This window comes from Phyllobates terribilis, unplaced genomic scaffold (genome assembly GCF_046119375.1).
Source record: "Phyllobates terribilis strain yellow unplaced genomic scaffold, ASM4611937v1 Scaffold_2__4_contigs__length_985480577, whole genome shotgun sequence".
NCBI lineage: Eukaryota > Metazoa > Chordata > Amphibia > Anura > Dendrobatidae > Phyllobates > Phyllobates terribilis.
The window spans coordinates 251330312-251402400 of record NW_027362762.1 but is presented as its reverse complement, the minus strand read 5'-3'; positions in this window follow the sequence as shown (position 1 = coordinate 251402400).

Here is a 72089-nt window from a genome sequence, read left to right as displayed (position 1 = left end):
AATCAGCAATTTTTAACACAAATGTCCGGATCTTTCAAACACCATGCGGATACTGTGGGGACATCAGCGGCTAGGGTGTGAAGGGAGGACCGGGGAGCGGCGCTGCGGGTCGGGATACTTCTGCTGCGAGCAGTCGCTCATCTCCCGGCTTCTCGCAATGGAAGTATCCGACCAGGCAGCGGCGCTCCCCGGTCCTCACCAATACGATTAGCTGATTGGTCGCGCTCTCCGCACGCGACCAATCAGTGATCTTGGCGCTAAAGTTAAACACCGCTCTGCTGATTGGTCGCGGACGCTGCCCGCGACCAATCACCGATTTGGGCGCCACATTTAAATAGCGGCCGCGACCAATCAGCGAGCTTGGCGCCAAATTTAAACAACGCTCTGCTGATTGGTCGCGGACGCCAGATGCGTCCAATCAGTGAGATTGGCGCCAAATTTAAACAACGCTCTGCTGATTGGTCGCGGAGTCCAGCCGCGACCAATCAGCGAGATTGGCGCCAAATTTAAACCCCGCTCTGCTAATTGGTCGCGGATGCCGGCCGCGACTAATCAGCATTATTGGCGCCAAATTTAAACACCGCTCTGCTGATTGATCGCGGTCACTGTCCGCGACCAATCAGTAGTATTGGCGCCAAATTTAAACCCTGCTCGGCTGATTGGTCACGGTTGCCGGCCGCGACCAATCAGCAGTATTGGAGCCAAATTTAAACCCCGCTCTGCTGATTGGTCACAGTTGCCTTCCGCGACCAATCAGCGATTTTGACGCCAAATTTAAACCCCGCTCTGCTGATTGGTCGCGACCGCCGGCCGCGACTAATCAACATTGTTGCCGCCAAATTTAAACACCGCTCTGCTGAATGGTCGAGGTCGTAACCAATCACCATTATTGGCGTCAAATTTAAACACCGCTTTGCTGATCGGTCGCGACCACAACCTATCAGCATTATTGGCGTAAAATTTAAACTCCGGTCTGCTGATTATTCGCGACCGCCGGCCGTGACCAATCAGTGATATAGTCGCCAAATTTCAACACCGCTTTGCTGATTGGTCGCGGTTGCTGGCCGCGACCAGTCAGCGATTTTGGCGCCAAATTTAAACACCGCTCTGCTGATTGCGCCGTGTCTGCCGCATACATATTCTAGAATACCCGATGCGTTAGAATCGGGCCACCATCTAGTTTCATGAAATAATTTAAAAAAAAATTGACGTGGGGCTTCGCACTATATTTGTGTCCAGCCAGGTACAGCAGGCAGGAACGGACTGCCCCCAACCACCAGATGCCTATTTGTACCTGGCCGGACACAACAATGTAGGGAAGCCCTTTTTTTCTTAATTATTTCATGAATTTCATGAAATAATTTAAAAAAAAAATACGTGGGGCTTCGCCCTATTTTTGTGTCCAGCCAGGTACAACTAGGCAGCTGGGGGCTGGAATCTGCAGCGCAGGGAGGCCCAAGCTTTCTGGGTCCCCCCAGCTGCAAATTGCAGTCCGCAGCCACCCCGGAAAATGGCGCATTCATAGAAGCGCCATCTTCTGGCGCTGTACCCAACTCATCCAGGGCCCTGATGCGGTGGCTCACTGGGTAATAAAGGGGTTAGGGCCAGCTTGGCATTATCAGCTGGCCCTAAGCCCGAAATTCATGGGGTCACGCCAATATTAGACATGACCACTATGAATTTCTAGTAAAGTATTTAAAAAAAACACAACACCCAGAAAAAAGTCCTTTAATTGAAATAAACACACAATTCTTTATTGTTCTAAATTAAACCATACTTACCGTCACGCCCATTCCAGCTGAAGCCAACGATCTCCTGCAATAAAAGTAAAATAATAAAGCAACCTCATCCTTACCTTTCCATGGTTCCCACGATGGCTCCAGCTCTGCTACATCGAGATGACAGGCTGGACCGCAGCAGAACGCTGCCATCCAGCCTGTCATCCCGCAGACACTGAAAAGCGCAGGCTTGCTTGCGCTCCTCAGTGTCTGGCTGTGACGGCATCCAGATGAGCCGAGGTCATGTCCAATGAACTCAGCTCACCTCATGTACGTCACTGACAGCGTGGAAGAATTCTCCTGCACTCATCGCTTCAGCGTGAGAATTCTCCCACGCTGTCAGTGACGTACATGAGGTAAGCTGAGTTCAGTGGACATGAATGAGCTCACCTCATGCACGTCACTGACAGCGTGGGAAAATTCTCCTGCACTCAGCGCTACAGCGTGAGAATTTTCCCACGCTGTCAGTGACGTGCATGAGGTGAGCTCATTCATGTCCAATGAACTCGGCTCACCTCATGCATGTCACTGACAGCGTGGGAAAATTCTCACGCTGAAGCGCTGAGTGCAGGAGAATTCTCCCACGCTGTCAGTGACGTGCATGAGGTGAGCCGAGTTCATTGTCGGCTCTTCTGGATGCCGTCACAGCGAGACACTGAGGAGCGCAAGCATGCCTGCGCTTCTCAGTGTCCGCGGGATGACAGGCTGGATGGCAGCGTTCTGCTGCGGTCCAGCCTGTCATCTCGATGTAGCAGAGCTGAAGCCATCGTGGGAACCATGGAAAGGTAAGGATGAGGTTGCTTTATTATTTTACTTTTATTGCAGGAGATCATTGGCTTCAGCTGGAATGGGCGTGGTGGTAAGTATGGTTTAATTTAGAACAATAAAGGATTGTGTCTTTATTTCAATTAAAGGACTTTATTCTGGGTGTTTGTGTTTTCTTTTAACTTTGACTATGGGGTTAGTAATGGGGGTGTCTTATAGACGCCTCTCCATTACTAACCTGGGCTTGATGTCAGCTGGCATTATAAGCTGACATCAACCCCAGCCCTATTACCCCACTGCCACCGCTACAGGGCAGTGGGAAGAGCGAGGCTAAGTGCCAGAATTGGCGCATCCTATGGATGCGCCATTTCTGGGGCGGCTGACGGCTGGTGTTTCTAGCCTGGGAGGGGGCCAATATTCATGGTACCCTTCCTGGGCTATTAATATCAGCCCCCAGCTGTCTGCTTAGCCTTTGCTAGCTATTAAAATAGGGGGGACCCCACGTCATTTTTTTGGGGGGGTCCCCCATTTTAATAGCTAGTAAAGGCTAGGTATTCCGCTGGGGGCTGATATTAGTAGCCTGGGAAGCTCCGTGGGTATTACCCCCTTCCCAGGCTTCAAACATCTGCCCCAGCCGTCTGCTTAACCTCCGCTAGAGCCTATAATTAAGGGGAACCCCACGCCAATTTTTTTTTAAATAAATCCTTTATTTTAACACTAAATGACAAGTACAGTAATCAACACTATCACTGTACTTCTTATATATGTGACTGACATGTTTCTATCTATCTAATCTATGTGTGATGCTCTATTCCTTCTATTCTAAATTGTCGGGTACAGAAGCTGAAATGCCGCCGGCTTTTTTAAAGAGACAGTGCATGAAAACACTATTATTTTTTTTAATAAATCCTTTACACTAAATAACAAGTACAGTAAGCAACACTGTCACTGTACTTCATATATATGTGACTGACATGTTTCTAACTATCTAATCTATGTGTGATTCTCTATTCCTTCTATTCCAAATTGTCGGGTACCGCTGCTGAATTGCCGGCCGGCTTTTTTAAAGAGACGGTGCATGAAAAGACTATTATTTTTTTTGATAAATCCTTTACACTAAATGACAAGTACAGTAAGCAACACTGTCACTGTACTTCATATATATGTGGCTGACATGTTTCTATCTATCTAATCTATGTGTGAAGCTCTATTCTTTCGGTTCTAAATTGTCGGGTACCGATGTATGCCGCTGCTGAATTGCCGGCTTTTCATGTTTCACTGTGGGCACTGTTCCCATCGATTTGGGCAATCACTGTAATGCCACAACCACCATGGCTGTGGCATTACAGTGAGTGGCAGACAATCCCTGCATGATTGGTGCTCTAAATAGCGCCAGACATGCAGGACACGCTTTTGGTGCACGAACAGTTATCGAACATAACCTCGAACAGCCGAATTTTTTGCAAATCGTTCGGGTTCGTCGAACAACTCGAACACCGCCCAAAACAGCTCGAATTTGAGATTGGCGAACAGTTCTAGTCGAACACCGCTCATCTCTACTGGTGACACTGTAGGGGATTTATTAAAAATTGAAGACATACTGAACCAGCATGGCTACCACAGCATCTTGCAGAAGCATGCTATTCCATCCGGTTTGCGTTTAGTAGGACCATCATTTATTTTTCAACTGGACAATGACCCCAAACACACCTCCAGGCTGTGTAAGGGCTATTTGACCAAGATGGAGAGTGATAGGGTGCTACGCCAGATGACCTGGCCTCCACAGTCACTAGACCTGAACCCAATCTAGATGGTTTGGGGTGAGCTGGACCGCAGAGTGAAGGCAAAAGGGCCAACAAGTGCTAAGCATCTCTGGGTACTCCTTCAAGATTGTTGGAAGACCATTTCTGGTGACTACCTCTTGAAGCTCATCAAGAGAATGCCAAGAGTGTGCAAAGCAGTCATCAATACAAAATGTGGCTACTTTGAAGAACCTAGAATATAAGACATATTTTCAGTTGTTTCACACTTTTTTGTTAACTATATAATTCCACATGTGTTAATTCATAGTTTTGATGCCTTCAGTGTGAATGTACAATTTTCAAAGTCATGAAAATACAGAAAAATCTTTATATGAGAAGGTGTGTCCAAACTTTTGGTCTCTACTGTATGTAGATATAAATCTATATATATGCATATATATATATATATATATTTATTTTTGTTTCGATAAGTAATATCATGTTTATTTGTTATTTTCCTTGTTTTATGAGATTTGAGATTCAAGTAGTTAGGGTGATAAGTTATAATATTGATTCAAATTAAGATGAGCTGTGACCACTAGTGTTGAGCGAGCACTAAAATGCTCGGGTGCTCGAAGCTCGGGCCGAGCTTGCCGTGATACTCGGGTGCTCGACCCGAGGAACGAGCCCAATTTTAGTCTATGGGATGCTCGAGCATTTTTGCGGTGGCACCCCCGGCAGTCTTTTAAAAGCCTAACAAGTGCCCAAAACGATAGTGACAGTGCTCAAATGACATGGGGACAGCATGGGGATCGCCCCAGGAAGCATTTCTGACCCCCAGGTCACTGCTGTCAAGAACGTGGTCAGAGGTATTAAGATACTTTTAGGGGCTCACAATAAAACATTCAAAAACGAAAGTGAAACTTTTTTCCTGTGAAATATGTTAAGGAACATCCTTTCCAGGGAAAAGACTTGTGTATAAGTTAAAATAAATGTCAAAAAACAAAAATATGCCTCCACACCTTCGGCTATGTTCACAAGTAGCATTTTTTATGCGTTTTTGCACTTTTGTATTACTTTCAACTATGACAAATGCATTCACCGGGAAATGTCATTTTAACATTTTACAAACTTATCTGGCCATGTGCTGTGTGACACATGCATAAAGTGCTGAAAAAACATGGGAACAGCATGAGGAGGACCCCTGGAAGCATCTCTGACTCCCAGGTCACTGTCTAAAAGTGTGACCATCATAAGTGATCCTTGCCGCATCAGAAGATGCAGACTTGCAACTATCCCCATGCAAGTTCTAGTCCCAGGGTAGTGTTCAATTGTACCTCCCCCATTCCTTGCAATACAAGCGCAAGTATGCAGCCTGCCACCCACCCACCCCCAGGCTGCAATACCATACTGCTTGCTTGCTTGAACTTGAAATTGGGCCTTTTAGGCATGTGGAGGCGGAATCTGGCCACCACGTCATGGCTGTGTTGGCGGCCAGGAATCCATACTCAGTCCCCAGCCGCCCGGCGGCCAGGGGTCCATACTCGGTCCCCAGCCGACCTGCAGCCGGGTGTCCACACACGGTCCCCTGCCGCCAGGGGGCAGCCGGGTGTCCATGAACGGTCCCCAGCCGCCCATATTTATCCTTGGAACATCCCCCCACACACTTTTCTTATCCCGGCCTGCTTTAGGCAGCATTGGACCAGCCCACCAGAGAACCAGACTCCTCCAGTGGGCCCTGACTTCTCCATCGGTGGAGTTGAGAGTGCCAATGTGATGAGCATGATGATGATGACAGAAGTTAGCATCTGCTATGTTTTCTTTTAATGCAAGTGTAAGAGTGCAGCCTGCCACCCACCCACCCCCAGACTGCAATTCCATACTGCGAGCTTGCACTTGAAATGGGGCCTTTTAGTTTGGAGGAGGCCGAAGCTGGCCACTACCTCATGGCTGCTTCGGCAGCGAGGTATCCATACTCAGTCCCAAGCCGCCCCTATTTGTCCTGGTGTGCCTTATACATAAGATTAAGTGCGTATACGAAACATTACCTGTGCCCTCCCCAGTGCATTTAGTGGGAAGGAGAGCCTATTCCGCTGTAGTGTGTGCATGCCAAACCCCTGTTCATGGTACATGCGAAGATGCCTCCCACCTTGCACCTGTCATTGCAGACTTGCAACTATCCATATTCAAGTCCTTGTCCCAGGGCAGTGTTCAATTGTACCTCTCCCATTCCTTGCAATGCAAGCGCAAGTATGCAGCCTGCCACCCACCCACCCCCAGGCTGCAATACCATACTGCTTGCTTGCTTGCACTTTAAATTGGGCCTTTTAGGCATGTGGAGGCGGAATCTGGCCACCAAGGCATGGCTGTGTCGGCGGCCTGGTATCCATACTCAGTCCCCAGCCGCCTGGTGGCCGGGTGTCCCCGCTTGCTCCCCAGTCTCCAGGGGGTGGCCAGGTGTCCATACTCGGTCCCCAGCTGCCCCTATTTGTCCCGGTAACCTTTCCCACACTTTTCTTAGCCTGGCCTGCTTTAGTGCAGCATTGGACGAGCCCACCGGACTATCAGACTCCTCCGGTGGGCCCTGGCTTCTCCATCAGGGGAGTTGAGAGTGCCAAGGTGAGGAGCATGATGAGGATGATAGAAGTTAGCATCTGCTTTGTTTTGTTGTAACGCAAGCGCATGTATGTAGTAGCGGCTAGGCCTGAGGTGGTCAGCGTTTTGCCGCATATCCTACCTCCTCCGAGGATTGCTGGATGTTTTCCTGCTACTATCCAAGTTCTATGACTCCCGTTAAAACAAAGCTTCAGGTGGAACAGGGACCATTCACATCAATATCAGGCCAGTCAACCAGATATGTCTTGTAGGATATGTTTCTGTAACAAAAGGAGCGGTTCGGCTACACAGTTATAGGGCATACAGTGAGTGCAATGCCTACCAAAAATTTCGAGGCACTCCAATGCCCCTTGGAAATGACATGGAGGTCAGAGGGCGTTAACTAAACCTTTTTTTCCATTTATAGCAACTGGGTCTCCTGTGCACTGTTGGTCTAAGCAGTGAATGGAAGGCTTTCCAAAAATTATGAGGAACTGCAATGCCCCTTACAAGAGCCATGTGTGGCACCCCAGGGGTCTGGTCACCACAGTAATAGAGATATTACGTCGGAGAGCAAGTGGGAGGTTTCCTGGTCAGGATCCCTTAAACATGCAACATCCTCCTGCCCCTGTCCTGGGAGGGGAGAATTCTGCCCTTATAAACTGGATCTGGGGCGGGGTTGAGTGAGTCAGGGAACAGAGAACAGTCAGAGTCAGAGTGAGAGCAAGGGAAAGTAGCAGCAAGGAGCTCTGTAGGAGCTAGGAGCTAAAGACCAGGGGCTGGAAGCTGAGCAGAGCTCGCCCTGGCAGAAGACAATAGGAACCGGACACAGGAGTCCGAGGCTGTGAGGATTTATATATCCAGCAGCAGAAACTAGCCAGCAGGGGATTTTAGGTCCTCTGGTCATAGAAGCCCGGAGGCTCAGTCACAAGCAAGGGACCAGCACCGCCGTCGTGGAGCGGAGGCTAACAGAAGGCCCCAGGTCACCAGCCATGCGGGTGAGCACTACACGGTACACTCAGGGACGTGGGCTACTTCTACCCGCTTACAGCAAGGTAGCCAGGAAGAGTGCAGAAAGACAGGGAGGCCTACAACTCCACCTGGCCAGGGGAACTCCTGCTTGCTCACAGACTGACCAGGCCTCTTATGCTAGCCAGTACTCCTGGGAGGGTCTACCTTATAATCATCAGTAAAGACCCTGAACTGCACTGCAAAGACTCTGAGTCGTTCCTGCTGCGCTCGTGCACCATCACCCCCATCATCCACACTCACTGCCCTGAGGCTATACTCCTCCCGTGGGGAGTTATCCCATTCTCTGCTGCGCACACAAAACCAGCCTCAGCGGTCTGCCTCGCAGCGGTGGTACTCCCTGACCGCAATCCACGGGTGGCGCAGTCGGACAATTAACCTCAAAACCTAAGAAAGAATGCCATTGGTTTGACCAGCTTGAGCCACGGGACCGGGTCACCGCCACGGAGACTACAGACCCCAGAGACCCGGCACCGGGTATCCCACACACGTGTACACATGGCCCAGGGGGCGCGTCACATGCAGTACAGCATATTGCAAACATAAGTCCCATTATTGGGGAGTGGGTGTCCCATAGTATTTGCTTATGCCTTGCAAGCAAAAGCTGCCAAGAATTAGGACGCAGCAACTTGCAATGCCCCTTACAAGTGCCATGCAGTACAGCATATTACAAACATAAGTCCCATTATTGGTGAGTGGGTGTCCCATAGTATTTGCTTATGCCTTGCAAGCAAAAGCTGCAAAAAATTAGGACGGAGGAACTTGCAATGGCACCCTGGTGGTATAGGGGTGGTGGAGGCTGAGGATAAGGAGAAGAAGATAAAACAGCCAAAATGAGGAAGCGTATACCCATGTGTGGGTGTGAAGCGGTGCATGTGAATACACCTCCCGAAATAACACAGTGGATTTGACTTTATGTTACTCTGCTGTCATTTGGTGGTGATGAGAAGTCTGGCCCAATCCAGCCCTTGTTCATTTTGATAAGGGTCAGCTTGTCAGCATTGTCAGTTGACAGGCGAGTGCGCTTATCAGTTATAATTCCCCCAGCGGCACTAAAAACACGCTCCGATAACAAGCTAGCGGCAGGGCAGGCCAGGACCTCCAAGGCGTACAGAGCAAGTTCATTCCAAGTGTCCAGCTTGGATACCCAATAATTAAAAGGCACAGAGGAATCACGGAGGACGCTGGTACGGTCGGCAAGGTACTCCCTCACCATCTTTTGAAACTTTCCACTCCTTGTGAGAGTACCCCGCGCCTCAGGGCCTGTAAGCTGGGCGGGTGTCAGAAAACTGTCCCAGAACGTTGACAGTGTTCCCCTGCCTCTGCTGGATTGGAGTTGCAACTCTCTCGCCTGTACGCCTTGTTTGGGCAACGAACTGTGACCTCTGCTGCTAGCGTATTCAGATGGGAATTTTTTTAAGAGTTTTGCAGCAAGGGCCATCTGGTACTGCCCCATTTTTGTAGACCTCTCCACCTCAGGAACAAGAGAGTGAAAGTTCTCCTTGTAGCGGTGGTCTACAAGTGTCACCAACCAGTAATGACTGTCACCCAACATTTTGACAATGCGAGCGTCAGGGTTAAGGCAGCGTAACATAAAGTCAGCCATGCGTGCCAGACTGGTAACGGGCAAGATTTCCGTTTCCTCACCAAGATGACGACTGACCATGCTCTCCTCCTCCTCCTCTTCCTCCTCCCCCCTGTCCTCAGGCTACCCACGCTGAACCGACGGTATGACACTTGTACAGGTACTACCGTCTACAACGCATGATAGCAGCTCCTGTTCTTCCTCCTCCTCCTCCTCCTCCTCACCCTCATTGTCCCACGATGCATGTTGGGATGAGATGAGGCTGGGCTGTGTGTAATCGCCCGCTACGGCTTCTTGATCCATCTCATCATACTCTGGCTGCAATGCCTCCTCTTTAATTCTCTGCAGAGAGCGTTGCAAAAGACAGAAAAGTGGGATGCTGACACTAATGATGGCGTCATCGCCACTCACCATCTTGGTGGCCTCCTCAAAGTTTGTCAGGATGGTACATATGTCAGACATCCAGGTCCACTCCTGAGGTCTTATGTGTGGAGTCTGACCTGAATATCGACGGCTTGTTGCAGCTGGTACTCCACAACTGCTCTCTTCTACTCACAAATCCTTTGCAACATGTGGATGGTAGAGTTCCAATGTGTGGGGCATCACACATCAGTCGGTGTGCCAGAAGCTGCAGACGCTGCTGCAACACAGCAAGGGCGGCGGAAGCTGCAGCCGACTTGCGAAAATGAGCTGACAGGCGGCGTACTTTCACGAGCAGATCTGGCAACTCGGGGTATGATTTAGGAAACCGCTGAACCACGAGGTTAAGCACATGAGCCAGGCATGGTACATGTGTGATCTCACCTCGCCTCAGAGCCGCCACCAGGTTACAGCCATTGTCACACACGACCATGCCGGGATGTAGGTTCAGCGGTCTCAGCCACAGATCTGCCTACTCTTTCATAGCTGTCCACAACTCACAAGCAGTGTGAGGTTTATCACCTAAGCTTATGAGTTTCAGCACAGCCTGTTGCCGCTTGGCGGAGGCAGTGCTGCAATGCTTCCAGCTTGTAACTGATGTGGTGATATCTGAGATGGAGGCTGAACATGAGGAGGAGGTGGAGGAGGAGGATGCGCAGGAGCTGTACACTGTGGGGGCAACTCTGACTGACATAGGGCCCGCAATCCTCGGTGTGGGGAGGATGTGTTCCGTCCCAAGGTCCGACTGGGTCCCGGCTTCCACTATGTTTACCCAGTGTGCCGTCAGAGAGATGTACCGTCTCTGGCCCCAAGCACTTGTCCACGTGTCCGTTGTCAGGTGGACTCTCCCAGTAACTGCGTTGTTGAGGGCACCGCAGATGCTTTGGGACTCGTGCTTTTGTAGTGCGGGGATGGCACACCAGGCAAAATAGTGTCGGCTGGGGACTGAGTACCGAGGGACGGCCACCGCCATAAGATTGCGGAAGGATTCCGTCTTCACCAGCCTAAAAGGCAGCATTTCCAACGCAAGCAATCATGAAATGTGCGAATTTAGGACTGTTGCCTGTGGGGCGTTAGCTGCGAATTTCCGCTTTTGTTCAAAGGTCTGGGATATGGACAATTGAACGCTGCGGTGGGACGTGGATGTGGACGTTGATGCTGTTTCTTGAGAAACTGCCATAACAAGTGAAGACTGAGAGGAGGGTGCATCTTTACATGCAGTATGGACAGGGGATTGCCTTGCACACACAACAGGGGGTTCTATTGCACGCACAACAGTGGAAAAAGCAGTGGTGACACCCGCTGACACTGGTCGTGGACCCTGGGTTTCGCCCCACAAAGTCAGGTGCTCTGCTGGCATGTTCCTGATCATGCTGGTGGTGGTCAGGCTGGTAGTTTTGTCACCCCTGCTGATGCTGGCATGGCTGGTGGAACATATGGCCTTTTTGGGGTTATCAGCAGAGTCTTTAAAAAAATTCCAGACTCTGGAAGACCTACCGCTTGTACTGGCAACGTCCCTCGTGTTGGTGTTACGGGGAATGGTTGCCTGCCTTCTGTCTGCGGCCACCACACTGCTTCTTCCTGCCTGTTGGGGTACTCAGCCTCCCTCCCCCTGTGTGCTGCTGGCCTCACTCTGCATGTCCTCCTTCCACGTTGGGTCAGTTACTAGATCATCCACCACCTCCTCCTCTTCCACTTGCGCACCACGATCCTCCTCCTCACTCCCTGGCAATTGTGTCTCGTCATCGTCCACCTCTTGTGACAGATTGCCAACGTCGACTTCCTGTGGCCATGGCTGTTCAAATATTTGGGCATCGCAACATGGGATCTCCTCTTCCACCCCTTCAAGCATATCAGGCGAGGGGCACAAATATGGAAATGGACCAGTGAACAGCTCTTCAGAGTGTCCAAGTGTGGGATCACTTGCTGTCTGACGACATTCGGCATGGTGGGAGGAAGGAGCATCAGGGTGTGGAGGAGTATGCGGTCGAGACTCACGGCTACTAAGAGTTGACCATGTGGAAGACAGACCGGAGGTGGTGGTGCCCAGGTAACTGGAAGTATTATCTGCTATCCAATTAATAACCTGTTCACACTGATCAGTTCTCAATACTGGTGTTGTTCTGTGCTTCCCTAGTAATTCGGTCAAGAAGTGGGAGCGAGAAGATGTGGCTGTTGGTTGTGGCACATTTTCACCTTGGCCACGGCCCCGTCCTCTGCACGAACCATCACCAGAACGTCCACTTCCACGTCCCTTGCCACGCGCTTTGCCCATTGTAAATGAAGTAAAATAGCTTACACTTGCACTATCAATGGAAAAAGTGTAATAAAGAGTAGATTAGAACCGTGGAAGAGGAAAACCACAGTTATTGTTTACGGGGGTATACCACACTTTTTTAAATAGAGATATTTGCGGCTGAACAGTGAGCGACACACTCAAACTGCTTTTTTTTTAGATACCAAAGGCCCAAAACTGGATAGTACAGCGATTTGACCCGTGGAACTGCGAAACCACACTGGGATGTCGGGCCTACACAAGACTATTTTCAACAGATATATTTTTGTGTCACAACAGTCAGGAGACACTACTGTTTTTCTTTACGGAAAAAACTACCAAAAGCTGAATAATAGAGATTTTTTACCGTGGGATGGCAAAACCACAGTTATTGTTTCCTGGGGTATACCACACTTTTTTAAAAAGAGATATTTGCGGCTGAACAGTGAGCGACACACTCAAACTGCTTTTTTTTTAGATACCAAAGGCCCAAAACTGGATAGTACAGCGATTTGACCCATGGAACTGCGAAACCACACTGGGATGTCGGGCCTACACAAGACTATTTTCAACAGATATATTTTTGTGTCACAACAGTCAGGAGACACTTCTGTTTTTCTTGACGGAAAAAACTACCAAAAGCTGAATAATAGAGATTTTTTACCGTGGGATGGCAAAACCACAGTTATTGTTTACTGGGGTATACCACACTTTTTTAAATATATAGATTTGTGGCTGAACAGTGAGCGAAACACTCAAACTATTTTTTTTTTTAGATACAAATGGCCCAAAATGGACAATACAGAGGTTTGAACCGTGGAAGTGCAAAACAACACTTCTGTTTCTCTAGCCTACACCAGACTATTTTCAACAGTTATATTTGTGTCTGAAAAATCAGAGTCACGCTTTTTTTTGGGGGGGGGGGGACACACCAAAAGGTTAATAAGATGGGTATTTGTACAGTGTGAAAGAGAAAAAAAAAAGGAGGATTTAGATGAAAAAAAAGGATTTTTCCTGGCCCCCGACACCTGGTGCTAAGTCCAGCAATTTCAGCAACAGGAGCACACAGGACTGTAATGCAGCGTTTGCTGGTATAACCACTGTGTCTCCTATACAGCCTGCCTGCCTGGTATCTGGGATGGATATAAGTCCTGAAAAGGACTGTTTGTTTGTTCTGGCAGCCTTTACAGACCCTACACTAACTATTTCGCAGTTTATATTTCTCCCTAAATCAGCAGCGCTGTCCCTACACTGTCTAATCCGGAGAGACTGTGTCCAAGATGGCGGCGCCCGGTTTTAAATACTCGAGGTGATGCTGTGCGGCCAGCCAATCACTGTAATGCCCATAACCAACATGGCTGCAGCATTACAGTGACTGGCTGGCAATCCCTGCATGTTCATTGGCTCTGCAAAGAGCGCTAAACATGCAGGGCGGAGACCCGAGCTCCCGACCGAGTAACCCGGAAATGATCGGTAGAGATGAGTGTTGTTCTACTCGAACTGTTCGCCAATCTCAAATTCGAGCTGTTTTGGGCGGTGTTCGAGCCGTTCGGCGAACACGAACAATTTGAGAAAAATTCGGCTGTTCGAGGTTATGTTCGATAACTGTTCGTGCACCAAAATCATAACTGGATTTTTTCTCAGTAATGATGAAAATTAATGTTAATACGCAGTTTGAGTGTACAGCGGGGTGGGGGGAGGGGCAGGGGATGGATCTCTGCAGGAACAATGAAGATCTCCATTTTTTTTTCTCTTTCCCGCATTTGCAGTGGGGAGGTGAAATCTGTCAGCCTATCAGCAGCGCACACACAGAGCGAAGTGCTTTTTTTCACACAAGCAAGGGCATGTGTCATTGGCATTGTATGTCACATGTCCTTGCCCTATAAGACCAAGCCATTTTCCCCGTCGCCACCATTTTCTCACTGCTGCAGCTGCGTGTTAGACGGCACCGCTGTTGCTGTGTGCGCTATACCTTGTTAATTTCAAGCCAATTTTCGCACAAATCTACAGATAGCTTGGGAGTAGGGAATAGTTGTGATTGCAGTCCTTTTAAGGACTAGGTTACAGCATTTCCTACGACTTTTATCAGGCAGGTCTGTGCTCTTAAATAGATAGATTGTGGGAGTAAAGACTAATTGTAATTGGAGTCCTTTTCAGGACTAGGTTACATCAGTTCCTATCAGTTTTTGCCAGGCAGGTCTGTGCCAGTGCTGTGCAAGTTTTTTTCACAGCATTTGGCTGAATCTAGCAAAGCTAATCCTTTTTGGCCTATTGCAGAGTGTGTTAGTCAGTGGAGTAGCCTATCTGTGTTGCAAGATATACCACCTGTGTATAGAATAACAATTTTTTTACTGCACCTAGTGTAGTAAAATCTTTTGGGCATAGCATCATTCTATTAGTCCATCTATACTGACCTCCATCAGGTTGCAAATTGAATATAATTTTTTTCTGCATCTAGCTCTGAAAAAATATTGGGCTTCTAGCTGTGTGTGGGACTTGTTCTATTAATCCATCTATACAGACCTCCATCAGGTTGCAAACTGAATATATTTTTTTCTGCATCTACCTCTGAAAAAATATTGGGCTTCTAGCTGTGTGTGGGACTTGTTCTATTAATCCATCTATACAGACCTCCATCAGGTTGCAAACTGAATATATTTTTTTCTGCATCTACCTCTGAAAAAATATTGGGCTTCTAGCTGTGTGTGGGACTTGTTGTATTAGTCCATCTATTCTGACCTCCATCAGGTTGCAAACTGAATATATTTTTTTCTGCATCTACCTCTGAAAAAATATTGGGCTTCTAGCTGTGTGTGGGACTTGTTCTATTAATCCATCTATACAGACCTCCATCAGGTTGCAAACTGAATATATTTTTTTCTGCATCTACCTCTGAAAAAATATTGGGCTTCTAGCTGTGTGTGGGACTTGTTCTATTAATCCATCTATACAGACCTCCGTCAGGTTGCAAACTGAATATATTTTTTTCTGCATCTACCTCTGAAAAAATATTGGGCTTCTAGCTGTGTGTGGGACTTGTTGTATTAGTCCATCTATACTGACCTCCATCAGGTTGCAAACTGAATATACTTTTTTCTGCATCTACCTCTGAAAAAATATTGGGCTTCTAGCTGTGTGTGGGACTTGTTCTATTAATCCAACTATACAGACCTCCATCAGGCTGCAAACTGAATATACTTTTTCTGCATCTACCTCTGAAAAAATATTAGGCTTCTAGCTGTGTGTGGGACTTGTTCTATTAATCCATCTATACAGACCTCCATCAGGTTGCAAACTGAATATATTTTTTTCTGCATCTACCTCTGAAAAAATATTGGGCTTCTAGCTGTGTGTGGGACTTGTTGTATTAGTCCATCTATACTGACCTCCATCAGGTTGCAAACTGAATATATTTTTTTCTGCATCTACCTCTGAAAAAATATTGGGCTTCTAGCTGCGTGTGGGTCTTGTTCTATTAATCGATCTATACAGACCTCCATCAGGTTGCAAACTGAATATATTTTTTTCTGCATCTACCTCTGAAAAAATATTGGGCTTCTAGCTGTGTGTGGGACTTGTTCTATTAATCCATCTATACAGACCTCCATCAGGTTGCAAACTGAATATATTTTTGTCTGCATCTAGCTCTAAAAAAATATTTGGCCTTCTATCTGTGTTTGGGACTTGTTCTATTAGTCCATCTCTACTGACCTCCATCAGGTTGCAAACTGAATATAATTTTTTTCTGCATCTACCTCTGAAAAAATATTTGGGCTTCTAGCTGTGTGTGGGACTTGTTCTATTAGTCCATCTATACTGACCTCCATAAGGTTGCAAACTGAATATAATTTTTTTCTGCATCTAGCTCTAAAAAAATATTTGGCCTTCTATCTGTGTGTGGGACTTGTTCTATTAGTCCATCTCTACTGACCTCCATCAGGTTGCAAACTGAATATAATTTTTTTCTGCATCTACCTCTGAAAAAATATTTGGGCTTCTAGCTGTGTGTGGGACTTGTTCTATTTGTCCATCTATACTGACCTCCATAAGGATGCAAACTGAATATAATTTTTTTCTGCATCTTTCTCTGAAAAAATATTTGGCCTTCTAGCTGTGTGTGGGACTTGTTCTATTAGTCCATCTATACAGACCTCCATCAGGTTGCAAACTGAATATATTTTTTTCTGTATCTACCTCTGAAAAAATATTTGGGCTTCTAGCTGTGTCTGGGACTTGTTCTATTAGTCCATCTATACTGACCTCCATAAGGTTGCAAACTGAATATAATTTTTTTCTGCATCTACCTCTGAAAAAATATTTGGCCTTCTAGCTGTGTGTGGGACTTGTTCTATTAGTCCATCTATACTGACCTCCATAAGGTTGCAAACTGAATATAATTATTTTCTGCATTTACCTCTGAAAAAATATTTGGCCTTCTAGCTGTGTGTGGGACTTGTTCTATTAGTCCATCTATACTGACCTCCATCAGGTTGCAAATTCATAATAATTTTTTGTCTGCATCTACCTCTGAAAAAATATTTGGCCTTCTAGCAGTGTGTGGGACTTCTTCTATTAGTCCATCTATACTGACCTCCATCAGGTTGCAAATTCAAAATAATTTTTTGTCTGCATCTACCTCTGAAAAAATATTTGGCCTTCTAGCTGTGTGTGGGACTTGTTCTATTAGTCCATCTATACTGACCTCCATCAGGTTGCAAACTGAAAATAATTTTTTTCTGCATCTAACTCTGAAAAAATATTTGGCCTTCTAGCAGTGTGTGGGTCTCATTGTATTAGGCCATCTATACCAAGCTCCTCCAGCTTTTCAATTAATAATAATTTTTCGCTGCATCTAGCCCTGAAAATAATTTTTCTTCCCAATAGTGGTAGCAATAGAAATATGGGGCGCGCTCCTGGCTTACAAAAATATACGCTTCATAACAAAAAACACCAGCTTAGCGCACTGCATTAATAAGATGGCATCATCGTCTCTCCCAGTCCTAGGCCTACTACCCAGGCTAGCATTCCTGTGCCTAAAACACAATGTATGGGTCCGCGCTAGCCACTATGCTGAGGGGTCTAAACTGCTGCTAACGCTTTATAACAATTCAATTGGCAGATTTTCACAGAGCTCTTCCACAATGCCCACCCATCGGGACAACAGTTGCCCACCTTCCCTATGGGATCTAGTGGCGAATAGTTGATGCCATTAATCAGAGCGTCAGTTGCCCCGTCGACGTGGCAAGCATACGGTAAGGCATGGGAAGAATGGACACGACTAGTAGCAGGCAGACGGGTTGACCAATGTGAACAAGCCAGATCACAAGTCACCATAGAATTTCTCCACCAGCTAATGATGAGGGGCATATCAGGGGCGTCAGCGCAGCGGTGTCTGACCGGAGTAGCATTTCACTTCCAACTACTGAATTGGGGAGATGTGACAAAGATTCATCATCAGACAATCCATAAAAGGGTGGAAAAGGGGTCAGCCAAGTCAGGAGTGTAGACGTCCCGTCCCGTGTCACTAAAACTGATTTCTCACATCATATCCCTAACACCATTAACATGACACTCACAATTTGAAGCAACACTACTGTCTACTGCATTTGTGATCGCCTTCTTCGGGGCGCTATGCATAAGCGAATTAGTCCCTCAATCCAAAATTAGCACCAGTGGAGGCTTATTACACCAGGACGTAGTCATAGGCAATAATGCAATACATCTACGCATACACAAATCGAAAATGGTTCCAGCGGGCAGGGGCACTTGGGTACTTCTACAACCCACAAACGGTACACTGAGTCGGGTAACAATAGTAAAACCATATCTAACCATCAGATCACAAAGTAATTTGTTCCTATCACACATTGATGGGACGCCATTATCAAGATACCAGTTCCAAGCTATATTTAATAAATGCATAACATCGGCAGGGAACCACCCCAAAGATTACGGGACACACTCATTCTGCATAGGCGCAGCCACAGAAGCAGCAAGAGCAGGACTGTCAGAAACGGAAGTTCAGAGGATAGAGAGATGGTGATCCACGTGTTTGGCAAGATACATAAGACCGGACTTGTTATCCTAACGTGGTTTGTTTCTTTTACAGGTGACGCTAAGCCAACAGTGTGGGTGATAGGCCACTCGTATATATATTGGGCAGATTAAAGGATGAAAGTCCGCCCAGGCGGGAGGAAATTAGAGTTTCATAACACATATTTCAACTGGAGAGGTATTAGAGGCCTGCTATGGCCACAGGTACTAATGGAGGTAATCAAGGTAGTGAGAGAGGCAAGATGTCTGGTCATCTTAGTTATACAGGCCGGGGGAAACAACCTAGGTCATCACAAGAGCGCATAACTAATGGCAATAATGAAACTAGACACTGAGCGCTTCAGAGAATTTTTCACAAAACTAGCTATAGTATGGTCAGAGATTGTGCCGATAGCGGTATGGCAAGGTGCGCGAGACATCACGGCCATCGAACGGACAAGGCGGGTAATAAATATTCGGATGGCAAAATTTAGAAGAGACAGAGGCGGTGTAGTGGTACGACACCAACAACTGGAAGGAGATAAAGCAGGCCTCATACGGCCCGACGGTGTTCACTTAATGGATATTGTACTGGACATATTCCTGTCAGGACTCCAGGATGGAGTGGAACAAGCGTTAAGAGTGATGGGTGGGGGTCAGAGTCCTGCATACGAGTACGCAGGATCCTCCATGGCCTGGAAATAGAAAGGACATGTTGGAGAGTTACACTTGTTGGCCAACTTGCCGGAGTGGAGACCCAGGGCATGCTGCAACAAGCTGAATTATTTTAGAAATAAAATGTCTTTCTAATGGAATGAGCATAAAGAGTTAATAAAGCTGTGACCGATCCTCACCCATCCAGTTGTAAGAGTTACATTATTGTATTGTCAAGGAAAGGGGGGCGGTAGGGGGGCTGAGCGTCTGGGTTTGGTTGGGGGTCCCCACAGTCTGCCTAGGCTAGATGCATTTAAAAATTCTTATTAGATACACAGGCGGTGCAGCTTGCTTCGCAGCTGGGCTACTACGCCCAAAGTATTGCCTAGGCTAGATGCAGTTAAAAATTCTACGCTGACTAGCAGACACTGAAGATTTGGAGCAGACCTCTGAGTAAACAGCTCTTCAGACTCAATCATCTGTGTTACCCCAAGTCATAGTGTATGTAGTTTCTTACAGTTAAAGGGGGAGCGACCCAACCCACCTGGAATTGACGATGCCAACGTCACGTAAGACACAGCAAGGGGACTCCAAAAAGAGTTTCCATTTTTTCCCAAAATTGTGGCACAGACACCACTTAACCCTAGAACGCATACCTGGGGCCTCGCAGTCCCGCCCTGTTAATTGTTTTCTATTTTCTGCAAGATTACTTTAGTTAGAATTTTGAAACTCTAGGTATTCTTCATGTATATAGTTGTTTGTCATTTGAGTTTGAGTTATTCAATGTTATTTGCACACGGGCCTAAAAGGCCCCAGGTATATGAAAGTGTAGATTTTTATGGTCATGCGTTCTAGGGTTAAGTGGCATCAATTGCCCCACAGTTGCTTAAAACGGTTGGTGAGGTGATATTACCAAATCCTCAAGCTTTTAGCCTCCCAAGGATAACACAGGATTAGAAAAGTCCTTGCGAATCCATGATTTGTTCATCTTTATGAACGTGAGTCTGTCTACATTCTCAGTGGACAGCCGCGTGCGCTTATCTGTCAGCACACCATCAGCAGCGCTGAACACACGTTCAGAGAGAACACTGGCTGCAGGGCATGACAAGATATCCAAGGCGTGAGTGGCGAGCTCCGGCCATTTTTCCAGATTGGAATACCAAAATGAGCAAGGGTCCAGTGACACAGTCATGGCTTCGATGTTCACTTGGAGATACTCCTGCACCATCCTCTCTAGGCATTGACTATGTGTCAGACTTCTTGTTTCCTGTGGCCTTGCAAAGGATGGTCTAAAAAAGTGGTGAAACGATTTCACAAAATTGCTGTTACCAGCAGATACTGTGTTACTGTTACGGTTTGAGTGATGAAGACTCGACAGTCCCGCGGTTGGCAAGTTAGAACTGTGAGATTCACTTCGTGCACCACTGGTGTTTTGTGGAAAAGCACATGTAAGATTCTGCAACAGCGTCTGCAGATACTCCTGCATGCGTCAATCCCTTTTTATGGCAGGAATTATTTCGGCAAATTTACTTTTGTACCGGGGATCTAAGAGTGTGGCAACCCAGTAGTCGAGATTACTTCGAATTCTGCAATCTGAGGGTCATGTTGCAGGTAGTGCAGCAAGAAGGCACTCATGTGTCTTGCGCATCCAGGAGGACCAAGTCCTTGTTGTGTTGGTAGCGAGGTAAGAATCATGCTTCTTTCCTCTGCCCTCTCCCCCCAACCTCGCACAACAGAAATGTGATCAAGGTCTCCCTCATCTGATGAGTCTTCCATGCCCATCGCCAGTTCATCCTCCACTTCTTCCTCGGCTCCTGCACCTTCCTCAACTGTTTGGCTGCTACCATGCTCCCTGTTTAATCCCTCTCCCCCACCCTCCCATGCCTGCCTCCTTGGTGCTGCCAACCGTCTGGACCTTGGAGATGTTATCCCTTCCGCATACGACTCCTCCTCTACTTCCTCCACCTCCTCTTGTCCGACCACCTGACTCTGAATTCTGTTTAATGTGTGCTCCAGCATGTAAATCACCGGAATAGTTATGCTGATAATGGCATCGTCGTCAGCACTAAACATCTTCGTCGCCAATTCAAAACTGTGCAGAAAGGTGTGTGGCGCCCCTGAGGGTGCAGTCACCACAGAGTTACTGCATCTCACCCAGAGGTGTGGTATCTCACCCTCAGGTAAAGAAGGCGTATGGCTCGGGACCCTAACACCTGCATCCAACACATACCCGCAGTGGGGTTAGGGCGAGATTGCTCCTAAGGGAGAGCACAGTCCCAGGTCCCTAGCTGGTGGGAGGATCCTATGTAGTGGGTGCTTAGGGGAGCAGCTTAGGGGAGCACATGACAGGGAGAGTATAAATAGGAAGCCATCTTAGAAAGAGCAAGCCAGTCAGAGGAGGAAAAGTGACAGGAGCAGAGGCTCGGCATGAGCTCTGCTCCGGAGGCGGGCCTAGCCTGGGAGGCCCAGGACTGAAGGAGAGAAGAGAGGAGTGGGAGCAGGAAGGCTCCAGGAACCGAAGGGACCCTAGGGCTATGGGCCGTGCAGAAGGCCACCTGTACTCCCGCTGCTACCAGGAGGTAGAGGGGTCAGGCCAGATAAGGGGAACCGGTCCCTCAACTAGAGGAGAAACAGCAAGGCTCAACTAGAAACCGGAGGCTGCAGCATTTCATGTACTGCAGGGAAAAGTCCACACCAGTCTCACTAAGAAGGTAGCCACATAGGACCCAGGGGACGGAACACAAGTCGCCCGCCAAGGCCCGAGGATACCGGATAGAAGTGTCACTGGGTGTGAGGTGCAGGGAGAAGGCCAGAGAAAGGACACACAGAAGGGGGTCCTGCTAAGTACTCCGGAGCTATCTGGGAGTGGACTGAGCCCCTCACTGAGTACGCACAGCACGACGGGTGAGATAGCTCTGGTACCTGTAATCTGGACTGCAACAACTGTGAGTAAATATCTTGGGACTGCATCACACGGACTCTGTGTTCATTACTGACTCCCTGCACTACAACCACCATCATCCACCCACACTGCCCTGAAGCTACACTCTTCCTGTGGTGAGTAATAATACCATTGCAGAAAAACCACCAGCTTCAGAGGACTGTTCCGCAGCGGCGGCCCCTTTGGCCGCACTCCACAGGTGGCGTAGTCGGACATTATAAAATCCATATATACAAATTACCGTTGGATTGACCGCCCTGGGTCACGGACCGGGTCACCGCCACAGTGACTACAACCCCCAGCATCTACCGGCCCGGCTCCGGGTACCCCACGGCCCAGGGGGCGCGTCAACTTCATAGGTCCCTGATCTGAGACCACTCCTGCTGTGTGATTTGCCCCACCTCTGGATCTCGTTGGCCCAGGCTATACATCAGAAACTATTGCACCAGGGCTTGTCGGTGCTGCCACAGTCGCTGCAACATGTGCAGAGTTGAATTCCACCGTGTCGGCACATCGCATTTCAGCGGGTGAACTGGCAGGCCCAACGACTTCTGTAGAGATGTAAGTCGTTGAGCTGCGGGATGCGAACGGCGGAAGTGAGCACACAGCGACCGTGCCCTCTGCACAAGGCCATCTAGTCCGGGATAGTGGGCTAAAAATTTATGGACAACCAGGTTCAACACGTGAGCCATACAAGGCACGTGTGTAACATTGCCCCGGCGAAGGGCCGCACCCAGGTTTGCAGCATTGTCGCACACGGCCTTCCCTGGTTGCAGGTCCAGTGGAGACAACCATTCATGAAACTGGGTCTCCAGAGCTGACCACAAGTCCTCAGCTGTGTGACTCACATTTCCCAGACATTTCAAAGTAAACACTGATGCCGTTGAGCCCTGCTGCCAGCATAGTAAGGAGGTGCGCAGTTAGAAAGCAGGTGGCATTACCAGACAGGCTTTGGGTGCAGGTGGAGGACCGAGAGGAGGTTGAGGAGGCAGAAGCAGTGGAGGAACTTCTAGATAAAGAGGATTGACGTACAACTCGCGGGGAAGGCAAGACTTGGACAGCAGCCCCTTGTCCTGCTGTCACCATAGTTACCCAGTGCCCTGTCAGCGACATGTAATGCCCCTGTCCATGCCTACTCGTCCAAGTGTCTGTGGTGAAATGCACCCTGTCACACACAGAGTTTCTCAAAGAAGCGGTGATGTTGTGTGCGACATGCTGGTGGAGCGCAGGCACACCTTTCTTTGAGAAGTAGTGCCGACTGGGCATCTGGTACTGGGGCACTGCGACGGACATAAGGTCTCAAAAATCCACTGTGTCCTCCAGGCGGAAAGGCAGCATTTCTGTAGCCAACAGCTTGCAGATGGTGAAATTCAACCTCTTAGCTTTCTCATGGCTAGGAGGAAATGGTCTTTTACTTGTCCACATCTGAGGGACCGAGGGCTGGCTGTTGTGCTTTGACGGGGTTGAGTAGGGTGTCCCTGGCAAACTGCCGGTCTGTGAGGAAGATGCAGGCGGACATGTTAGGTTGCCTTGATCCAAAGGTGGTGCTCTCGATGTCAGAGAGCTCTCAACACCAGCAGGTGTTTCCACTTCCCAATGAACTGACGACCTGCCAATCACACTGGCTGTTGCAGGTAAAGAGGTGGCAGGTCTGCATCCAAAAACATGTGTGACTGCTGTCCCCCCAGTCACAGAGGATGAAGAGGCTGCGGATGCACAAGATGGGGCAGACGGTGGTTGGCCCAGCCTGCTAGGCCGCATTGTAGCACAGTGAGCTTCCCACTGCAACTTATGCTTCATATCCATGTGACGGTACATGCATGAAGTACTCAAACTATGGATTTTTTGGCCTCTACTTAGCTTTTCGTGACAAATATTACAGATAACACGAGTTGGGTCATCCTTATCGATCTGAATAAATGCCCAGGCTATGCAAGGCTTAGAGCCCATGCGACCTGAAGAGCCACTACGACTTGTGGTCAGAGGCGGAGTTGTGGTTGAGGATACAGTTGTTGACGTGCTTCCAGTACTCCGTCTCTGTCCAGGAAGGCGCAACCTAACCTCGTCGTCAATAGCATCTGTGACGCCCCGCTGCGCTTGGTATCACAGATCCTAGAAGAGTGTATTGATGGAATCCTCCATAAGAGGCCCCCATAAACATTCACACATCTCCACCTTCCACCTCAGACCAGCAGAGGGAGCCCGTTAGGGATATAAATAGGGAAGGTGGAGCTAGTCAGTTCAGTTCCTATGAAGAGTTCCTGCAGTAGAGAAGCCTAAGAGAGGTCAGTCTGCAGTGGAGCTCAGTCTAGTCTAGAGAACTCAGTTAATAGTTCAGCAGTGGAGCACGAGGCTCCTGCTAGCTAGATTCAGGGAGCCCAGATAGAGCTTAAGGTGTGTCGGCGTCATAAGATCGGTGAAGCGCGGCAAGCTGCCGTTGGTGTGTATAGCCTATTGAGGGCCCGAGTAGGCCGAAGGCGAGTGGCGAGTTAGTACATAAGGGGCAGAGGAGCTTAACCAGCTCACCCCGAAGCATTTACCGGACACCGGATCCGAGCTTACTGGGATCTCTATGACCCAGTAAGGCATAACCGGAATCCCTGGAGAACTACAAGTCCCAGGATCGCTAAGGTGCTGATACGTAACAGAGCCAGGAGACGCTTAGGCCCCGCATACTGGGAGCATGAACTTCAAGAGAAGGCCCTACCACAAGGTCAGCCAGCGCAGGACAGAGACAAAGTTAGGCCTAGCTCCAGGCAGGTCAGAAACTTACTGCGCAGAGGCAAGAAACAGGAGGCCCTACACCTGCTCATTGGGGAGGATCCTGATATGCACCCTTCACCCTACAGTGCTCCAGGATGTGCCTGAATTTCCTCCAGTAAAAGGTACTGAAGTGACTACCGTGTCCGTTTCCGTTCTTGCTCTGACCCAGCTGGGTCTCGCCTGTCCTGCATTCCCCCTGCATACGCTGCCCTGAGACCTAGCTCCACCTGTGGGGAGCTATACCATCGAGCTGCCTTATCACGGACCTCAGTGGACTGCTGCAGCGCTGGTGCTTCTCACCAGATACCACAGGTGGTGTCACAAACTCTTATAAAATTAACAATTATCCACCCTTTTAAAGAGTGACCCCAGGGTACGGGCCAGGGAGCCGACCACGGCGACATCCCAAAGGCCAGGCAAAGGCCCGGGTGACCTCATCGACTGGCTGACTGTGGGTTGACAGTAAGTGGGATCTCCAACCTTGTCATCATCACCCTGTGTGTTATCACACCCGTCGTCCTCAAAGCCAACCTCTTCCTGCCCTGACCGAAAAGTCAAGTTGTCGCTCCAATCAGGTATTTGAGTCTCATCATCGTCTTCATCATTGTCTCCACCAACAGGAGTTACAGTTTGGGAACGAGGGTCTACATTATGCTCAGAACATTCTTCATCTGGTCCTGGATCCAACTTATAAAGATTCTGGGCATCAGTGCAGATCATTTCCTCGTCTGGATTAACAGAAGCTCTGGAGCAGACCTCCGTTTCCCAGGCTATAGTATGAGTAAACAGCTGTGCAGACTCAACCATCTGTGTTACCCCATACTCAGATGGGCAGCTGGAGACTTGGGAGCTGTGAGGAAGCAAGTGCGATTGGGGTGACACCTCTGAGGACTGGAGTATTTGTGATGTTGAAGTTGAGGTGGAGGAGAGCCCACTTGAAGGAGCACTTGATATCCGCTGAAGCACCTGCTGTTTTTGTGCCTCATCTGGAATTTGTAGCGATGGGCGTGTCCGTAACAAAGGGATCGTATCACATTGTCCACGAAAAGAAGTCGACATGTTAGTTTGGCTGGAAGATGGTCTTTCTTCTGCAGATGTTTCTCCCCCCCCACCACGGGGGGCTCGACCCACCAGCGGACAGGCACCAGTATTAGGAGAGGGGGGCTGGCCGTCAGGGTCCACCGCGGCTCTGGCACAAACCCGGCGACACGGAGGTGGCACGGGCAGGAACGGACTGGCCGTGTCGGCTTCTCACTTTTTGGATTTTAGAAGGGCATGACATGCCTATATCTGTGTCTCCCCCTCCTTTTACTCCTCCACCTCTTTTATTTTCGCATGACTATATGTACTTGTCACTTTTCCATGTGTTAGTTATGTCTTCTGAGCAGTTTGTCAGCTTTTGGACACCTTTGAAGGTGTTTTCTATGTGTTTCTATGTGTTTTTGTTTGCCTGCCATTGGTTTTAACGGTGTTCGAAGGTGTTTGACGAACAGATCGACGAACAGTTCGGCGAACACACGGGTGTTCGACGAACCGAAACGAACTCGAACACTACGGGGGTGGCTCAACACTAATGATCGGTGCTCGCCGAACATCCCGAGTAGCGTGATGCTCGCGCGAGTACCGAGCAGTGTCGAGCATGTTCGCTCAACACTAGTGACCACCTAACTAGAGATGAGCGGTGTTCGACTCGAACTGTTCGCCAATCTCAAATTCGAGCTGTTTTGGGCAGTGTTCGAGTTGTTCGACGAACCCGAATGATTTGCAAAAAATTCGGCTGTTCGAGGTTATATTCGATAACTGTTCGTGCACCAAAAGCGTGTCCTGCATGTCTGGTGCTATTTAGAGCACCAATCATGCAGGGATTGTCTGCCACTCACTGTAATGTCACAGCCATGGTGGTTTATACTAACCTGGGCTTGATGTCAGCTCTCATTATAAGCTGACATCAACCACAACCCTATTACCCCACTGCCACCGCTACAGGGCAGTGGGAAGAGCGAGGCTAAGTGCCAGAATTTCTGGGATGGCTGACGGCTGGTGTTTCTAGCCTGGGAGGGGGCCAATATTCATGCCACCCTTCCTGGGCTATTAATATCAGCCCCCAGCTGTGTGCCTAGCCTTTGCTAGCTATTAAAATAGGGGGGACCCCACGTCATTTTTTTGGGGGGGGTCCCCCATTTTAATAGCTAGTAAAGGCTAGGTATTCAGCTGGGGGCTGATATTAGTAGCATGGGAAGCTCCGTGGGTATTACCCCTTCCCAGGCTTCAAACATCTGCCCCAGCCATCTGCTTAACCTCCGCTAGAGCCTAAAATTACGGGGAACCCCACACCAATTTTTTTTCAAATAAATCCTTTATTTTAACACTAAATGACAAGTACAGTAACCAACAATATCACTGTACTTATTATATATGTGACTGACATGTTTCTATCTATCTAATCTATGTGTGAAGCTCTATCTTTCTGTTCTAAATTGTCGGGTACCGCTGCTGAATTGCCGGACGGCTTTTTTAAAGAGACGGTGCATGAAAACACTAATATTTTTTTAAATAAATCCTTTACACTAAATGACAAGTACAGTAAGCAACACTGTCACTGTACTTCTTATATATGTGTCTGACATGTTTCTATCTATCTAATCTATGTGTGAAGCTCTATTCTTTCAGTTCTAAATTGTCGGGTACCGGTGTATGTCGCTGCTGTATTGCCGGCCGGCTTTTTTAAAGAGAGCGTCTTCTGAGCAGTTTGTCAGCTTTTGGACACCTTTGATCAAGTTTTCTATGTGTTTCTATGTGTTTTTGTTTGCCTGCCCTTCGTTTTTACGGTGTTCGACGAACAGTTTGACAAACTGTTCCTCGAACATCCCGGTGTTCGACGAACCGAACCGAACCCGAACACTACAGGGGTGGCTCAACACTACACCTAACTACCTTGGATTTTTTGTGTTTTCGTTTTTTGCTCCGTCTACCCAGAGCCATAATTTTTTATTTTTTGGTCAATATGGCCATGTGAGGGCTTGTTTTTTGCAGGACAAGTTGTACTTTTGAACAAAATCATTGGTTTTACCATATCTTGTACTTGAATACTAGAAAAAAATTCAAAGTGGAGTGAAATTGAAAATACAAAATTAAATTCCAAAATTGCTTTTTTTTTTGTTCTACGATGCTCACTTCATGCTAAAACTGACCTGCCATTATGATTCTCCAGGTCACTACAAATTCCTAGATACCAAACATGTGTAGCTTCTCTTTATTTAAGTGGTGAAAAAAAATCCAGTTTGAAAAAAAAAATGGCGCCATTTTCCAAGACCCCCAGTGTCTCAATTTTTCAGAATCTGGTGCTGGGTGATAGCTTATTTTTTGCGTGCTAAGCTGACATTTTTTTTATACCATTTTGGGGTGGATACTATCCTTTGATTGCCTGTTATTGCATTTTATTGCGATGTTGCTGCTACTAAAAAAAATGTATTCTGGCGTTTTGATTTTTTTTCTTTTTACCCCGTTCACTGATTAGATTAATTATTTTTATATATCGAAAGATCAGGTGATTCTGAATACGGCGTTACCAAATATGTGCATAATTGTTTTTTTTATTTTTTATTTTGAATAGGGCGAAAGGGGGTGATTTAAGTTTTTATATTATTTATATTACTTTTTAAAAATTTTTTATATTTTTAAAAACATTGTTTTTTGTTTCCACAAGCTTCAATAGTCTCCATGGGAGACTAGAATTTGCAATCATCCGATCACCTGTGCTAAACACAGCAGGTTTTCAGCTCTTCTGTATGTAGCTGAAATGCTCACTTGCTATGAGCGCCGACCACTGGGTGGCACTCATAGCATACCAGCAATGACAACCGCAGAGGTCTCATGCTGACCCCGGGTTGTTATATCAACCCATAGGCGACTCGCTGTCATGTGACACAGGCGCTGCTGGGCAGGATTAGTGACGCACTTCCGGTAAGATCGAGCTAAATGCTGCTGTCAGAGATTGACAGCGGCATTTAACTAGTCAACATCCACGGGTAGATCACAATTTTACCCACGGCTGTTAGGGGCACATGATAGCTGTACAGATCAGCTGTCATGTGTCCGGAAATATGCGGGTTCAGCACCAAAGCCCGCATAGAGTGCAGGGATACGACCTTGGGCGTACTCATACATCCAAGGTCGTAAAGGGGTTAAATATGTTTAATTCTGACACAAGACAGTCAAATCTTTTCTAATGTGTATATACGATTCAGCTCATTGGTTCATTCTAGCACAAAATGGGGATTTGTAACTTTCCAATGTTGAGTTTTTAGATTATGTAAGATTAAACTATGGGTGAGGGCTATTCTATTTCATAATTAATTTTTTTTTATAGTGGTTTGATTTTTAGGCAAAGGAACCAAATGTGTGAATAGTTGTGTAGGACTTTTTGGGAAAAATCTGGCGTTTTGTACCATCTAGAAATAATTTCATAATTAAGTTCATGATATTTTATTGATGTAGAACATGAGAGTTTGTTTTTTTATAAAAAAATTATTTAATTGAGTCTGGGGTAAAATTAGTATTTAATTCTATTTCCATTATTTTAATAGAAAAAAAATGTTTGCTCTATTGTAAAAATAATCTTTGTGGTGCTCAGATGTAAGAAGTAGTCTTCATATACACAGAAAGTACTTCAGCTCTCAACTTGCAGGATAAAGAAATGATTTTATTCAGTTGACCCACATAAAAGATAAATTAAGACATCCAACGTTTCGCCAGGCATTTTTCAAGGTTTATCTGTAAGTGAAACGGTCCAGAGATCCTGATGTGTGACTCCTAGACTCTAGGAGTCGCACATTAAGATCTGGGGATGCAGACTTTTCCAGCATGGAGCACTGGTTATTTCATCTAATTGTTGTGTTTTATTAGAGATTTGCTTGTTGTATTTTATTAGACATTCACTTGCTCATTAGTTCAGCCTCAGGAATCAATGTTTCCATTCAGGGACAGTAAGCAAAGGAAGACATGCAGGATGGATCATATGTACACATAAGGCCAGACAGAAGATTGCTAAAGGTAAATGTAAAGCAATTGTACCATTAATCTCATCAGTATTTCAGGGGCCTCAAGCCATTGTTCTCCCAACCATTAGGCCCATCGTGTAGATGGGGATAGTAAACCCAGGGGAGCCATAGCCATAGGGGTCTCACATGCAATGCCAGGTGATGGGCTTCTAGAATATTCTTCATTCTTTAAGCTAAAAGCAAAATTTCAAAGGGGAGGGTGTGAATACTTCTGTCCATTCTGGGGGCTGATCCCAAGAAGTGAGGAAGAAGCCACATGTTTTAGTCAGTGAGCAAGGAGAGTGACTTCAAAGGTAGAGGATCTAGGCTGAGGTCTTGAAGCCATGGATGGATTGCCTGTGAATGAAATTTGGAGATCAGTTGCCGGCTGGGCTGGACACACCAGCTACAATTGTGGGATTTGTCATCTGGATTTGCTGAACTTTTTTAAGGAGTATTGTTGCTCGATACATGGGCTTCGGTCATGTTATCTGTCATCTGGAGGAGCGTGGACTGTGGCTACAGACTATACTGGCGGAAGATACAAAATCTATGGGCCAACCAAAAGTTGGGAGACAGTGAGTATCGCCTGGTACATGGGGCAATGGAACTACCGATCCCAGGTGGGTAACTTGTGGACTGAGAGCATTGTATTTGGCCATTTTACCTGGAATTGTTGTAAAACCATGGTTGTAAGGAATGAAATATTGTTCCATCCTTAACCTGTCTAGGTTATTATTACAACCCACAACCTCAGATCTTCACAATAGGCCATCGATATCACAGTACTGAAAAAACGCTCTAATGCGGGATAGAGTATTGGAATGCATTGACCAATGTTGCTCCAACAAAAAACTTACAGAGGGAGTTACACAGCAACCATGTAGCACCCATGCTGCCAGGCTCAGCCCACTTGGCTGTAAAGCCAAAAATGACTTCATCCAAAAAAGCCACTACTAACATGGCATATTTATAAAAATAACTTCCTCTGATATGCATTGTATAGTAGAACAATGGTAAACCAACGTCAGATATACATTATAGTATATTTGAATTTTGGGGGAGTATTTTCCTAGCTCAAAATTATATGATAAATTGTATATGCACATTACATGAAGTTAGCAGATATAATAAATATGAGAATCTGGAGGGCAAATAACTTTAAAGGATATGCATAATATTTAACTCAGAGATCTAAGACCTTCCTTTCTTATCACATTCCTTCATAGCAGAGACTTTGATTGTATCAATAATTCCTTAAATGTGATTAAGTTTGTGCTAACATTCATGAAATGTGATAGTAATATTCTTAATTTATTTTAATGTCTTTAGAAAACTGTGATCAACTTTATTACATCTATGCAAGTGGCTTAATGTCTATCAATGCAGTAATTAACCCTAAAATGGAATGGACCCATAGACAAAAATATGTACTGCATGATTTTATGCCAACCTAAAAAAACATGATCTTTTGGGAAAATCTTTCTATAGCCTCTGTATTAGGCCACATTCACACATTCAGTATTCGGTCAGTATTTTACCTCAGTATTTGTAAGCCAAAACCAGGTGTGGGTGAAAATGCAGAAGTGGTGACGTGTTTCTATTATACTTTCCCTCTGATTGTTCCTCTCCTTATTTTGACTTACAAATACTGAGGTAAAAAACTGACCAAATATTGAACATGTGAACATGACATCTGCGTGACAGTGTGGCAAATAAGGGATGTTCATAGGCGGAGCCGATTTTTTGGCGCGAACAAGTGGGAACACGAACACGAATTTGATATGCCGAACAAATTCGCTTAACACTACTGTCTATTGGTGCCTGCAAAATGAGCTTACTGAGAATTTCTTAGTCAGCCCGCTATGATAGACGACTGGTAGGGTGTTCATAACTCTTTTTATCTACCTTTTTCATAGCTTCTTTCAGTTGATTTATGACTACATACTAGAGATGAGCGTTGTTCTACTCGAACTGCTCGCCAATCTCAAATTCGAGCTGTTTTGGGCGGTGTTCGAGCCGTTCGGCGAACACGAACAATTTGAGAAAAATTCGGCTGTTCGAGGTTATGTTCGATAACTGTTCGTGCACCAAAATCATAACTGGATTTTTTCTCAGTAATAATGAAAATTAATGTTAATACGCAGTTTGAGTGTACAGCGGGGTGGGGGGAGGGGCAGGGGATGGATCTCTGCAGGAACAATGAAGATCTCCATTTTTTTTTTCTCTTTCCCGCATTTACAGTGGGGAGGTGCAATCTGTCAGCCTATCAGCAGCGCACACACGGAGCGAAGTGCTTTTTTTCACACAAGCAAGGGCATGTGTCATTGGCAGTGTATGTCACATGTCCTTGCCCTATAATACCAAGCCATTTTCCCCGTCGCCACCATTTTCTCACTGCTGCAGCTGCGTGTTAGACGGCACCGCTGTTGCTGTGTGCGCTATACCTTGTTAATTTCAAGCCAATTTTCGCACAAATCTACAGATAGCTTGGGAGTAGGGAATAGTTGTGATTGCAGTCCTTTTAAGGACTAGGTTACAGCATTTCCTACGACTTTTATCAGGCAGGTCTGTGCTCTTAAATAGATTGTGGGAGTAAAGACTAATTGTAATTGGAGTCCTTTTCAGGACTAGGTTACATCAGTTCCTATCAGTTTTTGCCAGGCAGGTCTGTGCCAGTGCTGTGCAAGTTTTTTTCACAGCATTTGGCTGAATCTAGCAAAGCTAATCCTTTTTGGCCTATTGCAGAGTGTGTTAGTCAGTGGAGTAGCCTATCTGTGTTGCAAGATATACCACCTGTGTATAGAATACCAATTTTTTTACTGCACCTAGTGAAGTAAAATCTTTTGGGCATAGCATCATTCTATTAGTCCATCTATACCGACCTCCATAAGGTTGCAAATTGAATATAATTTTTTTCTGCATCTAGCTCTGAAAAAATATTGGGCTTCTAGCTGTGTGTGGGACTTGTTGTATTAGTCCATCTATACTGACCTCCATCAGGTTGCAAACTGAATATATTTTTTTCTGCATCTACCTCTGAAAAAATATTGGGCTTCTAGCTGTGTGTGGGACTTGTTGTATTAGTCCATCTATACAGACCTCCATCAGGTTGCAAACTGAATATATTTTTTTCTGCATCTACCTCTGAAAAAATATTGGGCTTCTAGCTGTGTGTGGGACTTGTTGTATTAGTCCATCTATACTGACCTCCATCAGGTTGCAAACTGAATATATTTTTTTCTGCATCTACCTCTGAAAAAATATTGGGCTTCTAGCTGTGTGTGGGACTTGTTGTATTAGTCCATCTATACAGACCTCCATCAGGTTGCAAACTGAATATATTTTTTTCTGCATCTACCTCTGAAAAAATATTGGGCTTCTAGCTGTGTGTGGGACTTGTTGTATTAGTCCATCTATACTGACCTCCATCAGGTTGCAAACTGAATATATTTTTTTCTGCATCTACCTCTGAAAAAATATTGGGCTTCTAGCTGTGTGTGGGACTTGTTCTGTTAATCCATCTATACAGACCTCCATCAGGTTGCATACTGAATATATTTTTTTCTGCATCTACCTCTGAAAAAATATTGGGCTTCTAGCTGTGTGTGGGACTTGTTGTATTAGTCCATCTGTACTGACCTCCATCAGGTTGCAAAATGAATATATTTTTTTCTGCATCTACCTCTGAAAAAATATTGGGCTTCTAGCTGTGTGTGGGACTTGTTCTATTAATCCATCTATACAGACCTCCATCAGGTTGCAAACTGAATATATTTTTTTCTGCATCTACCTCTGAAAAAATATTGGGCTTCTAGCTGTGTGTGGGACTTGTTGTATTAGTTCATCTATACTGACCTCCATCAGGTTGAAAACTGAATATATTTTTTTCTGCATCTACCTCTGAAAAAATATTGGGCTTCTAGCTGTGTGTGGGACTTGTTCTATTAATCCATCTATACAGACCTCCATCAGGTTGCAAACTGAATATATTTTTTTCTGCATCTACCTCTGAAAAAATATTTGGCCTTCTAGCAGTGTGTGGGACTTTCTCTATTAGTCCATCTATACTGACCTCCATCAGGTTGCAAATTAAAAATTATTTTTATCTGCAACTAGCTCTGAAAAAATAATTGGCCTTCTAGCAGTGTGTGGGACTTTCTCTATTAGTCCATCTATACTGACCTCCATCAGGTTGCAAATTAAAAATAATTTTTATCTGCATCTAGCTCTGAAAAAATATTTGGCCTTCTAGCAGTGTGTGGGACTTTCTCTATTAGTCCATCTATACTGACCTCCATCAGGTTGCAAATTGAATATAATTTTTTTATGCATCTAACCCAGCCAATAGTTTTGGCCTAATACCACAGTTTGGCCACTCAGCTCTGCTCGGTTCCCATCCATTGTTTTTTTGTGCAAACAACTCCAGAGTTGTTAATTAGTTAACCACCAAAATGAGTGGAAAAAGGCCTGCTGCTGGTGGAAAGGGGAATAGGCGTGTTGGGAAGTGGAAAAAAGGTTGTGTCCGTGGGGTAGGTGTTAAAGCAACAGTAACATCTGCAGAAGAAAGACCATCTTCCAGCCAAACTAAAATGTCTACTTCTTTTAGCGGACAATGTGATAAGATCCCTTTCTTATGGCCACGCCAATCGCTACAAATTCCAGATGAGGCACAAAAACAGCAGGTGCTTCAACGGATATCAAGTGCTCCTTTAAGTGGGCTCTCCTCCACATCAACTTCAACATCACAAATACTCCAGTCCTCAAAGGTTTCACCCCAATCGCACTTGCTTCCTCACAGCTCCCAAATCTCCAGCTGCCCGTCTGAGTATGAGGTAGAACAGATGGTTGAGTCTGCAGAGCTGTTTACTCATACTATAGCCTGGGAATCAGAGGTCGACTCCAGCGCTTCTGTGAATCCAGACGAGGAAATGATCTGCACTGATGCCCAGAATCTTTATGAGTCGGATCCAGGACCAGACGCAGAAGGTTCTGACCATAATGTAGACCCTCATTCCCAAACTGTAACTCCTGTTGGTGGAGACAATGAGGAAGACGATGATAAGACTCAAATACCTGATTGGAGCGACAACTTTAGTTTTTTGTCAGGGCAGGAACAGGTTGGCTCTGAGGACGACGGGTGTGATAACGCACAGGGTGATGATGATGAGGTTGGAGATCCTACTTACTGTCAACCCACAGTCAGCCAAGAGATGAGGTCAGCAGAGGAGGTGGAGGAAGATGCTAGTGACGATGAGGTCAGGTTGCGCCTTCCTGGACAGAGACGTAGTACTGGAAGCACGTCAACAACTGAGTCCTCAAACACAACTCTGCCTCTCACCACAAGTCGTGGTGGCTCTTCAGGTCGCATGGGTGCTAAGCCTTGCATAGCCTGGGCATTTTTTCAGATCGATAAAGATGACCCAACTCGTGTTATCTGTAACATTTGTCAGCAAAAGCTAAGTAGAGGCCAAAAAATACATAGTTTGAGTACTTCATGCATGAACCGGCACATGGACATGAAGCATAAGTTGCAGTGGGAAGCTCAGTGTGCTACAATGCGGCCTAGCCGGCCGGGCCAACCACCGTCTGCCATATCTTGTGCATCCGCGGCCTCTTCATCCTCTGTGACTGGGGGGACAGCAGTCACACCTGTTTTGGGGCGCAGACCTGCCACCTCTTTACCCACAACAGCCAGCGTGATTGGCAGGTCATCATTTTCTTTGGAGGTGGTAACACCAGCTGGTGTTGAGCGCTGTCCGACATCGATAGCACCACCTTTGGATCAAGGCAACCTAACATGTCCGCCTGCATCTTCCTCACAGACCGGCAGTTTGCCGGGGACACCCTTATCAACCCCATCTAAGCACAATAGCCAGCCCTCGGTCCCTCAGATGTGGACAAGTAAAAGACCATTTCCTCCTAGCCATGAGAAAGCTAAGAGGTTGAATTTCACCATCTGCAAGTTCTTGGCTACAGAAATGCTGCCTTTCCGCCTAGTGGACACAGAGGATTTTCGAGACCTTATGTCCGTCGCAGTGCCCCAGTACCAGATGCCCAGTCGGCACTACTTCTCAAAGAAAGGTGTGCCTGCGCTCCACCAGCATGTCGCACACAACATCACCGCTTCTTTGAGAAACTCTGTGTGTGACAGGGTGCATTTCACCACAGACACTTGGACGAGTAGGCATGGACAGGGGCGTTACATGTCGCTGACTGGGCACTGGGTAACTATGGTGACAGCAGGACAAGGGGCTGCTGTCCAAGTCTTGCCGTCCCCACGAGTTGTGCGTCAATCCTCTTTATGTCAAAGTTCCTCCACTGCTTCTGCCTCCTCAACCTCCTCTCGGTCTTCCACCTGCACCCAAAGCCTGTCTGGTCATGCCACAAGCTTTCTAACTGCGCAGAAGGGATCCTGCACACCTCCTTACTATGCTGGCAGTAGGGCTCAACGTCATCAGGCAGTTTTTACATTGAAATGTCTGGGAAATGTGAGTCACACAGCTGAGGAGTTGTGGTCAGCTCTGGAGAACCAATTTCATGAATGGTTGTCTCCACTGGACCTGAAACCAGGGAAGGCCGTGTGCGACAATGCTGCAAACCTGGGTGCGGCCCTTCGCCGGGGCAATGTCACACACGTGCCTTGTATGGCTCACGTGTTGAACCTGGTTGTCCAGCAATTGTTAGCCCACTATCCCAGACTAGATGGCCTTCTGCAGAGGGCACGGTCGCTGTGTGCTCACTTTCGCCGTTCGCATTCCGCAGCTCAGCGACTTACATCTCTACAGAAGTCGTTGGGCCTGCCACTTCACCGGCTAAAATGCGATGTGCCTACCCGGTGGAATTCAACTCTGCACATGTTGCAGCGACTGTGGCAGCACCGACAAGCCCTGGTGCAATACGTTCTGACGTATAGCCTGGGCCAACGAGATCCAGAGGTAGGGCAAATCACGCTGGAGGAGTGGTCTCAGATCAGGGACCTATGCACCCTTCTGCACAGTTTTGAAATGGCGACGAAGATGTTTAGTGCTGACGATGCCATTATCAGCATGACTATTCCGGTGATTTACATGCTGGAGCACATGTTAAACAGAATTCGGAGTCAGGTGGTGGCACAAGAGGAGGTGGAGGAAGTAGAGGAGGAGGAGTTGTATGCGGAAGGGCTAACATCTGCAAGGTCCAGACGGTCGGCAGCACCAAGGCGGCAGGCATGTGAGGGTGGGGGAGATGGTTTTACCAAGGTGCATGGTAGCAGCCAAACTAGTGAGGAAGGTGCAGGAGCCCAGGAAGAAGTGGAGGACGAACTGATGGAAGACTCATCAGATGAGGGAGACCTTGATCACATTTCTGTTGTGCGAGGTTGGGGGGAGAGGACAGAGGAAGGAAGCATGATTGTTACCTCGCCACCAACACAACAGGGACTTGGTGCTCCTGGATGCGCAACACACATGAGTGCCTTCTTGCTGCACTACCTGCAACATGACCCTCGAATTGTGAGAATTAGAAATAATCCTGACTACTGGGTTGCCACACTGTTAGATCCCCGGTACAAAAGTAAATTTGCAGAAATTATTCCTGCCATAGAAAGGGATGCACGCATGCAGGAGTATCAGCAGAGACTGTTGCAGAATCTTACATGTGCTTTTCCACAAAATACCAGTGGTGCATGTAGTGAATCTCACAGTTCCAACTTGCCAACCGTGGGACCGTCAAGTGTTCAGCACTCAGACCGTAACAGAACCACAGTATCTGCTGGTAACATCAATTTTGCGGAATCATTTCACCACTTTTTTAGCCCATCCTTTGCAAGGCCACAGGAGACAAGAAGTCTGACACATAGTCAACGCCTAGAGACAATGGTACAGGAGTATCTCCAAGTAAACATTGAAGCCACGACTGTGTCACTGGACCCTTGCTCTTTTTGGGCTTCCAATCTGGATAAATGGCCGGAGCTAGCCACTTACGCCTTGGAGATCTTGTCATGCCCCGCAGCCAGCGTTCTGTCTGAACGTGTGTTCAGCGCTGCTGGTGGTGTGCTGACAGATAAGCGCACGCGGCTCTCCACTGATAATGTAGACAGACTCACGTTCATAAAGATGAACAAATCATGGATCCGAAACGACTTTTCTACCCCTGTGTCATCCTGGGGAGAGTAAAAGCTTGATGATTGGTTAAAATCACCCTACCAACCGTTTTAAGCTTTCAAATTACTAATCATGTTTATCTATATCTTGGCTGGAAAATAATTTGGGCTTTGTAGCAGTGTGCAGCACTGATTCTATTAGGCCATCGATAATAAGCTCCACCAGATTTAAAATTACTAATCATGTTTATCTGTATCTTGACTGGAAAATAATTTGGGCTTTGTAGCAGTGTGCAGCACTGATCCTATTAGGCCATCTATACTAAAGCTTCACCAGATTTAAAATTAATAATAATTTTTAGCTGCATCTAGCCCGGAAAATAATTTTGGGGCTCCGAGATGCGCAAGACACATAAGTGCCTTCTTGCTGCACTACCTGCAGCATGACCCTCATATTGTCAGAATTCGAAGTAATCATGACTACTGGGTTGCCACACTCTTAGATCCCCCAAACTTTTCGATCAACCTTTTCATTTTAATAAAGACCAAAAAAATGGTCATTTTTGAAATTATAAGCATTAGCAGGTTGTTAGAAACTGAAATCAATCAGTTTTCAACTCAAAACTTTATTCTAGGTGATGTTACATTTTCACATAGGACCCCTTGTTCGAAAGGAGCTTCTGAACTCTCTCGTCCATTGAATTTGTCAGGTTTTGGATGGTTTCTGCTTCAATTGTTTTGCATGAGGACAGAATACCCTCCCAGAGCTGTTGCTTAGATGTGAACTGCCTCCCGCCATCATAGACAGTCCTTTTAATGATGCTCCAAAGGTTCTGAATGGGGTAGAGGTCAGGGGAGCATGGGGGTCACACCATAAGTTTGTCCCCTTTTATGCCCATATCAGCCAGAGATGCAGATGTTTTATGTGCAGCATGAGATGGTGCATTATCATGCAGAAAAATGATCTTGCTGTGAAATACACGGTTCTTCTTCTTGAACCATGGCAGGAATTGCTGTTTGAGAAAATCCACATACATTATGGAGTTCATCTTTAGCGCCTTCAGGGATCCTAAAGGGGCCGACAATCTCTCTCCCCATGATTCCAGCCCAAAACATTACTCCACCTCCTCCTTGTTGGCGCTGTAGCCGTGTTTGCGTGGGGTGTCCATCAACCAGCCATCCTCCACTCCATCCATCTGGACCATCGAGCGCTGCACGGCACTCATCCGTGAACAAAACAGTTTTGAAATCAGTCTTCATGTAATGTTTGGCCCACTGGAGCCGTTTCTGCTTGTGTGAAGTGGATAGAGGAGGTCGACAGGATGGCGTATGCACAGCTGCAAACCTCTGAAGGACCCTGCATCTTGTTGTTCGGGGGACGTTGGAGGCACAAGCAGCTTCAAAAACTTGTCTGCTGCTATGACAAGGCTTTTTTGCTGCTGCTCTTTCAACCTGACGAAATTGCCTGTAGGAAAGAGTCCTCAATTTGCCCTTATCAGCACGCACACGTGTGTACTGTGAATCAGCTACATACTTCTTGATTGCCAAGACACTTCATCCTGATCATCGCACAATGTTGATTGTAGTCATGCCTTGACCTAAACACTCCACAATTTGTTGCTTCTCAGCAGCCGACACATCCTTTTTCTTTCCCATTTTGGCAGAAAATGTAGGCTGCTTAATAATGTGAGACAGCCTTCTTAAGTAGTCTTGCCTTTCATTGGACACACCTGCCAAACTAATTAGCACAGGTGTCTGCAATTGCTTACAGTGATATAAAGAGCCCTGACACACATCACCATCAATGAGTTTAACTGACAAACAAACAAATTCTTCCCTTATCACTCCTAAACACTTTTTGCATAATAATTTGGAACACAGTGTACATGTGCTTTTCCACAAAACACCAGTGGTTCACGTAGTGAATCTTACAGTTCTAACTTGCCAACCGTGGTCTGTATGGAGTTGTTCAATAAAGGGCCCAAAATTAAGATAACATAGATGGGAGAGGTCTCTATGAATAGGAATTCCTAAGTATTTGATACCCTGTGAGGGCCAGGCAAAGGGAAAGTTGGACTGGATGGAATCCTATATGGATTTGGGGAGGGAGACATCGAGGGCCTCAGACTTCGCTGCATTGATTTTAAAATTTGACCATGTAACAAAGTGATCTATTTCAGCCATAACAGCATGGATGGATATATGTGATTGAGTGATATATACTAGGACATCATCAGCAAATAGAGAGCACTTGTACTCGGTGCCTCCCACCTCAATCCACCTAATATTGGGGTTATGGCGAATTGATGAGAGCAGGTGCTCCGTCACTAGGATGTATAAGAGAGGGGACAGAGAACATCCCTGCCTTGTCCCATTGGTGATTGTGAAAGGTGATGAAAATGTTCTGACGCGCCCCTTGGGCCTTGGGACACCCGGAGCCGGACCCTTTTTGGTGGATGCTGGTGGTTGTAGTCTCCGTGGTGGCAACCCGGTTCCGTGGCTCAGGGCGGTCAAACCAGTGGCGGAACTATTTATGTGGTTTTGATGTTTAAATGTCCGACTACGCCACCCTTGGATTGCGGTCAGAGTGAACCGCCGCTCCAGGGCAGACCGCTGAGGCTGGTGTTGTGTGTGCAGCAGAGCGTAGCATAACTCCCCACGGGAGGAGTATAGCCTCAGGGCAGTGAATGCGGAGGATGGGGGTGATGGTGCAGGGCAGCAGCAGTAATGACACGGAGTCAGTGATGCAGTCCAGGGCCTTTACTCACAGTTCTTATTATCCAGACCACGTCTGCAGGTAACGGCTGCCCACGTCGTACTGTGCTCACCAGGTGAGGGGCTCAGACAACTCCCAGATAACTGTGGAGTGCTTCACAGGACCCCCTTTGTGTGTCCTTTGTCTGGCCTTTCTTACCAACCCTTCTGTCTGGCTGCCTCGGGCCTCCTCTTGGTAAACTTGGCGCCAGTTTCCCTGACCCTATGTGGTGCCTTCCTAGCAGGTGTAGCGAGGGGCTGCGCCACATAAAATGTCACAGCCTCCTGTTTTTAGCTGAGGGTCGTTTCCTGCCTCCACTAGTTTCGGGGACCGGTCTCCCCCTTTGGCCTGACCCCTCCACGCAGGTGGATTCGGGCGTGCGGTGGCAACTCGCCCGTCCGCACCCCTGAGATCCCTTCGTTCCTCGTTCCTGGAGCCTTCTCTGCTCCTCTTCCTTCCTTCTCCCTCTTCCAGGCCTGGGCCTCTGTTACTAGGCCCGCCTCCGGAGCAGAGCTCATGCAGAGCCCCTGCTCCCTGCCACTTCTGCTCAGACTTCTCTGCACTGAACTAAGATGGTGCCCACCTTTTATACTCCCTTCTCAATGCACCCAGGAACTGCTTCCTCCCTGCTCCTGCACTACAGGGTTCCCCTTCCTCAGTGTTCCCTCCCCCCACTCCAGCCAGGGACAGGGACTGTCGTGCCCATTTCAGGGGCATATTGGTCGCCCTGCCCCACGGCAATGTGGTGTAATGCATGCAGGTGTCGGGTCCTGATCCACACTACATCCTTACCTGAGAGTGAGATATCACACCTCTGGGTGAGGTGCAATACCTCTGTAGCTACCGAGCCCTCAGGGTGCTACAGTTCCATTTATCTTCAGCCTAGGTGACGTGTTGCGATACAGGGCCGTGATTTTGGCTATAAAAGGGTCCCCTAGACCCCTACCCCAAGCTTTTTAAGAGAATCATATATGGCGTGCCAGGAGACTCTATGGAATGCTTTCTCAGCATCCAACGAGAGTATCTAATTACAAATTTTTAACTGCATCTAGCCCAGGAAATACTTTGTGCCTAGTAGCAGGGTCTGCTAGTCAGCGGATTATCCCGGCTGTTAAGCAAGCTACACCACCTGTAGTTTGGACACTTCATTTTTTCAAAGGAAATGCTTCGGGACCACGGGATTCTCAGTGAAGAGCATCAGGAGGCACCCCAAGGCATAGGGGCTCGGACTGGCAGTAGGATGCCTTGCGGTGGACAGCCGAGCTCGATCCTTATAAAAGCTTTTTAACTGCAGCAGCTTTAGTGGACGCTACTGGAGCTGGAATTACGCGGCTGCTGGCATGAGACTTGCCCTCCAATAGATCCTTGTAAATGGATTTAAAGTGTATTTATTCAAATTAGAGAGACAATTTAAATTAAAAAGCTTAGAGCTGCCTCCACCACAGGGGGGCTCGCTCGACCCACCAGCGGACAGGCACCAGTATTGGGAGAGGGGGGCTGGCCGTCAGGGTTCACCGCGGCTCTGGCACAAACCCGGCGACACGGAGGTGGCACGGGCAGGAGCGGACTGAACGTGTCGGCTTCTCACTTTTTGGGTTTTAGAAGGGCATGACATGCCTATATCTGTGTCTCCCCCTCCTTTTACTCCTCCACCTCTTTTCTTTTCGCATGACTATATGTACTTGTCACTTTTCCATGTGTTAGTTGTGTCTTCTGAGCAGTTTGTCAGCTTTTGGACACCTTTGAAGGTGTTTTCTATGTGTTTCTATGTGTTTTTGTTTGCCTGCCATTGGTTTTAACGGTGTTCGAAGGTGTTCGACGAACAGTTCGACGAACAGTTCGGCGAACACACGGGTGTTCGACGAACCGAACCGAACTCGAACACTACGGGGGTGGCTCAACACTACTACATATCATATCAAAATTGAATGCACATGGAAATGATGAGCCTGTAAAAGCAAAACAGTGCAACATTATTAATGAATTCTAAAAGCAAAAATATTTTTTTGCCTCAAATTCATGAATTTAAGTAAAAAAATGTTTATTACATAAAACCTATGGCTGTACAGTATTTGGACTTTTTTCATTGTTTCAGCTCATATTTTAATTATTTCACTATAGGCCATGTTTGCATATTTGCATTGTGTAATATCTCTTCAGAACAATGACAATGAGTTTTGAGGCATTGATTTTTAAAGATACTTTTGTGTATGGATGAGATGTTGATGGGGCTGATTCCTGATCATTAATGTGTTTTTGTCTATTAAAGAATAGTATCTTTTACATACAAAGTAGATCTGCCACTGGATTTTACATACCTTATACATAATTGAATAGGTCTCCCAGCCTTAGGCCCCATTCAAATGTGCATGTTTCTGTTACGCTCACGCCTGGACTGACTAGAGTGAGCCTGGTTAGTGGTCCCACTGAGACACGAACCGGGGAGTGCTTGGAGGGGTGTGACTAGTGTCCTTGCCAGATCCGACCACGAACACATAGTGGCTTAATCGACTCCGTAGTCCGAGGAGGGACGTGGGAGATGGCCTAGGTGCTACTCCAGGTCAGACCCTGGTCACAGCTGTTGACCCACACCGGGGAATGTAGGAACGGGCAGATTAGGCTGGTATGCAGACAGGCGGGCACTGGCAGGCACAGCTGGTATGCAGACAGGTGGGTACTGGCCGGCATGGCTGGTGTGCAGACAGGTGGGTACTGGCATGTAGGGAAACAGGCTGGATAGGGACCAGTACGGACTGGGATACAGGAACAGAGCTGCATGTGCGGAGGACAAGCAGAGCAGAACCGCAGATGCGGAGGACAAGCGGAGCAGAGCAGAGCAGAACCGCAGGCGCGGAGGACAAGCGGAGCAGAGCAGAACCGCAGGCACAGAGGACAAGCAGAGCAGAGCAGAACCGCAGGCACGAAGGACAAGCGGAGCAGAGCAGAACCGCAGGTGCGGAGGACAGGCAGAGCAGATCAGAGTGGAACCGCAGGCGTGGAGGACAGGCGGAGCAGAGCAGAGTGGAAATGCAGGTGCGGAGGACAAGCGGAGCAGAGCAGAGTGGAACCGCAGGCCCGGAGAACAAGCGGAGAAGAGCAGAGCGGAACCGCAGGTGCCGTGGACAAGCGGACCAGAGCAGAGTGGAACCGCTGGTGCGGAGGACAAGTGGAGCAGAGCAGAACCGCAGGTGCGGAGAACAAGCAGAGCAGAGCAAAGCGGAACCGCAGGTGCGGAGGACAAGCGAAGCAGGGCAGAGCGGAACCGCAGGTGCAGAGGACAAGCAAAGCAGGGCAGAGCAGAACCGCAGGTGCGGAGGACAAGTGAAGCAGAGTGGAACCGCAGATGCGGAGGACAAGCAAAGCAGGGAAGAGCGGAACTGCATGTGCAGAGGACAAGTGAAGCAGGGCAGAGCAGAACTGCAGGTGTAGAGGACAAGCAGAGAAGGGCAGAGCAGAACCGTAGGTGCGGAGCACAAGTGGAGCGGAGCAGAGACACAGGTGCAGGCAGACAAGACAGGGCTCTGTTCACATGGAACAGACTTGGAAACACAGAAAGATAGCTAGAACACAGGAGGTAGAAACGGAGGCAGGGAAATGGGACAAGCAGAACCAGATACACACAAGGTACTTGCAATGAAATAGCGAGTGGACACAAAACTCACAAACAGAAGTACAGAGAAAATGAGTTGGAGTTAGGTACTGGTTCAGACACTGTAGGAAAAGGGAACGATTGGACATAGAGACAAACAGATAACGGACTAGAACACAGTTCAGACAGGATCTGACACTGGAACGAGCCTGGGTACTCAGCCCCCAGGGTGGCAGGATTAGACTAGAAGTCACAGATTCAGGTAACGGGCCTGGGTACTCAGTCCCCAGGCTGGCGGAAACAGACAAGATACAGGACAGGACCTGGCAACTCAGTTGCACAGAACACACTTTAAGAAAGTGTTGCTCAGGCACCTCCCACAGGGTAGGGGAGGTTTAAGTATCCAGTGACTCACAGGAATAGGCTGGGGACGCATTAGGACTGTGCACACTGTAGCTTTAAGAATCAGGAAGTAACAGCGCCACCGCCCTAAGCCAGCAGACAAGAGACATTTGCACAGCAAGCAGAGGAGTACAATGCACAGCCTGGACTGATAGGTAAGTTAGAGGTCTTGCATGGTGGGAGATGGTAAGCCATGCCAGCACGCCGCCAGGGATGTTACAGTCTCCAGTACGTGTTGTATCCATTTCATTTACGAACAGAACACGTACCCATTATAATCCATGGTGCTATTCACATATCTGTGTTTTTTTACAGACCGTGTGTCTGTTTTCTCTGTTATCACGGATGGCAATTGCCATTACAAGTCTATGGGTCAGCAAAAGACACAAACAGCATCCGTGTGCCGTCCGCAGTCCGTATTTAACATTGCAAAGGATGGAAGAAGCTTTGTAATTTATTTATTTTTTTATTTATTTATACATCAATTATACACACTGATGGTAAAAATGGACAAACGGACCGTACACTGATAACACACTGATCCAAAACACTGATGACACTGGCACCATTTTTTCACTTACGTATTTAAACGCAATCGTGTGAATGAAGCTACAGCTTTCTCAGACCTGATGAGACTGGTGTACTCACTTTGAAAATACATGACAACATTTCTATATTATCCTGATACTAATATAAATAGTAGGTAAATTAGCAAACTACTTTTCATTAAGTTTTACCCTAGCACGAATGTCATGGCCTCTTAAAACAGCTGATCGGAGTTAATCAAACACTTATCTAATATTGCTGGTATGTCCTAAGGTTTTTCAGCACTTTTGAAAGGCTTTACAGCCCCTTTCATTATCATAAGCAATTAATCTGAAAATTGTAAGAGTTGGCATGTATGCTGCATTCAGAGGGGCACTATGCCAATATATTATGTTCTTTTGACCTTCAGGAACTTCTGGAGCTTTTTGACATACAGTACGGCTGGGAAGCTATTGTCTTGCTGTATATATAGAACCTTTGCTGTATAGAGTAGGGATTAGTATAATGTGAGCTGTTATATTGATAGAAAAAGAGAAGCATGATTTTTAACAACGACTTCACCCTTTTAATCTGCAGCCCGGTTGTCAGGGTGCTGGCACCACAGGCAGTCACTCTACAAAGTAGTCAAAGACCAAGTGCCACTTTTTGCATCTCAGAAAGACACATAAAACTGGAACAATTCTTACCTGCTAATCTGAAATTAGTTTTTCCAGCAGCACCTGGGATTATTACTTGAAAGGTTTAGAGGAAATGCTGGTCTTGTCCGAGAACTAAAATAAGATGTCTGATGGTGATGAAGAGTCACTGAAGAAGATGCTTTAATGCAACTTCGTCTCATCACAATGTCTTGGTATGCTATCAGCTGTGATGTCATCAGCTGCAGGAAGAGGATATGATGTCATCAGCTAAAGGGAGAAGTGTATGAAAGTTGTAGGTAGATATTCAGAATTAGTCACTTATCTTGCGTTAAAAGCATGTAAAAAATGTTATCATCTAAAATGATTATACAGTGCATAGAAGGATTGGTATCTGCATTAGTTGGTCAGTTTCGTATAGCTGCTGTACGCTTTAAATGGAGATGCTAAATATATGTAAGGGCTGTATACTGTGCAGGAAGATACTGTATACTATGGAGGTAAATGCTGTATACTGTATAGATAGATAGATAGATAGATAGATAGATAGATAGATAGATAGATAGATAGATACTGTAGATAGATAGATAGATAAATAGATAGATAGATAGATATATAGATAGATAGATAGAAAGAAAGATAGATACTGTAGATAGATAGATAGATATTAGATATATAGATATTAGATAGATAGGTAGATAGATAGATATTAGATATATAGATATTAGATAGATAGATAGATAGATAGATAGATAGATAGATAATGTAGATTCTGTTTACTGCATAGTTAGAGGAAGCTAAATTTGTAGAATGGATGAATAAGTCATTTATCTTATCTAGGTAGCTGAAGTATACTGTATTAGTATGTACTATATAACATATTGTAGGTAGTTGCTGTATATAGTTTAGGTTGGAGCTGACTATTGTCTAGGTAGGTGCTTTATATTATGAAGCTATAGCCAGTGTTGCACACTGCATGAGTTGGTAAAGTATAATACTGTGAAGGAAATAATTATTTAATCCGTTGCTGTTTTTCTAAGTTTGCCCACTGACAAAGACATGAACAGTCTATAATTTTAAGGGTAGGTTAATTTTAACATTGAGATAGAATATCCAAAAAAAATCAAGAAAATCATGTTGCAGAGGTTAGAGTATGACTGATTAATTGAGTCTGTAGACAGGAGTCTTGTATACAGGTGACTGTGTAAGACAGCTGTCTTTAATGCAGGTAATGAGTTGATTAGGAGCGTCTAACTGGTCTGTAGGAGCTAGAACTCATAATGATTTTTAGAGGATCAAATACTTATTTCTCACTGCAAAATGAAAAAAAATTATCTAATTTATACAATGTGATTTTCTTGATTTTTTTGGGGGGATATTCTATCTCTCAATGTTAAAATTAACCTACCCTTAAAATTATAGACTGTTCATGTCTTTGTCAGTGGGCAAACTTACCAAAATAGCAAGGGATCAAATAATTATTTTCCCCACTGTATGTCGGTAGGTGTTGAATACAATACTATATATTGTGTAGGCATAGTACATATGTAACTGTGGGATGTACACACATTGGTGATACAAGCTGTGTAGGTAGATATAGGTACAGTGTCTATTTTAGGACATGATCAGATATCAAAATCAAACATCAGAATGTTGTCAGTTTGTGGCTAAATACCCTGTCTGAGAACTGATTTTGATAAGTGATTTTAATAAGTGATTCTGACAAGTGATTTTGACGAGTGATTTTGATGAGTGATTCTGACAAGTGATTTTGAGGAGTGATTTTGATGAGTGATTCTGACAAGTGATTCTGACAAGTGATTTTGACGAGTGATTTTGATGAGTGATTCTGACAATTGATTTTGACAAATGATTTTGATAAGTAATTTTGATAAGTGATTTTGATGAGTGATTCTGACAAGTGATTCTGACAAGTGATTCTGACAAGCGATTTTGACAAGTGACTTTGACAAGTGACTTTTAGAACTGTAATAATAAAAATAAATAAATAAAAAAAGTAACTGTTTGCTGATGGGACTTGAACCCAAAATTCTGTGTTCCAAAGCCAGTGCACAAACCACTGAGCCATAAACTCAGCTGTAAAAACCCAGGAGTTCTATTTGGTTATATGATTTTCAGTGCAAACTTGTCAAAACCTCATTGGGACTTATGCACAGACTGCAAGCAAGCCAAATTCAAATGATGTTTGATTTTGCTGTGTGAGTCTGATGTGTGACTTTCTTCAAACATCAGAATCAGAATCACAATGACTTTTAGTCACAGTGAATATTTTCATGGTTAATCTCATAAGACAAAAAAAGCTATCAGCTAGTATCACTTGACTGGATAGCTTAATGCTAAGGCATCAGTCTCTGAAAATACAGTGTTAGAGTTTAAATCCTGATATGAATAAGACTTTTTTTTTTATTATAGCTATTAAGCACACAAACTACAGGGGTGTTTTACTTTTAATATCTGACACTCTGGTTGTCATCCTCATGTGTTAAGAGTTTCAGACATGCTGTCTATTAGCATGGTAAATGACATAGCAAAACTAAATTGGGAGTTTGCAGTCAGTACTTGGGTAGATGGAAATAAAAATTTACAATAAAGACATTTTATAAGTAGACCCCTTTAAGAAATTATGCAAATTTAAAGTCACTTGGAAATAGATATGTAATAAATTATTGCCTCCAAATTTACTTTGGCTGTGTAATTTACCATGCAATTAGATGGCGTGTCTGAAACTCTTAACACACCAGGATGACAATCAGAGTGTCAGATATTAAAAGTAAAACACCCCTGTAGTTTATGTGCTAAATAGTCATAATTAAAAAAAAACCCTTATTCCTATCAGAATTTGAACTCTTAACACTATAGTTTCAGAGGCTCATGCCTTACCATCACTCTATCCAGTCAAGTGATACTACTTGACAGCTTTTCTTGTCTTATGACATCAACCATAAAAATACACATGGCGACTAAAAGTCATTGTGATTCTGATGTTTGAAGAAAGTCACACATCAGACTCATGCATCAAAATCAAACATCATTTGAATTTGGCTTGCTTGCAGTCTGTGCATAAGTCCCAATGAGTTTTTGACAAGTTTGCACTGAAAATCATATAACCAAATAGAACTCCTAGATTTTATCAGCTGAGTTTATAGCTCTGTGGTTAGTGCACTGGCTTTGGATCACAGAAATTTGGGTTCAAGTCCCATCAGCAAACAGTTACTTTTTTTATTATTATTACAGTTGTGAAATTCACTTGTCAAAGTCACTTGTCAGTATCACTCATCAAACTCACCCATCAAAATCAGGTCTCAGACAGGGTATTTAGCCACAAACTGACATCATTCTGATGTTTGATTTTGATATCTGATCATGTCCTAAAATGGACACTGTATATAGGATATAAGATGAGCTATAGTAAGTGTCTGTACTAATATACATAGTTAAGTTCAGGTGTATGCTAGTTGGTGTAGGAGCAGTTTTCATCTACTACACCAGTCAGTGTAAAAAAGGTGCAGTAGAAAGCACCACTGAGGAAGTTTTTGATTGCTTGCCCAGAATGCCCCTATCTGCTCCATCTGATCCCACCAGTCGATAGTAACTAACTCCCCAAACAGAGCACTAGGCAGATACTACAATATTCACTTGGCAGTGAAGATTAGGAGTGAGCAGTAGGTGCAAACTGCTTTACTGGACACTATAGCCCAAATTCATTAATACTGGCATTTCGTATGCCAAGCTTAATAAGAAACATGCAGAAATAAGATGCATCATATTCAGCAGCATGACACCTAATGAATTTGGCAGATCTTATCAGTGTCGTGTGTCTCAGTGCACCTCTTAAAAAATGTCACACCTGTCACTCCAGTCATAAACTGGAGTAACGCTTCTGGCATAAGCATACCACATCTTCCCTGGCTCCTCGCCAAGTCAAAACATTTTAACGGAGCTGCTTGAAACTACAAAAATAGGAATATATTTCGGCAACTATGCTTTGCACAAATATTTTGCGACCATTCAATGGTCTGGTGTTATCACTTTGATCCATTTGCACAGTTTATGGAGGTGTTTTTCCCAGAATTCACAAAAAATAAGTTCGTAAAAAAATGGTGACTTTTGGTGTTTTTGTGCCAGTTTTGTCCAGCTTCACCAAAGGCTGTATTGAACAGAAGTTGTAAAATCCAAGTGTGTTGTGTTCCTGCCACCCAAGAAAAAGACCATCATTGCACACAGGCATGTGACCCTCTTCACACCCAGTGACCTTACACAGTGTAATATAGATCCAAATCTAAGCCTCTGAAGCCACCAACCCACTAAGGCAGAATATGAGCAAGACACATGTCAGTGCCAAAATTATTACCGTCTCATCATGGTCCTCAGGCCTAGGTGCATCGTGGAGTGTACATATTTGGTGGCCTACTGTAAAGGATTAAGAATTTAACAAAGAGAAGCATTGGGGCAGATTACGAAATACATCTTCTATTAATATCTCATGTAACATATTTTGTTGTAAAAGCTTCAGGTTATCAGAGCAGCTCTGGCACAATTTGCCACTTTTCCTATTTGCTTAATCCTCCTTCAGTACCTGAGCACTTTTAAACTAGATAGGTTTACAAGAATTATAGTAATACGTCAATTTCCCAGTGTGGATGTGATATCATATGTATTTTCAGGTATACTGTGAATTACAGATTCCTTTTCATGCATTATTAATATGTTCACAGGCCTCACATTTGCTTATATATACAAAGAGGCTTAAAATAATGAGGTTTATACAGTGACTGCAGATCCAGCTATTGCTATACATTTAGCAAATTATATTGAAAAGTAACACAGTTTTCCAAACAGTACAAATAAGAGGGACAAACTTAAAACCTTACAGTTTATAAATGGCCAGGACAAATCAATATCCAAACTAATTGTTACCAATCTCATTGTCTTATATTGGGTTTCTTCAGGTCGCAGTCAGGGTAGCAATATTTCTAACAGTATTTATTATTCAGCCTCACTGAGAAACAAAGAGTTTTTTATTCCTAGATGTTACTTTTTATGGTTTATCTGGTCTTAAAACCTTCTATAGGGTACTCAGTGTAAAAATATGGACATTACTTTGCTTTCCAAAAGTTCTAATTGTTTTTCTTAAATTCGTTTACTCATGAGAAGGTTAATTTAAATTAAATTGGGAGTAATAAAGTCAAATTTCTTAGTCCAGTTTGCCAAATTAAGCAAAACCCCAACAACTGAGCTACTGTGGAGTTTGCAGTGAGGAAACAAAAAGAGGTTAGCTCAATGACTGATGGAATTTCTCTGCAATGCATTGCCTTTCTGTTTTGGAGAAGGTTTATTAGTCATTGATATCTCTGAAGCAGATGGCACCTTGGCAATTTCAGATTTTTAATTTGTGCCATAGACAGAGAACACTTAAGAAATGAAGAATTAGTGTCATATTGGTGCTCTGGACATGCAGCACAGGGTTTTTTTTAATTTTCTGTAAGGCCCCTAAATGAACATAAAGCGAATATCTAAGGTGGGAAGTAAAACAATTTTTCTGTATGGCAAATAATGTCCTATTACTATATGTTTTCATTTACTGATTGTTAAATCTGTGAATATACAAAGTGTTAGAATAAAAGAGAAGTGGCTCTATAAACTATATGGGACTAGATTGTGGTTCATGCCCTAAGCCGGCCAGTAATGTCTCTCAGATATCTAAGATTCAGAATACTTTGTTTAATTAAACTATTACACTTGTCAATATAAAAATTGGTCCTATAAAACATGTACTATACTGTATACAGTAATTTTTTGGGGTGAGTCTAATAGTGCAATATGAAGTTGTATGACTTTCAATAATAAGTGCTCGGGTTTATAGAGTTTGTCCATCTACCTTTTCAAAAAGAAAACCTGCTTGAAATGCTATAAAACACTAACTATAGTGATCCCCTGTTTTGAAACCCTCTAGATCCCCTGCCCATCTGTTTCCTACCACATCCAGAGTTGAAGCTTCAAATTGTGCGTGATTGCTATTGCTATTCAAAATGTATGCGTGATATGCCATAGATATCTGATAATGAGTTACATTTCTTAGACTTTAAAGAGATTGATCAGGTTATTAATAAACTTAAGGAGGGGTTTTAACATGATGGTTCCTGACAATTACAAATATCCATTTTTCATACTTGCAAGCACATACCTTGCTGAAAGCTTTCTCTGCTGCCTGTCTTAATTGAGGTCATTGAGAGAAAAGAAATGGGACAGAACGTGATTGCAAATATGTAAATTGCATTTAAACAGTTACATGACAATTGCCAAGCGTAAGAAACAGCAGAATCCTAACAGTGTGTATATTGTACCTTGTCAGGATTCAGCATGTTAGACAACTTCACTAGTTAAACACGTTGCTCAGAAAACCGTTTTCATTATCCAGAGAATGGGAGACCCATGCTCATTTAACATCCCAGAGAAAATTAATTAAGAGAGGTTCCAAATATAGGAGTGACAAACCATGCTTGGGGCTGGAAGAATAGCACAGCGGGTCACAGGTTGTTCCCACACCTTCACTCCCAATTTAAAGAGGTTGTCCACTACTTATAAATTGATCACCAGGGTCCGGCACTTGGCACCCCCGCCGATCAGCTGTTATCGGTGTTTGCGGCCGCCTGCCGCAAGTACGTACTTGCTGAGCTGGACCATATAGTTGTAGTTGCCTCCACTGGGTACTACACATCCACCCCCCATTGAATAAAATAGGAGGCGGAAGTGCAGTACCCACGGCGGCCACTACTACCCCACAGTGGCCACTATAACTAGATGACCAAGCTCAGCAAGTAAGTAGGCATAGGGCATCAATGTATAAGTAGTGGACAACCTCCATAAAGCATACCTATGATATGCGCATATGACATATTTTATATATATGCGAATGCGGTGAGTTTTTCCGGAGGAAAACCCTTCGGGATTGACCGGTGCCTTTTGTCCTGAAGCTTCTTTTTTGGCTTCTTTTCAATCATCTTTGACAGGCATTTTTTTTTAAATCGCATAGAATAAACTAGTAAGCGGCATGCTGGTGGATGCCACTTGAAGAATGGTTGGGTGACTTCTTTTAACCACTTTGTATCTTTGGAAACCTGAAGCAATTAGAAGCTCAAAAGATTTAACATATGCTCAGCAAGTGGTTTTATTTTGCAGTGCATATATTCATTTTATTTAGCATTTATTGAGCACTTTTTTAGGTGGGTTATGGACCTTTTGTGCCTGAAAAAGAATGTCATCTGCACATACCCTAAGAGGTTTTTGAAAATCTTTAGTTGGCTAGCCCACTTGTTTGAAGTTAGCTACATATTTGAAGTTTTTCCTGCAACATGTACAGTATGGATCTGAATATTTGAGACTGTTGAAAAAATAGCACTTCCTGTCAAAGAGCTAGATTTTGGTTTATTTGTTTTAAGAAGCTACCTTCAGTCTCTTTGCAAGTGAAACCAGCAGCACAACCAGAGGATATAAACTGATGCAAATCTGCACACTAAAGTCAACTGTCGTTTGTGTTAGTGTGTAAACGTATACAAACTTTGACAACAGGTTACTTTAGAAAACATGTTTGGCTCCTCTTAATAAGCTATTTTTTTTCATCCTCCTGACATTGCTGCTATAAAATATCCCTTTGCCATTTTTTACCGCATCAGTTACAGGCAGGTAGTCATTAGTGTTACAGGAAGGTTCGGAGAAACAGAAAAGTAAGAAGAAGAGTGAGGGAGACAATAAAAGCAAATGTCAGCACTATGGCTTACCTGTTTTCGATAACATTAAAGGGATGCAATATTTCCTATTATCATTCAAACTATTTCATTTTTCTTATTATTGTTATCAAAGGTATTGTGATCTTGAATAAAATGGAGATAGAGTTTTCTTGCAGTTTTGTTCATTTCCTATAAAACAACGCAGTGCTTTAGTCACTTCTAAAACTCCAAATGGCAGAGAAAATAGTTACCGGAAAAGTGGTCCCATACTTGAGCACTGTGCTATATTGTGTCCTTCATATGACAAAGTATCCCATGCATTAGTACATTCAATTTCTCGATTGCATAATTTATCTTTTATCTTTTTTATCATCCTCATTACATAGTGACAATTCTGTTCCCTAACACTATGCGATTGCATAGAATTCAGATTAATTTTACTATTGCTGGAATAATTTTCTATTTAAGCACACTCATATCCTCAATTTATAGTCAACTTACTTCTAAGACGGTGACAGTGACCTCATTTTTTATATTTAGAAATCATTACCATTTCCTATCCTTTTTAAATGAGAATACATTGCGGAGCTCCGTAGACTAGTTTGATCTTGTTATTCTTCTGAAAGTGTTTTGGGGCTGGTATATGATAATGGACAATTTATTTGATATCTGTTTGCTTAGAAATCTCGTAATCATCATAATTTGTAATGTATACTCAGAGTCATTTTTCTCTGGAGATTTTGCAGCTGGTCACACTATTCTAAGAAATGACAGAGATGAGATTGTTGCGTAGCTTCTGGCCCCTAGCCTGCCGGTGCTTACACTACTGCTACTACAATACCAATTGTGGAAGAGAGAGAATAGTGTGAAAGAAAGCACAATTAACTAATGAGGCGCTGATGGATAACAATATGGATTTTAGGAAACCTGCTTGTAAAATTTTATTTTAAAATAAAACATGAAAATAAGGGTGTATTTTTGGAATATTCATTAATAACTCATCCAAAGCAAACCTGTATTCCCAGAAAACTCCCAGACCAGTGGCACTAAACAACTGATGATTGGTAAACCTTTACTGGTTGGCAGGCGTTTAATTGACCTTAGTAAACGATGCAGACTGAGTGATCTATAGATCTATAGATCTCTGAGTGCACACAGGCTGCAATGGTTCTGAGTAGTGTTAGTCTTGTTTACACAGGATAATGCACTGCTGAAAATAATGATTTTTTGCACTGCGCAAAAGATCATTTCACCTGATGAACGAGCATTTTGCTCATTTATCAGGTGATCTGCAGCCTGTCTACACTGAAAGATAATCATGTAACAAGTGTTTTTAACAATGCTCAAACTCAAATATATATATCAAAAGACTGACCGTCACTTCCAAAACAGAAAGCTGGTGTGTACAGGTGCTTAATAACAGCAGTGTTGAGCGAATTTGTTCGGCATTTCAAATTTGTGTTTGTGTTCAGGGTTCCAACTTGTTGGCGCCAAAAAATCGGCTCCACCAATGAACATCCCTGATTTGCCACGCTGTCACGCAGATGACATCTGCGTGACAGCGTGACAAATCAGGGATGTTCATGGGCAGTGTCGAATTTTTGGCGCCAACAAGTTGGAACCCCGAACACAAACCCGAATTTTAAATGCCGAACAAATTTGCTCAACACTAACTAAGAGTAGCCATCTCTATATTTAACAAACAAATAAAATAGCACTCTATAGTGCTATAGTATAAAAGCATGAAATATATGAAATTTGAATTGCATTACTGCTGTAAAATATATAAATAATTGAGAATTCTTAGTGCATAATTTGGCCAAATCATGTGTACCGAGCAGCCACGGTAAGGCGACTCTCGTTGCTGAGAACCTAACTAGTTTGAATCCTCTCTTAGGCTGAAGTCTACATGTATATGGAATGGTAGGATCCTGCTATAATTAAAATCCCCTGAGGTTTAGGGGTGTAGTGCTCAGTCAGAAAGCCTATGTATACAAACATCAAAAGACTGACATTCACTTCCAAAACTGGAAACTGGTGTGTACAGGTGCTTACTAAGAGTAGCCATCTCCATATAACAAACTTAAATATATGTAGGTGTAAATGCAGCTTTACTCCAAACTAAGTGCTTGATGTTCTTCTAATCTCCAAAGCAGGTTTGCATAGTGACAACTACTATAGGGGCTACTGGATTAAACCAATAGAGTTACCAATATGTAGACCTCAAGTCTAACAATTTTGGAAGCCTGCAGTGCAGTTTAGAACGTGTCATGTATTTAATAGGAATATTTAAACTTCATTGTAATGTTTAATTTTTTTTTCTGCATTGTTTGCCTAGACAGTACAGTAAAGCAGGCTTTGTGCGTGTCCTTTATGGCAGATGAAATACTATCATAATATTGGTCGTCAATTAACAATGAAATTTCTGAAACTGAATGATTATCGTTAAAGGAGCGTTCTTAAAGGGAAACTGTCATTTCCCCAAATGCTATTTACCTGCAGATATAGGTTTATCTGTAAACTAATAACATTCTAAAGCCATGTTGTCACCACACTGACAGTCCAAAAACACTGATGCACTGATGCACTTCAGAGATGTCTGTCAGGCAGTGCCAGGTTGTGGTTACAGCCGCCAACAGCTATGTACTGACTTCACCTCTATGACTGAAAGTCCAAGACTGCCGGCCAGAAAAAAGTTAATTTCCTCCCGGTAGCCAGACTTTCAGTGCTGCTGCTGAATGACTTTACAATGCTATTAACCTGCAGATTGACCCAACTTCTGTAGGTTAATAACGTTGTTTGAAATGAGAGGTTACTTTTCAGATTGCACATTTTATGAGAGTCTTTCAGTGTAAACAGGCTACAGACCACCCGTTGAACAAGCAAAGCACTCATTCACTGAGTGTTGCATCTTGGTGGTGTATCGATCTATGCAAACTGGATGTGAAGTGCCATGAACCCTGTCAACTTGTGCTTACTGAACAATCTACTATATATTATTCAGTGTGCACCATTTTATGCAGTCTGCCTGAGTAAATAGTCGATAAATGTTTACCAATAGGCAATCATTAAGTGTCACCCCTCAGTCCATGTAAATGGACCTTTACACTATAACAGTTGTCAGGAGGTGATGACATGAAGCATCTCACAAAAAGACAGTAATTGATACTTACAGAGTCTTGTCTCTTTGGACAGTGCTGCTTTTCTGCCATATTGAGGCCTTCAAATACAATAGAGTGCCCTTGTATCCTTTACTGTTGATTGCTTGCTGGTTTGGCCGGAACAAGCATTGTGTACAAAGTTCAGGCAAGTCAACACTGGCAATCACCAGTGAGGGAGGCATGCTAAACTGGTGGGTGCAAAAGGGCATAGAGCTGGTTGGCCACGGCAATGGTGCACTGATTCTATTGACCTCTCCATGGGTGCACTGATCCCCCCACTTAGCATATTCAACTAAACTTCAGTTTATACAGAACGGAAAGAGCAATTAGAACAAAAGAAGTGTGATTTTATTGGGGTTATATCCTCTACAAGGCCATGTGTTTAGTTTACACTGTCAGTCTGGGGTGGCAGACTCCTTATAAAAATAGAATATTAAAAAAAAATTTAGAAGAAAAATAAAAATGAGAATATATAATTTTCTGATTATATGGCCTTTATTGATATGGAATGTATTAGGTTATTAGGCAATTTCATTAAGAATATTAATTAAGAGTGTTTAAAAGAAATTACCACACTGTTTTTTTTTCAAGAAACTCTTTTCTTAGGGTGCCTACTGGTCTAATTTTCCAGAACTTTCTGAACCAGGAAATAGAGACCGGTGGATGACCCAGGCAGCATTAGATTAGGCATTTTTCTAACTACTTTGAGCCATTTGGCAATAATTAAACTGCACTGGAAAATCCCTTTATATTTTAAGCAATGTTCTGTCAGAGCAGCACTTAGTGTGGATAATGTTTAATAAAATCCTTCCTTATAGCTTACTTTGAGCTCTTTAACATGTGTTGAATAAAACAATAGCAATAATACAGCTAAATAAAACACGTAAAAATGTACTCATCTAAGGATTGCACTGAAGCAGAATAGCCAGTTAGAATAGGGTGATATATGAGACAATGCGAGGGATAATTAAATAATTCATGGTGGGATAGTTCTTTTCTGAGAGCTTCTCTAGGCCTCTATTTGTTTTCCACTTGCTGCATTTGTATAAAAGTTGTCATTTTAGTTGTTAATGGTAGAGTTAATCTCACAATTCCCGACCAAAAGACCCATTAAGCATCAATTCAGTTGTCATATTCCGGTTTCCTCGACTTGTCCTGTAATTTTCCCCATTTCTTCACATTAAAACCTCATCCTGTAGCATCTGCAGCAGTTTGACCTTCAAAATTCTATTACAGTGTATGCTAGACATTTGCTAGTAATCACAACTGAATTCCTAATGGTGATAACCGAGCTTTGATCAAAAGAAAAAAAAATGTATAGACGATCAACGGTACGGATAGAATTATTACTTCTTTTAGATATGGTTCAAAAGAGAAGCTTTTAGTGGAAAAACTGACAGTAATTACCCATCATAGAAATGAATGCGACTATGACTAAAGGAGTCCTATTTCCCTGAATCTGTTTTCTTCTAAAACCACATTTCATTTTTAAAAAGAAAAAAAAAATTCACCTCAATTACTGAAGTGTACAGTATTTGGAAATGCAAAGTTGCTTCTCTATGCTTACGCTTGCAATAATTAGAGGAGGTGAGGGACATATCATTCCGACAATACGAGGAGGTATTAATAAATGTTTGACCTTAAATATTTCTAAATGACTAAAATATATCCCATTTCTATGGAAACTACTAACTTTGACAAGTGCACGTGCTAAGTTTAATCAGAAAAGGTTATGTCATTTTGTAATTTTGATTAAGAAAAGTTTACCATGTCGGGTGAAGATTGAAGCTTCAGCAAAAAACTTTTCAATGCGTCTAGTTTTTTCAAGTGTCGTATTGCCATGCAAAAACTCGAAATAAAATTGGCTTTAAAATTGTCGATCATCCGCCATATTCTCTTGATTTGGACCTTATTGTTCCCATTAATTGATTAAAATGGATGCAAATTTATGGGAAACGAGATAGCATTTTGTAGTTTTCAGAACAGGATAACAATTGTTTTCTAAAGGATTAGAATTACTTTTTTGATCAATGTAATAAATGCCTGGAGCTGAAAGGTGATTATGTTGAAAAAAAAATTGCATTACTTTGAACACATAATATAAAATTCTCTGGCACCTGAGTATTGGGTGAGCATTAATACTGGAGACATTGATTTTACAGCGCACCTTCTTTTTGGTCCCTGTCACTTCACAATATTGTGTGGCTATCATCGGCTTATGTAATAGTGTGCGCTGTATATATATCATTCACCGTCACTATGACTTCAATATATACACCTCCAGTCCCTCCATACATAATGTATCAATGCTGTGCTTCTTTCACATCTGAGTCTTCACCTCTGACTTTGATTTTATTATATTGAGTAATTTTTGATATCTAATAAATTAATATGTTTGTACTTTATATTTGATGGATGTGTGACTTCATATTTTTTTTAGGATTTATATTAGGGTTTGGAGTTTTTCCTCAGTAAAATATTGTACTTGTTTGGTCCATGGCCTTGTTTTTTCCTAATTTGATTTTTTTATGCTCGGTTGGCATTGATAGTACTTTGAAAACATGTAGCTTTTTCTAGGCTAAGCCAAGCATATATCAATATCCCTTCGAATACATAAGGAAGGTTTGAATATCTTCAAATTATTCAACATCCAAAGAATATTGGCTTTCTTTTCTATACAAGCACATGTCAGCTTGACAGTCAGTGCTGACATTGTCATTGGTAACAGCAAACATAACGGACAGCGCCAAACCTCGCTGTCTCCTTCTTTTCATTAATTAGTTGTTCAGAAAGACCTTATGCACTAGATGAACAAACTTATCAGCAAGAATATCAGCCTTTACCTCTCCGGTTGACAACTGTACTACGGATGTTCTTTGGAATATACAGCATAAACACACAGACATTATTGCATAGCTAAAGTATAGAAAATGTTAGAAAACATTAAAAATACTGAGCTGAAGTTCATAATCAGAATTAATCATAGAAAAAAGACAGAGGCAAGGACAGAAAAGGAATCTCCACGTCTAGTAAGTAATTTAGTTAGACAACTGGCGATGTGTGCGTTGGTGATTAATGCAGAACAAGGGATTTGCTTATGAATTTAATGTACAAATGTTCGTGATTTTGTCTAGATTTTCTGAATGTCCGTGGATGTTAATGGGAAAGCATGCCAAGAAATCCCACATGTGAGCAAGTTTCGGAGTGCTGTGGTCATGAATTATTCAAAAAAAGCTGAGAAGATGTGATGACTTCAGAGACAGGCTTCAAGAAAGATCAGACAGAGAAAAAAAATCATTTATTGGAAATTTCTGGCTTAGAATATTGTTTGATTGGAGTTGTACATTGTGAAGGGGTAGAAAATGTACAGATGTGTAAAGGATTAGAGCACACTCTCGGATGTCAACATACAATATTGAATCAAAGAGGTTTCTCTCCATTGCTTATTAAAGCTCATTTTTTCCTTGTCACGTTTCAGATCATTTGCAGTGGCAGTCCTAATAATTTAAAGAGTACAAAGGACTGATGGGGCAGTGCATTCTCTTTCTGGCATCTCATTTACATTAGGCAAATATAGCATTTGTCCCTCGCTCACTTAGATTCAGATGGTGTAAGGAAGGGATCACGTCAGTCATACAGTACATGCAGCTTCTATTATCTGGCGGTCTAAGACTGATAGTGATGTAATAATATGTTTTTTTTCCCATAAGAGTTACATCTTTTGACACATTCGAATGGAATTAATTAATTTTAAAGCTATTATTTTAATAAAGGGATTTTTGTTATGTTCTGTCGCAATATGATTACATTTAGGAATGTTTTTATATATGCACTGGTCAGCTGTAGCATTAAAATCACCTGCCTGATTGTAGATCCCACTTGTGCCATTAAAAACAGCTCTGCTCTATCTAGGAATGGACTTCATAAGACTTCTAAAGGTTTTCTGCAGTATGAGGAGCAAAGATATTAGCAACAGATATTTTAGTTGCGGAAAATTGCAAAATGGGGCAACCTTAGATTAGATCTCAGATTGAAATATGTGAATTTGGAGGCCAAGTTTGAATGGCAAAGATTGAATGGCAAAATATTTCCCAGAGCAACACACTGTATCCTCTGCTTGCCTTGGTGATTGTTCTTCAATAGGGATGAGTGGACCTGTGGATGATCGGGTTCATTGGGTTCGATCGAACTTTAGTCCAAAGTTCGGTTTGGGTACGAGGACTCTACTAGTGTTGAGCCACCCCCGTAGTGTTCGGGTTCGGTTCGGTTCGTCGAACACCGGGATGTTCGAGGAACTGTTCGTCGAACTGTTCGTCGAACACCTTAGAACACCGTCGAACACCGTTAAAACCAATGGCAGGCAAACAAAAACACATAGAAACACATAGAAAACACCTTCAAAGGTGTCCAAAAGCTGACAAACTGCTCAGAAGACGCTTTCTTTAAAAAAGCCGGCCGGCAATTCAGCAGCGGCATACACCGGTACCCGACAATTTAGACAAGAAGGAATAGAGCCTCACACATAGATTAGATAGATAGAAACATGTCAGTCACATATATATGAAGTACAGTGACAGTGTTGCTTACTGTACTTGTCATTTAGTGTAAAGGATTTATTAAAAAATATAATAGCGTTTTCATGCACCATCTCTTTAAAAAAGCCGGCCGGCAATTCAGCATCTGTTCCCGACAATTTATAACAGACAGAATAGAGCTTCACACATAGATTAGATAGATAGAAACATGTCAGTCACATATATATGAAGTACAGTGACAGTGTTGCTTACTGTACTTGTCATTTAGTGTAAAGGATTTATTAAAAAAAATAATAGTGTTTTCATGCACCGTCTCTTTAAAAAAGCCGGCCGGCAATTCAGCATCTGTACCCGACAATTTATAACAGACAGAATAGAGCTTCACACATAGATTAGATAGATAGAAACATGTCAGTAACATATATATGAAGTACAGTGATAGTGTTGGTTACTGTACTTGTCATTTAGTATTAAAATAAAGGATTTATTATTAAAAAAAATTGGCGTGGGGTTCCCCTTAATTTTAGTCTCTAGCGGAGGTTAAGCAGACAGCTGGGGCAGATGTTTGAAGCCTGGGAAGGGGGTAATACCCACGGAGCTTCCCAGGCTACTAATATGAGCCCCCAGCTGAATACATAGCCTTTACTAGCTATTAAAATGGGGGACCCCCCCAAAAAAATGACGTGGGGTCCCCCCTAATTTAATAGCTAGCAAAGGCTAGGCAGACAGCTGGGGGCTGTTATTAATAGCCCAGGAAGGGAGCCATGAATATTGGCCCCCTCCCAGGCTAGAAACACCAGCCGTCAGCCGCCCCAGAAATGGCGCATTCATAGGATGCGCCAATTCTGGCACTTAGCCTCGCTCTTCCACGCTGCCCTGTAGCGGTGGCAGGGGGTAATAGGGCTGGGGTTGATGTCAGCTTATAATGCCAGCTGACATCAAGCCCAGGTTAGTAATGGAGAGGCGTCTATAAGACACCCCCATTACTAACCCCATAGTCAAAGTTAAAAGAAAACACAAACACCCAGAATAAAGTCCTTTAATTGAAATAAAGACACAATCCTTTATTGTTCTAAATTAAACCATACTTACCATCACGCCCATTCCAGCTGAAGCCAACGATCTCCTGCAATAAAAGAAAAATAATAAAGCAACATCATCCTTACCTTTCCATGGTTCCCACGACAGCTTCAGCTCTGCTACATCGAGATGACAGGCTGGACCGCAGCAGAACGCTGCCATCCAGCCTGTCATCCCGCAGACACTGAGAAGCGCAGGCATGCTTGCGCTCTGCAGTGTCTGGCTGTGACGGCATAAAGATGAGACGAGTTCATGTCCAATGAACTCGGCGCACCTCATGCACGTCACTGACAGCGTGGGAAAATTCTCACGCTGAAGCGCTGAGTGCAGGAGAATTCTCCCACGCTGTCAGTGACGTGCATAAGGTGAGCTCATGTCCAATGAACTCAGCTCACCTCCTGCACGTCACTGACAGCGTGGGAGAATTCTCCTGCACTCAGCGCTTCAGCGTGAGAATACTCCAACGCTGAAGCGCTGAGTGCAGGAGAATTTTCCCACGCTGTCAGTGACGTGCATAAGGTGAGCTCATGTCCAATGAACTCAGCTCACCTCCTGCACGTCACTGACAGCGTGGGAGAATTCTCCTGCACTCAGCGCTTCAGTGTGAGAATTCTCCCACGCTGAAGCGCTGAGTGCAGGAGAATTTTCCCACGCTGTCAGTGACGTGCATGAGGTGAGCCGAGTTCATTGGACAGTAACTCGGCTCATCTGGATGCCCTCACAGAGAGACACTGTGGAGCGCAAGCAAGCCTGCGCTTCTCAGTGTCTGCGGGATGACAGGCTGGATGGCAGCGTTCTGCTGCGGTCCAGCCTGTCATCTCGATGTAGCAGAGCTGAAGCTGTCATGGGAACCATGGAAAGGTAAGGATGATGTTGCTTTATTATTTTTCTTTTATTTCAGGAGATCGTTGGCTTCAGCTGGAATGGGCGTGACGGTAAGTATGGTTTAATTTAGAACAATAAAGAATTGTGTGTTTATTTCAATTAAAGGACTTTTTTCTGGGTGTTGTGTTTTTTTTAAATATTTTACTAGAAATTCATGGTGGTCATATCTAATATTGGCGTGACCCCATGAATTTTGGGCTTAGGGCCAGCTGATAATGCCAAGCTGGCCCTAACCCCTTTATTACCCAGTGAGCCACCGCATCAGGGCCCTGGATGAGTTGGGTACAGCGCCAGAAGATGGCGCTTCTATGAACGCGCCATTTTCAGGGGTGGCTGTTGACTGCAATTTGCAGCGGGGGTGGCCAAGAAAGCTTGGGCCTCCCTGCGGGTAATAGGGCTGGGGTTGATGTCAGCTTATAATGCCAGCTGACATCAAGCCCAGGTTAGTAATGGAGAGGCGTCTATAAGACACCCCCATTACTAACCCCATAGTCAAAGTTAAAAAAAAACACAAACACCCAGAATAAAGTCCTTTAATTGAAATAAACACACAATTCTTTATTGTTCTAAATTAAACTATACTTACCATCACGCCCATTCCAGCTGAAGCCAACGATCTCCTGCAATAAAAGAAAAATAATAAACCAACCTCATCCTTACCTTTCCATGGTTCCCACGACGGCTTCAGCTCTGCTACATCGAGATGACAGGCTGGACTGCAGCAGAACGCTGCCATCCAGCCTGTCATGCCGCAGACACTGAGAAGAGTAGGCATGCTTGCGCTCCTCAGTGTCTCGCTGTGACGGCATCCAGATGAGCCGAGTTCATGTCCAATGAACTCAGCTCACCTCATGCACGTCACTGACAGCGTGGGAAAATTCTCACGCTGAAGTGCTGAGTGCAGGAGAATTCTCCCACGCTGTCAGTGACGTGCATGAGGTGAGCTCATGTCCAATGAACTCAGCTCACCTCATGCACCTCACTGACAGCGTGGGAAAATTCTCCTACACTCAGCGCTTCAGCGTGAGAATTCTCCCACGCTGTCAGTGACGTGCATGAGGTGAGCCGAGTTCATTGGACATGACCTCGGCTCATCTTTATGCCGTCACAGCCAGACACTGCAGAGCGCAAGCAAGCCTGCTCTTCTCAGTGTCTGCGGGATGACAGGCTGGATGGCGGCGTTCTGCTGCGGTCCAGCCTGTCATCTCGATGTAGCAGAGCTGAAGCTGTCGTGGGAACCATGGAAAGGTAAGGATGAGGTTGGTTTATTATTTTATTTTTATTACAGGAGATCATTGGCTTCAGCTGGAATGGGCGTGATGGTTAGTATGGTTTAATTTAGAACAATAAAGAATTGTGTCTTTATTTCAATTAAAGGACTTTATTCTGGGTGTTTGTGTTTTTTTTTAACTTTGACTATGGGGTTAGTAATGGGGGTGTCTTATAGACGCCTCTCCATTACTAACCTGGGCTTGATGTCAGCTGGCATTATAAGCTGACATCAACCCCAGCCCTATTACCCCCTGCCAACGCACCAGGGCAGCGTGGAAGAGCGAGGCTAAGTGCCAGAATTGGCGCATCCTATGAATGCGCCATTTCTGGGGCGGCTGACGGCTGGTGTTTCTAGCCTGGGAGGGGGCCAATATTCATGGCTCCCTTCCTGGGCTATTAATATCAGCCCCCAGCTGTCTGCCTAGCCTTTGCTAGCTATTAAATTAGGGGGGACCCCACGTCATTTTTTTGGGGGGGTCCCCCATTTTAATAGCTAGTAAAGGCGATGTATTCAGCTGGGGGCTGATATTAGTAGCCTGGGAAGCTCCGTGGGTATTACCCCCTTCCCAGGCTTCAAACATCTGCCCCAGCCGTCTGCTTAACCTCCGCTAGAGCCTAAAATTAAGGGGAACCCCACGCCAATTTTTTTAATAATAAATCCTTTATTTTAATACTAAATGACAAGTACAGTAACCAACACTATCACTGTACTTCATATATATGTGACTGACATGTTTCTATCTATCTAATCTATGTGTGAAGCTCTATTCTGTCTGTTATAAATTGTCGGGTACAGATGCTGAATTGCCGGCAGGTTTCTTAAAGAGACGGTGCATGAAAACACTATTATTTTTTTTAATAAATCCTTTACACTAAATGACAAGTACAGTAAGCAACACTGTCACTGTACTTCATATATATGTGACTGACATGTTTTTATCTATCTAATCTATGTGTGATTCTCTATTCCTTCTATTCTAAATTGTTGGGTACAGATGCTGAATTGCCGGCCGGCTTTTTTAAAGAGACGGTGCATGAAAACACTATTATTTTTTTTAATAAATCCTTTACACTAAATGACAAGTACAGTAAGCAACACTGTCACTGTACTTCATATATATGTGACTGACATGTTTTTATCTATCTAATCTATGTGTGATTCTCTATTCCTTCTATTCTAAATTGTCGGGTACCGCTGCTGAATTGCCGGCCGGCTTTTTTAAAGAGATGGTGCATGAAAACACTATTATTTTTTTTGATAAATCCTTTACGCTAAATGACAAGTACAGTAAGCAGCACTTTCACTGTACTTCGTATATATGTGGCTGACATGTTTATATCTATCTAATCTATGTGTGAAGCTCTATTCTTTCGGTTCTAAATTGTCGGGTACCGGTGTATGCCGCTGCTGAATTGCCGGCTTTTCATGTTTCACTGTTGGCACTGTTCCCATCGATTTGGGCAATCACTGTAATGCCACAACCACCATGGCTGTGGCATTACAGTGAGTGGCAGACAATCCCTGCATGATTGGTGCTCTAAATAGCGCCAGACATGCAGGACACGCTTTTGGTGCACAAACAGTTATCGAACATAACCTCGAACAGCCGAATTTTTTGCAAATCGTTCGGGTTCGTCGAACAACTCGAACACCGCCCAAAACAGCTCGAATTTGAGATTGGCGAACAGTTCTAGTCGAACACCGCTCATCTCTAGACTCTACCTGAACTTGAATCTGAACCTATTAGAAGTCCAGAGGGAACCAAACTTTGGTGCTGTAAGAGGGCTGTAAAATGGTCTATTGGGCTGCCAAAGGAAGCAGAGTACCCCCACAGAGTCTCAATCTTTTTCTCTCTCCTCCCAAACTCCAAACAGTAAAATGGACTTCTGGAACAAGTCCATGTTCAGTGTTTAGCATCGGACACTTTGTGTTTGGTATGAACCCCAAACTTTAAAGTTCATGTTCGCTCACCTTTATTCTTCATCATATATGTAACTCATCAAATGAGGCCACTTTTCTCTATTGCTCCTTGATCTCATTCTATAGGAACTACTGTCAGTCTGACTGGTATGCAGTTCTGCATCCCCAAATATAGCAAACTTATGCACTGTGTTCCAAGACCCTTTTTTTAAGACACAGCATTTGCTTTTTCAGCAATTTGAGATATAGTAGCTCTGCTGTTGGATCCGACCAGTTAGTTTAGCTTTTGGTCCACATACAAATCAATATGCCTTAGATTTTCATGACCGTTTTGCTAGTTAATTGGTTGTCCTAACTTGAACTACTTTTAGGATGCATTAACCATTGATAACAGGGAATACCCCACAAGACCATGTAGTTTTGGAGATGTTTTGACTTATTATTATAGCCATTACAATGGATCAGATCCTTATGCTTCTCCAATGTTCCTGCTTTCAAGATCAACTATAAGAACTGACAGATACCAATATAAATAATGGGGATATATTATTATATGTTTTATTCTGTTATATTGTTTACTCAGTTGGCAATTCCAGCTTATTGTTAAAGTGTATCATATTCCCCTCTACTAATAGCATAATCATTCAGCAAAGTGTTTTCTCTTTCTGATTACTCAGCATGCAATTTATGGAAGCTGCATTCACACATAGGAAATTATTACTAACTTTAAAAGGGTGCCAGTTTAAATTCCCTTCATATTCTTTAGACAGATGTTGGATGAACATTGATGTGGCTTATCATTCGACTGGCAGTTTAAAATGGTACCGGAGATATCCATGTCCCGTGTATCCGTTTGTCTGTGTGTGTCACACGTGTGGCAACCGTGTGCCACATCAGAATCACATGTACCGGCACCTGGGAATCAGTGCTACAGTCATCATTGTCCCTTGCTCACGCTGTGATCAGCATGAGCAAGATACAATGTTGGGATTAGTAGTCTGCTCCTGGAGTGTCTCTGTGCAAAAATAATAATAAAAAATAAAATCTTTACACTCATCTGTCCGGATATGTAATCCTCTGACTGCTGACGCAGAGAAACCGGGGAGAATGACCTGCTCCAGCGAGCGGACCCAGGAGCTGTGCGGAGCTCAGGAATGATGTCCTGTCACTCAGTAAGCTCTGCTCAGTGAAGGGCCTGCTTGCTGGAGAAGCTCAATTTCCTCGGCTTCTCGGCATCAGCAGTCAGAGGATTACATCGGGGGACATCTCTGGACAGGTGAGTATAAGGATTTCATGATTTTATTCTTATTTTTACACAGGGACACTTCAGGAGCAGACAGTACTATTCCCAACATTGTCTCTTGCTTATGCTGATCACATAGCGAATGAGGAACAATGATGAGGGCAATGTTCAGCCCCCAGCTCTTGTGAACAGTGCTTTCTGTAACACTTATTCCCAGGCGCCAGTACGTGTCACACTAATGATACACAGTTGTCATCTGTGTGTGTTCAGTTTGAGACATTTTGAGGACTGTGCATCCGGTAAAAAATGGACATGTCAGTGTGTGGAGCACATGGACACACGTGGAAACACAGTGACATGTGCGCAGACCCATAGATTTGAATGGGTCTGCATGTGTCAGTGTCTCCGGTAAGTGTGGAAACTGTCACCACACGTACCGGAGATACTGACGTGTAAAAGAGCCCATACACAGTTGTGTTCATTAGGCTGAGTGCTTCTGTGTTGTCTATGAGAGGGCCGCTGCCACACATCTCTGGTTGAGATTATGAGATAAAAGCAATCCAAAATTGGACTTGCATGATATATATTTGTCTTTCAATATCATGTGACGGGGGACAGTCGGGAGGTCACTACACTTTAGACTGTCAAACAAACCTATCGATATAAGCAAGTTTGTCGAATTTAGTCTAATGTTTATTGGGGCCTTAAAATTCTATAGGTTAGAAATATTAGAATGATAGTGATGGTCATTGGTCCAGTGGTAATTTTTCAGTCTTGAAGTCAAGACTTTTTTCCCCAAGAATTCAGCTTCTGCGTAATGAAGATTGGATCAAAACTGTAGGATTAATTAAGTTGCCCACCGCTTGTTTTTATTTCAGACATCTTTTTTTACTGCTCCTCTTTCACCTTGCCTGAGGTTCCCTTCCAGTCTCTGTATTTTCACTTCTATATACAGTACATAAGTATGGGACTGTTGCAAAAAATCACTGGGCCCAGGAGTGATCAAGAAGTCACAACTTCAGTACAGGATGTGAAGAGACAGACTTTGTTCATCCTATTCTTGACATGTCTTGTAAGGAAGCATACAGACAGATGGTAGATGTGGACAATGCTGGAAGTAGTGCAATAGGGTATCAATAAGGTGAGTAAAAGAAATGAGGGGATCAATTGAAGTTCAAATTTGCCAGCTTTACCAAATTTTCCAAAAATTTAAATTTATGATGAATAAATTTGCATGGGTCTCAATATTGGAATGGAGGAGGCGAGAAAGAGAGAGACAATCCACATGTATCAAGATTTCTCAGTCACATACCTGGCGAATCTAGACTGTGCTCCACTTTGAACTGCTGATCTCCAATGAACTTGGAGTGTACTGTCCAATACTGCACAAGGTATGATAATCCGCTTGATAAACTAGGACGTGATGTCATAGCTGCTGGGCATTGTGGAAAAGCCTGCTTGATCAAACAAAATCACATTAGCCCGCTCTCTGATGCTTTATCAGTGTGGAAATTGGTGCCAGGAAGGTTTTTTTGTTAATCGAATCACTAAGTTTTCGAATTTGTTTCAAAATTTGGCTCAAATTCAGTCCTTCAAGGATTGATCCGCTCATCTCTATTCTGTATGCATTATTTTTTTTGTTTCAAAAGCATTTTTGAATAAAAAAAAACTGGAGTAGGCACCCACTTTATAAATGGAACACACAAGCTAATGCTTTATACATAATTACTGTATGTTACCATGTTACAGACACTGTTGTACATGTAGTTAAAACAAGAAGGAGCAACTCAGTGGTCAGTCAAAAAGGGTTAATCTGCCATTTATGGCTGTGATAAAGAAAATCCTTCAATGATCAAATGGAAAGCTGTTTTATATATATACAGTGGGTACGGAAAGTATTCAGACCCCTTTCAATTTTTCACTCTTTGTTTCATTTTCTCATTAAAGTATACTCTGCACCCCATCTTGACTGAAAAAAAACAGAATTATAGAATTTTTGCCAATTTATTAAAAAAGAAAAACTGAAATATCACATGGTCATAAGTATTCAGATTCTTTGCTCAGAATTGAGTAGAAGCTCCCTTTTGAGCTAGTACAGCCATGAGTCTTCTTGGGAATGATGCAACATGTTTTAACACCTGACATTCTTCCTTGCAGATCCTCTCCAGTTCCGTCAGATTGGATGGTGAACGTTGGTGGACAGCCATTTTCAGGTCTCTCCAGAGATGCTCAATTGGGTTTAGGTCAGGGCTCTGGCTGGGCCAGTCAAGAATGGTCACAGAGTTGTTCTGAAGCCACTCCTTTGTTATTTTAGCTGTGTGCTTAGGGTCATTGTCTTGTTGGAAGTGGATCCTTTGGCCAAGTCTGAGGTCCAGAGCACTCTAGAAGATGTTTTCATCCAGGATATCTCTGTACTTGGCCGCATTGATGTTCCTTCAATTGCAACCAGTCGTCCTGTCCCTGCAGCTGAAAAACACCCCCACAGCATGATGCTGAAACCACCATGTTTCACTGTTGGGATTGTATTGGGCAGGTGATGAGCAGTGCCTGGTTTTCTCCACATATACCGCTTAGAATTATCACCAAAAAGTTCTATCTTCTTCTCATCAGACCAGAGAATCTTATTTCTCATAGTCTGGGAGTCCTTCATGTGTTTTTGAGCAAACTCTATGCGAGCTTTCATATGTCTTGCACTGAGGAGAGGCTTCCGTCGGGCCACTCTGCCATAAAGGCCCAACTGGTGGAGAGCTGCAATGATAGTTGACTTTGTGGAACTTTCTCCCATCTCCCTACTGCATCTCTGGAGCTCAGCCACAGTGATCTTGGGGTTCTTCTTTACCTCTCTCACCAAGGCTCATCTCCCATGATTGCTCAATTTGTCTTGACGGCCAGGTCTAGGAAGACTTCTGGTGGTCCCAAACTTCTTTCATTTAAGGATTATGGAGGCCACTGTACTCTTAGGTACCTTGAGTACTGCAGAAATTCTCTTGTAACCTTGGCCAGATCTGTGTTTTTCAGTCAAGATGGGGTGCAGAGTGTACTTTTATGAGAAAAAAAATGAACTTTTTAGAATTCACCAAACGGCTGCAATGAAACAAAGAGTTAAAAATAGTGTCTGAATATTTTCCGTACCCACTGTGTGTATATTTGCAGTGGTGGCCAAAAGTATTGGCACCCCTGCAATTCTGTCAGATAATACTCAGTTTCTTCCTGAAAATGATTGCAATCTCAAATTCTTTGGTATTATTATCTTCATTTAATTTGCTTGCAAGTAAAAAAACACAAAAGAGAATGAAGCAAAAATCAAATCATTGATCATTTCACACAAAACTCCAAAAATGGGCCAGACAAAAGTATTGGCACCCTCAGCCTAATACTTGGTTGCACAACCTTTAGCCAAAATAACTGCGAACAACCGCTTCCGGTAACCATCAATGAGTTTCTTACAATGCTCTGCTGGAATTGTAGACCATTCTTCTTTGGTAAACTGCTCCAGGTCCCTGATATTTGAAGGGTGCGTTCTCCAAACTGCCATTTTGAGATCTCTCCACAGGTGTTCTATGGGATTCAGGTCTGGACTTATTGCTGGCCACCTTAGAAGTCTCCAGTGCTTTCTCTCAAACCATTTTATAGTGCTTTTGGAAGTGTGTTTTGGGTCATTGTCCTGCTGGAAGACCCATGACCTCTGAGGGAGACCCAGATATTCTCACACTGGGCCCTACATTATGCAGCAAAATTTATTGGTAGTCTTCAGACTTCATAATGCTATGCACATGGTCAGGCAGTCCTGTGCCAGAGGCAGCAAAGCAACCCCAAAACATCAGGGAACCTCCACCATGTTTGACTGTAGGGACCATGTTCTTTTCATTGAATGACTCTTTTTTTCCCCCTGTACACTCTATGTTGATGCTTTTTCCCAAAAAGCTCTACTTTTGTCTCATCTGACCAGAGAACATTCTTCCAAAACGTTTTAGGCTTTCTCAGGTAAGTTTTGGCAAACTCCAGCCTGGCTTTTTTATGTCTCGGGGTAAGAAGTAGGGTCTTCCTGGGTATCCTACCATACAGTCCCTTTTCATTCAGACGTCGACGGATAGTACAGGTTGACACCGTTGTACCCTCGGACTGCAGGGCAGCTTGAACTTGTTTGGATGTTAGTCGAGGTTCTTTATCCACCATCCGCACAATCTTGCGTTGAAATCGCTAGTCAATTTTTCTTTTCCGTCCACATCTAGGGAGGTTAGCCACAGTGCCATGGGCTTTAAACTTCTTGATGACACTGCGTGCAGAAGACACAGGAACATTCAGGTCTTTGGAGATGGACTTGTAGCCTTGAGATTGCTCATGCTTCCTCACAATTTGGTTTCTCAAGTCCTCAGACAGTTCTTTGGTCTTCTTTCTTTTCTCCATGCTCAATGTGGTACACATAAGGACACAGGACAGAGGTAGAGTCAACTTTAATCCATGTTAACTGGCTGCAAGTGTGATTTAGCCATTGCCAACACCTGTTAGGTGCCACAGGTAAGTTACAGGTGCTGTTAATTACACGAATTAGAGAAGCATCACATGATTTTTCAAACAGTGCCAATACTTTTGTCCACCCCCTTTTTTAGGTTTG